We start from the raw sequence: 72,089 nt of genomic DNA, 5'->3' as shown, positions 1-72,089 counted from the left end.
AACAAAGGGATCAAAAATGAGAGGTGACCAATAATTTCGTTGCACTAACCTAGAATTTTTGTAAAGACAAAAAATTAAGAGGTGCCTAAAAAAAGATTGAACTATCTGATTAATTATTTAATTGCTTACTTGAAATTTGATATGCTTCTTGGTAATGAAGAAGAATGGAAATACAAGTTGATGTTATAGGAACTACTGTAGATGGTGTAAATATGTTACAAGTAGAAAAGATTTTTAAAATCAAGACATTTAGGAGTTTCAATGCAATTGCAATCATAAAGACTTCACAGAAAGAGGTATTGACTAGACTTACTTTATAAAAAGGATCGAACTAAATTCAAAAACATGTGGTACCCATAAAAGATGATACATTTTAAATAAAAATTGATTAGACTCTTTTTTATTGTTACAATTAGTGCATGATTGAATATTGGCCTGGCTGAACCATCACACTCAACCATGCTTAGGTGAATGGTTTGGGTTGTTTGAGAACATCATTTCCTTTTAGGTAGCATGGTAACACACAACTATAGTGGAACTCCCTATTTTTAGAATATTAGCAAAATTGTTTTGTTGAAAAAGATTAGGCCAATATATTTAGGGGATGATTTCTAGAGGCTACAGAGATATCCTTAGCCAAAAATATTTTTTATCTTTTTCAATTAAAAGATACAAGTTTTAGTACAAAATCTCTTTAAGGACTAAGATTGTAAATATGTTAATGTCTTAATTTTATAATGTTTAATGTAATAAATTTATAATGCTTAATATAAGTACTTGTATAGAATATTGCAAAACTTCTTGAGGTGGCTTGTAATGTCTTAAAAACTTAAGTGAAGTTTTACATCACAAATTCATAGCCCATTTTGTTGTTAGTAAATCATGGCCCTCAAATTATGTTTCTACAATATTTAAGTTCAAGTACCATTAGCTTAGAGAAAAATTTGTGAGACATTATAAACTTCTACTAAATTGATTAAGAGTAATAATTTTGAACAATTAGTTTAAGGAACTTGGAGTTAAAGTTCAAATTAAGGCTCTAGTATTACAACTAGTTAATATGAGAATTAAAATTTTATAGAGATGAGCAGGGAAGTGAATTAAGTATCTTCTATAGTTGTTGGTTGGATCTTTTAATTGATCAGACTTGTATGCATTAGTTGTGTAAATATCATCAATAAATATTCAAAGGAATTTATTACACATTGTAAAGGGAAAATCTTGATTATTATAACCTTTAAATATTTATGGTGAGGCATATCATAGACTTAAAGGTGTTCCGAATAAGTTTTCTTATTATTTATTTTGTAAATGTATTATTTGCAAATAATATAGTTAAGTGTGAGTGTACATGTCTAGTTGGCATGTTGATGTGTCACTCCACTTGCATGTGTTGACATCTTGAATTGTGTGTAAGGAGATCATGACTGAAATGGTTATGATGGATTCTTATGGCATGTAAGAGCTCTCTTTGGAAGAGTTAATGATGGGTGAAGATGTGAAGACATGTGGCAATTGATCATTGAGTACTATACACTCAAGTCTCCCTAGTGTGTAGGGTTTGGCGCATCGGCCCAAAAAATAATTGGGTTCCAACTTTTTTTGAGGAATGGTAAAACCCTAATACAGTTGTTCTTTAGAAGTTTCCCTAAAAATGGAAAGTGCATGATATAAGAATTTTTAGGGTTGTAGATAGGAGAGAGTGAAAAGTGTATTTTTGGTTGCTATTGGACTAGTCTTTTATGTCCTAAAAGAACTTACATTGCAAGTGTGTTGTAACCTTTGTGCTAAAGATAATACATTGTATGGGTCTTGGAGGGGTGGGGTTGTTATACCAAAAGGTTTTTCCCTGCTAGCATATATTTGTTTTTATGTATTTTCTTTCTCTATTTGTTTTATGTATTCATGGTTGACTGCAATATTATTGTTTACATAATATCAAATCTGAAATTGTAAGGATTTAATAGAAATTTCCACAATACTTTCCTTAAGGGATTAGTATAGGAAGTTGTTTTCACACCTGAGTTTCCTTACAAAAGGCTCATATCTTCATTGCATATTCTTTCTTGATTACTTTGGGGACTATTGTAGAGACAATTTCTTAAAAGATCTTTAACTCTCTTTATGGAAATAAATTTAACCAAATCATACCTTTGGATAGGTGGTTTTTTTAAGTTTGTGAAGTTTATCTTCCACTCAAAAGTTAGAAGCATATAACTATGTGAACAAATTACATATCATTAATCAATTATTTATTTTTGAGCTTTTAATGGATCAAGATTAATTATTAGTCATAATATGCACATGAAATATTTTAGAGCTAGTATTTAGGATTATAGAAGTAATCTCTAATTAAATAATGCCTAATTAAGCCACTTGTATTAGACAATTCACACTCATGACAAGAATATAAAACTCACTATTCATTTAAATAATTCATGAATATATTTATTTATTTATTTATTTAGATTGGTAAATGGTCTAAGCCTTGTGAATTATAATAATTTAATTAAAAAAAGGTATCTCCATTCAAATGGGCGCCGATAGGAAAGAATAGAGAAGAAAACCTTTAGTCTTGCCTAAGACCATAGTCCTTTATTATTACATAATAAAAGGGGCATACCCTAGTCTCAAAAAAAGTTACAATTTTCTTTTGTTTTATATACAATAAAATTACTAAGATTCACATATGAATGTTTCCAATTATATTGGTCTTTTTAGGTACACCTTTTGCATTTCAATGGCTCAGAAGTGAGAGAAAAATGCAATTTGATCTTCATTTCCTTGCAATAAACTATTCTACTTCAATTATAGATAATGAGATTACACCTTCCTTATCTGTTGATATGTACTAAAACTCATATATAGCGTTAGTTCTATTAGTAAATAAAATCTTCATATTTAAAAGCCCTATTTTCCTAATTGGATATCCTTAAATCTAACTTGAGTATCTATATGATATAAAATTTCTTGATATACTATATATGTATTAGTCTTTATAAACCTACTTAACTTCTATCATATGATCCACCTATGCCTAATTCATATGTCTCTTAGACTACTTTAGTTAGTTTTTAATACTCTTTCTAATATTAGGTTTCCCTCTTTTATCAATTTTGATTAGAGAGACTATCCTTGAAACTAAGTTTTACCAATTTCTTAGTTTTGACATGATAGTCTTCTTATCAAAATTGAGCCTGAGCTAAGAAGAGTGTTGCTTCTATTGCCTCTATTATTAAAATATATGATAGAATTTAGGTGTTAATATTATTTTCATTTTACTATTGAATTTTCTTTCTCTCTTTAATTTTGAGTCTGCAAATCTTGTGCTTGAAATTGGATGCCTTTTTATTTAACACTTATTCCCAATGAGCCTAAATCACATGGTCTGAATCTTTCAAGATTAATACAGATAATGCTCAATCCTATGCATGGGTTAATTCAATTTAGTATATGCCTCTTAAATTACCTTTACTAATGAAACTTTTACATGAACTCAAATCAATCCAAGAAAAGACAAACCAAATGTACCCAAAGAGTAGATTTTATTAATGTATGTAGAATTACATATGATCCTTAGAGGATTAAAAAAACTATGACTATTCAAATTTAATAATATGCCTAGTAAGATTCTATTAAGGATGCTTCCTTTCTTCAACATTATTTCTATAAAATTGTAAAAAATTACATCCATGTGATATCTACAAAACTCGTAGCCAGGAAAAAAAATGGAGGGCAAAAAACTAGTATGCAAAAACCCCTTACAACAGGGGAGATGGAAGAAACCAAACTGCTAATGATACCCAAAAGGCTTCGGTTTAGTTTTACGTCAAGATCATTAGATCTCAAAATATATAGAGGGGGATCTAAATGAAAACAAAAACTAGAATTCAAGAGAATACTCATAAAATTGAAAACAAAATCCTAGTACATAGATGAGAAAACTATCCAAGATCTTGATACAGAAAGATTACTTAAAAGTTGCTATCATTATAATACCTACTACCAGCATAACACTAAACCTAATCCTCCTCCTTCTTCACACATACAATTATGATTTATGAAGCTTCTCATTTATATTAGTCACCTAGCACCCTAGAGGAAAAATATGTGCAATCCTTTCTTTGTTAGACTTGTATAGATTTGGGAGAATGAACCCTACATCATTAAGGTTCTCCAAATCTACCCCCGGTTCAATATACACAGAGTAAAAATTCAAATAATTATGGAGCTGTTCTATGTTTTTTTCCTCCACAATCCATCTCCAGCATAGTAGGAAGAAGATGTTGGCTCCCATCTTTGGCCATTCTTGGAAAAACAAGACGTCGTCTCTAATTGATAGGATAGGATGCTTATGAACATTTTCTAACCCTAAACTTCCTAGAGCATGATTCATGTAGACTTTGGGAAGGGGAATCCTCAATTGATTATTTATACTTAGTACTGCATTCTCCAAACCCTCCAACCATGTAGGGTCAAAGATGTTACAATAGAGATTGATAGTCTCAGCATAAATAATGTTTTTACTAGATAATTTATGAAAATATTAAATGACTACTTTAATAAATAAAGACCAAGACTAAGTTGGAAGAAACAAAATTATCATTAGTAAATGTTGTAGCATAAAAAAGAAAACATATATATTGTAAAAATTTACTTTCAAATTCTTAGGTGAGATGACAATAGTGGGTTTAATTTAGAATATAAATCTTTTATAAATGAAACAATAATTTAGAAGCATCTCCAAGCAACAAGAATATAGATAATATATACACACAAATTAGAAAATGCACAAAATAAAAACATGGAAATGTTGATTTCTAAAAATAGAAGAGGTTGGATATGAAAGTTATGAGAGTATTTTTCACAATAATCTAACAAAAGTGAAATAAGACAACATACAACACAAGATCACATGAATCACTTTCTAAATTAACATTAGATGTGGGTGCTAAAATGAGTGAATATTTTCTATTTTATATGGTAATCATGTCAAAAGATCTAATCCTACCTCATAAACTCTATCTATTTTATATGGTAATTGTTGGAATAGTTTAGAATAACTGAGAGGGGGGGATGAATCAATTCTCAAAGGTCCAAAAACCCCCCAATGAAACTTAACAATGCTTAACAACACTCATGCATATAACTTCTTCTTATAAACCTTGCATGCGTCCATTAGATCATTCAAATCATAAACTTGCAAATTATTGTCCTAGGTCAAAACTACTTTCCAAAAATGTAAACATGAAACACAATAGAATCATTCACACATATGACACTAAGATTTTACGTGGAAACCCAATTTGGGAAAAAAAAAAGTAACATGCTACTAATTCTTACTAAGATGAAGTGATGCCCTGTGAAAGGCCAATGATATTAAAGGTTACAATACACACTATTAAATGTGACCAGGTTAAAGGATTTCAATCACCCTATTAGGAGTGAGCCTTGTTAGAGGACTTTATGCCATTCCATTAGAATGCCACCTAGTTAAAGGATTTACAAATGACTGCTAGGTCAACCTTAATCCAAAGGATTTTACCTAAACTGATACAATTATTAAACTATAATAGTAAGGCTTGATCTAATGACAAAATATAATTCACTCTGCAAGTTACAAATCTTTGTTTAGTCCTCCATTCTACTTGGTTTCATTCACTTTAGCTTTGATATCTTGTTCACCCTTCAAGAAATCATCCTCTTAAGTCTTTCTACTTTGCATGCCAATTGCAGACTCTTTTTTTAGGCCACCATATGAAACAAAACCCTAGACTCCCTTTCTTCCTTAGGTTCTCGCATATGCCAATAGTTTTATCTAACCTTGCATTCCCTTATAAAGAGAATTTTGATATTTTGTTGCTTAACCACAATCATCCATTCCAAGATTAGGTAGGATTCATTGAATCTAACCATCTTTCTATTATTGCTTCCTCTAGAAACTTCCTTTATAATCCTCCTTGAATTCAATTACAAACAATTTGTCTTGAATTTTATGCCACCAGCTCATCAAGATTATCTTCTACATAGTTCACATAAGCCAAGAAATCAAACTTGTCAACCCAAATTGATCAAATTCATAATCAAACTCATAATGTTGTCACTTGACATTAACTTGTTTCTGATGCTCAGCACATACTACACTACTTGACATCCTTTATCAAATCACTTGGCATGAACTAAAGTTTACTGATGCTTGGCATCAACTAAAATTCACTCAACAACCACTAAGTTTCATTTAGCTTGACACTATCTACAATTCACTCACCATACACTATAAATTAACTTTACTCGGCTCCAACTAGTTTTATGCTTGGCTTAAACTAACATTGCTTGGCACCTACTATGTAGTTTGTTAAGGTTAGTAGACTCAACTCATCTCACTTGTTCTTCTAAACTTAATTAGTGTATCCATCCTTTGCAATCTTAAGTAGATGATCAATCCACTAAGTTATCACTATCTCAACTAATCTTTATACTTCTTTTTCATATCATAACTCAACCTTTCCTTTAGGTTCTCTTTTCAACTCATTTGATCAATCCTCTTCATTAATCAAAAAAATGATAACAATTAGATCAACTAAGAAATTGTTTCTCCAGCTAATAGTAGGTTTGACATTAGTGGTAAAACAATGATTGAAAGACATTCTCATACTTGTATCAATCTTTGATCAATAATCTCCCTCTTTGGCATTGATTCCAAACTATTACCAACAATAACACCAAAAAGAAAATAATTCCTTGTATTCAAATCTCTCCCTCTTTCAAAAACTTCAATCTTCTATACATGTTACAAAACTTTGTTCTCTTGTAGGGCTTCTGCCTATGACTTACTTTGATTACTCTCTCTATCTTATATTTAGGTCAATTGTCTTTTCTTCTCTTTGTTTATAGATTCCAATCTGACTTTACTTCATCTCCCTTTGTTAGTAGTACTTATTATTTATTCATCTCTATTTCTTTGTTGGTAATACTTCATTCATCCTCTTTGACAAAAATGCCAAAGACTTGTCATCTCATGTATGCAAATGTAGAATAATTTTGAGTTCTCCCTCTATCACCTTACTTGTGACTAATTATTTGTTTCAGCTCTTGATTACTTTAGGAAGTACCTAAAGTATAGTCCATTGTATCAATCTATAGCATGTGTCTTCTATTGTGTTTGATGTAGGGCACATCTCTAGTCTCATTAGATAGCTTTGGACAGGGATATCACATCTAGTTTACCTCTTAGATACACATGAGCATCCTTAGGTAAAGCTTTTGTGAATATATCAGCAATCTATTATTTTGTGTAATGCCCCACTTGAAGATCCTTGGAACAAGGATGAAGTACAAACAAAGATTATTTTTTTTAAAGTATGAGTGCACATGACAACATCATACATGGATCTCAAAGATTGCAATGGGAGTCTTAACCACCATCCCAACTACCAACGAATCTCCAAATGCCACTATTTGAACTAACACACACTACTAGAACTAAAATCCCAAAAAGATAACCATACAATGAGTATAAAATATGTTAGAGCATGGTAATTTAAGTCATCCCAAAGGGTACTAGGAACACCAAAAATTGATCCCAAAAACCAATGGAGATTCCCCCTAGTTTCTGTGCAAGGACCATAGACTAATAGCTTTTTGTGCAAAGATGTGCATAGTGGCACGAGGAAGTGTTTTTTCATACCACCGAGACACCCCAAGAGTAGTTTAGGGCTTAGCATGAGAAAGTGCTAATCCATGTGAAGAAACACAACATGCCACATGAGATCTTGCATCCTCATGTGAGGATGCACCATTTTGCATGAAGTCCCAAAACAACACATAAGAAGTAAAAATGTAGAAAGGACTAAGTTAATAAATTTTTTCCACATAGGGGAGTATCAGATCTATATTTCAATTCAAGGACACTTGAACAATAACTAAAAGATGAAAAGCTAAAATCTAACCATCTAAGAAATAGTGAAGGAAAAAAATGAAAGGAAACATTGCAGTGTACTAAAGAAATATCAAAATAATAGGAATAACATCACAATGAATAGAACAATAAAACTAAGTACATGATTCGTCCCAACCATAATAGCATCATAATCCCATCGTGGACCCTAGCCATCCCCCACGTGTAATCATCCCAAGCTACTGAATAGCTCATCAGTACTTCATATAGGGATATCACTACTAAAATATGATACAATTTAAGCATAACAAATTCTAACATGCTACAAGTAAAGCATAAGATAATCCTACAAAATAGATAACATCATCTATCATATGCTAATCATCAAATAAGAAAATGTGTCAATAACTAACATCATCTACACATGATAAGAAAGCATCCCAAAGAAAGCATAAATCACAAGTATGCATACTCTGGAACCTGAAGTACGAAGTGAAACATCTAGTAGTGGTTGCACTCGGACAAAAACTATCTCTATACACTAGTGCCTAGCAGTGGTATGGGTAGCTATGTCTCCCAACCATGTGGCACCCATAGGTCCACACCTGACATGTTGATGGAGATAATGATCCAACCACAAACAAACAAAAAACAAACATCCATGGCTAACACACATGCCAAACAATATGACGATTGAAACAAGACATAGATAATGTATTCAGGTCTTGGTCAGACACTCAATGGGCTACTAAGTAGGGGTTGACATCATGGAGAGTTGCTTGGCATTGAAAAACCCAGGCTAGTTTTGGCAGCTACTCTTCTCAACGGAAGGCACACAATCTTGTTTTAATAATCTTAAATTATTTATTACAACCCAGTATTTTCATTTAGTTATCACTTTATTAGAACTTCTTTCACCAACCCTCTGGGCATAATGATCACCAAGCCATGAGATAGAAGCCCCCTCCATATGCTACCCTACCCTACCTATGCTCATCCAATAATGAGTGCCCATAGGCATACAAATTCCCAACCTGACCCCAATGATCATAGCTTTTGGAAGTACCATGGAAGATTGAGCCTTGCAAGTCACTCGACAAAGCTATGTGCACGTACTCATGTGTGGTGCACCACCATCATGAAGATCATAACACAAGGACTGAATGAGAACACGAGCAGATAAATATACTCAACCAAAAATAGACTCAAGAGTAAAGATGTGATGCACATTTGAATACAACATAAAAGTGAATTAGTGGTTAGACTGACATCCAAGTGGATTGTCCAAGTCCATGACCCACATTGTGCTAAGAAAACTTGAAAATTTGGGAAGTACACACAATGAGGTAAAAACCCCAAAAATTGGAAAACTTCAAAATTAAAATCCATATGGTCTATGGGTACAAAACCCCCAAAAATTCAATAATAATTGATTTTAGACATTTTATGCAAAAATGGATAGCACAACGGTGCAAAACCCCAAACCCCCACCACAAGAATCAAGAAAATGTTCATACCTAACCAACTAAGCAGAACCAACAAACAGAAATGGAGGGTAACACTAGTTCTTAGCCTCCTACCAAATGAACACAAAAACTAGAAGTTAAAATAGAGAAAAAATGATAAAATGGGAAGGCCTTACCTAACAAAAAAAGGGGTAAGAACTAAAACCTGCACAATAAAATAAAATGCTTGCCAAAGCTGCCAAAAGTCATGACAAAGCAAGGTCTACCCGAGTCAGATGCAACATGACCAACCTCATGAAGATTCCACACTCACAGCTCACAATACAAGTAGAAATCCAATCCTTTAGAAGGAGGATTTTAGAATAGCTCTCAAATTTCTATTTTCAACAAGTGAGAAGTCAATAATAAAATCCCTTTTTCAATACTTATTCACTTTTTGAGTAAATAGTTGATTAGGGAAAATAGCCAGTTAGACTAGCTAGACTCTGATTTAACCCAAAAAAAAAAAGGTTATTCCTCATAATAGGGATTCACCTAAGGCAATGCTGCTAGAAATTAAACTCAAGAAGATTTAAAGCTTGGAAACCCAAAATCACAAAAATCACTAAACAACTTCGACAACAATGCGAACCTCTAAATGCATAGATACTCTCATTGGTCTAATCACATAATGCAAATGAGTTTGGATTTAATAATCACCGAAAGGTTTTAATTTAAACAATTAAAATAAGGATACATTGACCATACATGGAAAACATTGGTAAAATATGAATAGCTGAATCACTAACTCCATGTGCCACTGCCAAGGATATAAATCCTACACACTAAAACACATGATTAAGTACAATTGCATATAATATCATAGCTAAAGAAATTAATGCATTAAATACCTAATTAATCCATCTAAATCACTCGCATTTGCATAAAGCATAAAGATACAAGAATGAAGTAAATAACCATAGCATAAATCCATCACATCACATAAACAAAAATATGACCAAATACTAGATAATCAGATAGCATCATAGATCTACTATCATCTCAAAATGGCATCAACATGCAAATATGATAAACTAAATAACATAGTAGTAAAGCATCTATGGTACTAAATCAAAGTATAACATCCTACTCTTAGGTCATCATAAAGTACAAATAATAAGAGTATCAAGTATCTCTCAAATCAAAACATTTTGTATTCACATATTCCATCTTTACTTCTTTGTCTTGAACTAGCTCTCTCAAGTAATGATACTTTATAGCTATGTGTTTTGTCTTTTTGTGCATCATAGGATTCTTGGATATATTTATTGCACTGATGTTATCATAGTATAATACAAAAGGTTTTGTGATCTCCTCCTTCATTCCTTTGAGTAGCTATTTGATCCATACAATGTTTGTACAATTTACTACATCAGCAACATACTCAGCTTTAGCATTAGATTGAGATGTACAATTTCACTTCTTACTAGTCCAAGTAACTAATCTCTATCATCAAAATTTCCAACCCAATTAGAATTTGTATAGGCTCTCAACTTAAATTTCTCATTTTTCTTATAGTATAGACCAAAATCCTCTATTCCTTTTAGATATCTCATTATTCTTTTAACAATCATCAAATGATTCTCCTTAGGATTTAGAGAAAATATTGCAACAATCCCAACAACCAATGCAATGTCAGGTATGCTATGAACTACATATTGCAATTTTCTAGTAATAGACCTATACAAAGTTTGGTTCACCTCAGTTGAATCATCATTCTTGGATAGCTTATGTCTAGTCACCATAGATGTATTGATGGGCTTTGAATCTTCTAATCAAATTTTTTCAAGATTTCCTTCACATACTTAGACTAAGTAATGAAATACCATATTGCATTTGATAAACTTGCAAGCCAACAAAGAATTTAATTTCTCCAAACATGGACATTTCAAATTCTTTCTTCATTTGATTAGCAAATGCCTTGCAAAATGCATTTTTTCCTCCGAATATGATATCATCAACAAAAATTTCAGCTAGTAAATTACCTTCACCACCTTTAGTCTTCAACTATAATTTTTTGTTGTCATCAGTTCTCTCAAAACCAATTTTTACCATGTTGGTGTTTTAAAACTACTAAACAACAAAATTCTCAATACAAAATTGATATTACTCACACAACCTAAGGATTAGCCAATTCCTATTAACAATTACATGTGCAAACCATTTGGACCCAACTTCAACAAAACCAAGGATGGTTTTCTACTCTTTAGGCTCTACAAAACCAAGGTGGGTATACCTAGGGGATGATTCAAGGCTGGATGCTACTATATGAGAATTATTTTAGTTTCATTCTGATTCTCATCTCATATCCTCAAACACATGCATGATTTTTACATTTTGGATAAAAAACATCCCATATAGCAGATTTGGCCATAGTTCTTCTATAGATTTTCAAGTATTCCCAGCAATAGTGGCTAACTAAGGCTAAAACATTCCATGCAAACAAGTGTTGACCACATTTGAAAATCTTCAAGAAAAATAAAATAGAGCTGATTATGATTTTAGATTTAATGCTTCTTCATGGTATACCTATCTACTGACTGAATTAATAAGATCAGCGCCTATTCCATTGGGACTTAGAGTCTACTACAATTTTATGGATCTAATTTGTCACCTTACAACAAATATTATCAGCAATTCTTACTGAAGTTCATTCTTATAGATATCCTTTCTATTACCATGACAATACCATCAAATTCATCAAAGCATTTACTTAATTCATTGAAATAATAGCACTAATGAGTTGACATACAACCTAAATGAATTGCATTCAATTGAGCAAGCTTTACTCACACAATCTCAAAATAACTAGGTAACAGAAAAGGAGACAAAATTCAATAAGAACTAATGTGGGGATAGCTCAAAATTTGTATTAATTTTCCTTGAAAATTGTATACAATTGTAGCAAACTCATAATGACCTTAGAAAGAAACACAAAGATTAGTCCACATTAATGTATTCTCAAAAAATTTGTAGAGAAGATACATTATAAAGTTTTTTCTCAAAAACTAGATTGAAAACATCCTAAGTATAAAACTAAAAATGCATTAGAAATCAGACCATTCTCTAGAGCATTAGTTATAAGTAACTATCACAAAAAGACAAAAATGTGTGTAACAAGAAAAATTTATACATCAAACATTCCTTTGGTAGGCCCCTTCTCTATTACGATTCTTGGAACAACAAAAGTACAATGATTTGATTCTTCTGTCATTATGATTCCTTAGACTAAGTGGCTATCAGGCTTGAAAGTGATAAGTCATCTTCAGTTACTTGCAAATTCACTTTAACCTGGGGATTCTCTTTTTCTTCATCATTGATTGTAAAGGTAATAGTCACTTCAGCATCATATTCTACCCTATTACCTTCTTCCATCTATTCTATAGACATGAATTTTTCCTTCCATTCATTGTAGGCAGTATCATTAGGCCAATCAAAATTTAGGACCTCTCTTTGTACAGTTATCAAAGAATTTCCAACTGCCTCTATATCTACAAAATCTTTTCTGATGGCTCTATACAATATCTGCGATTTAACCAACTCCTCATTGGTCATAGCCCATAATAAGTGCCCATTTTCATTTATAACATTATTCATCCTGTGACAAAAAATCTCATCCAACTCCTTTTTCCTTTACTTTATCAACAGTTTTCAAAGCACTAGGAAATAAATCAATTTTTTCAACTATATACTTGGAAAAACTAATTGTCACATTTTTCCTAAAAGAATCTTGTTTGTCTTCAAAACCTTCTAATTTAGTCGACAACTCAAAAATATTCTCTATTTGATGACAAGGCAACTAGATGATAGATATGCACATAGTAGTGATATCATTATTCCTTTTTTGTCCACTTATGTACAAGAGGTCTGAATTTAACCTCATCTCTTTTTAATTCATCTCTTATTTCTACAATTCTTGCCAATTGATCAAACAATGTTGGCCATTCAATTCTATCTATCAAATATAGCATACCATGCCTTATTTTATCTTCATATTGATTATTCAATAATACATGCAATGCATACAGTTTATTCTTTTCTTCTTCAAAATCTTCTGCTGTATGGAATTGTGGCTTTTCAGGGGTGTTTGGTATCTCAATAATTTGAATTGACTTAAAGCATTCAATAGATAGCCTGGGGCGGTATAAAATCATGGGTCTACTATAATCCCCTACTTTTATTTTCCCAAGTTGCTTCTCCATTCGAGATACTTGATTTTCTAGTAATTGTATCTGTTTACCCCTATCCTCATGTGCTTTCAAAACTTCCTCGAATCTAGCATTGAGTTGCGCAAACCTATTATCTTCCTATCCAAACACCACAGTGCCAAATTTCATCATCTCTAAAGCCATTCCAAAAAATTTTTTACTACCAACCTCACCAGCCTTAAATACTATTAGTTCACCAATATGCTCTACAGTAGAGATTTCCTACATTCTGGTTTTGTCTATTTTTTCAATTGACCAGATTACTAGGGCTTGGTGGTCATCACTGAATCTGACTCCACTGTGGGCTTGTCGTACCTCTTCTTTAGTTTTATACTATACATCCTTTTCTTTTCTTATTGAATCAAAAATCATTGCATTGGCTATCTCCCATTCTAGAAAAATGAGGACCCCTGATTGCTTAACTAATTGCCTCCTAGTCTTAGGTGTAAATTGGGAAAAATCACTCAAAAACATAGATTTTACCTCCTCCTTGATAATAGGGTCTAGTTTATTTGGTTGCTCTGCTTTTATTTTCACATGTCTTTTCAAAATTTCTATACTCAATCTCCACAAAAACTACGCAAAAGCTCTAGATTTGACAAAATTTTCATCATTTATAAACTTCTCAGAAGCTTGGGAAACTATTGGATCTATCTCCTTACCTTGATATTAAATAACTATAAGGTCCAAGGAGGGTATAGGAGGCTCTTGAGGTAATCCACTCTCCAAAACTATGGTAGTGACAATAACATCCCCTTCTCCACCAATCTATCTCAACTGCTCCGTTAAAGATGCTTCATCATCTATTTGAATTAAGGTTTGGCTTGGGGAGTATTGTTCTACATGGGAGGAAGATCCTTGCTCCAGCTTCTATCTCTTTGGGGCACTAGCTATCAATGGGCTATCTGGTATTAGTGTTTCCTGAGGAGGAGCTTGTTCTACATGCTACACCATCACATATCCTGCCCTCTTTTGCAAAGTATACTGACTAGGAGCTACTATATTTTTGTTGTTTATTCTTCTCTGTACTTTTGCAGCCCTGTCTAGATAGGTTTTAACATATGTAGCTCTTTTCTCATTCATTGTTTACATGATTATAGAAAAATTATTCATCAAGACCTACATTTTGGCTCCCTGGTACTTTTTATCTTTCAAGGGATCATAGGAAGAGTCAAAAGCATTGATGAATTCCAAAATTTTACTAAACACTATCCATTTTTCTTTCCTTAATTCTTGTTCCTATAAAGAGAAAATGTTTCTAATAATGTCTTTAGGAAAATAAACCTATTGCACCATGTAGGTAGCTTTTGTCCTTTCTCTTAGAAGATCATAAAACCACTCTAGATCAATAAATCTTGCATGGGACTCTACTATGTTGTACCTATCCAGAAATAAATTGACGTGTTTCCATCCCTTTATCACAAAAACAAAATCATGTGCTATGGTAACAACTAGGAAGAAAGTACCCTTCTTGGGAAAATCTCTTTCGTCAATGGTCCCTATCTACCATAACAACTTTGTTATTCTTATCTTCAAAGGAACATGGAATGGTAGCACATGAGGCTTCCCCAAAAAGCCATATACTCTAATCACTGTTGAAACATTGTATGGGATTATATCCCCCTAGTTATGACTAACCAAAAGCCCTTTTGCATGGTTCTTGGGTCTAATCAATTCTAGCAGTGATTGTGGAATCCTAGGGTTGTCTCCTCTCAAGAGCAATCTAAGCTTGGATTCATAATATCTTTCAAAGCTCACAAAACTAGCATCACTAGCCTCTGAAGTCATATCAACACTCCATAATTCTACTACATTTCTTTCACCATCCTTTGTTATTTCCAGCTTCATACCCTTAGAGAAATAAGTGACTCCCTTAAACAAACATGCATGCATGAGCAATGAGTACCCAAAAAATGGTTTGTTTACTTTCCCTCGGGACATCCCTACCAAACCATTATAAATTTCTTGTGTAAGGAAAGTGGCCAAATCAAGAATAGTGCTCATCTTGAATTGTAGAGTCTAAGCCATGATAAGAACAATTAAGCCTAGGATTTTTTTGCTTCATCCATCCCAAAAATTTTGTAAAGAGAAAAATATAATGCTTGAGTCCTAAGATTAAAATGTCTTCTCATTAATGGCTCTGGGGTGCTAGTAGTGATCGCAGACAATGTACCAATATTGGTAGCATGCTCTTGCAATGGCCCTATCCTCAAGTATATCCTTTGTCCATCGTACCTTGCCTAAAGGTCATCCATATCAATGATTTCATGCACAACGTAGTTAGGGTTGAGGTTGAATACTTCTCTAATAAATTTAGGGAAAACCTTAAAAAGGTTTACTCCAGCATGGTTCTTTACCCACCCCATAATAGGATCATACTTCTTAGTTGGATCAATTAGTAGATCACTATCAAAGAAAACTATAGGGACTATTAATTTCCCAATATCAAATTCCCAAACATTGCTCATAAGAGTATCAAGTTTTCATTCTAAAAAACATTTCTTAAACAACTCTAATCCTTCCACAAAGACCTGGGCATCTCTTACCCAATTAGCCTTATCATAGAAACCCTCTGCTATAGCCACCCTAGGGTTCTTAGGGATGACCCCTCTCTCTTTAGTTATTTCATTTATGGACAAAGGGAACTTTTCAAGAAAGTCAGCATGCACAGATATCTTAAGGTAATCAATTTGTCCCCTAAATTCTTTTCATGGAGGCATTTTGAAAAACCCTAAGACTTATGTAATAGTAGATGCTTGATTTTAGAAGTTGCAGAGTATTTACCCGCGAAATTATGCTTCTTTCCTATTGAATCTCTATTATAATTTGATTGAATTTCTCTACAAAATTTTATGCCCTAGCTCTAAAAGTCCTCTATGCTCTGATAACCTTTTTAAATTTTTTGGTTCAATAATGGTGAGAACGTGAATTATATCTAGGTATTGAAATCACACAAATGAACTTTGAACCATATTAACTTCTAATAGTCATTATTCTCAAGTTGTAATGAGATTTGAATCTTATCTGTCAATTTCACTAGATCGAATGGCTTTAATTCAAAAAATCAACAAGCTTTATGACTTTAAAAACATGGCCACATGTCAATCAAGCACTTCCCTGCATTATTTATCTTTCTTGCATTTTGGAAATGTAGGGATGCGTTGGCCATTGATCTTCCTCCAGATCAACGGTTGAGATAAATAAAACATTTTTGTGGAAACAAGTACAAGGTGTGACACAACTAGCATAATAAATCTTCCATCATGGAAATCATTAACCCATTTTGGTAAATATGGCCCCATTATGCCACACGTCACATTGGCGCATGCCCACATTATTTAAAATGCTTTCAACTTAAAATTGCAGGGAAGCACCAACTGTTGATCTATGAAAAAGCAATGGTGGCATGACTGAAATCCTATTAATAGCTTGCAATGAAGATGATGACATTGCATGGGACACATGTCATCACACTACTTTCCTGTATTATTTATCTATCATGCAACTTCACCAAGTAGGAAAGCGCTATCCATTGATCAAGAGAAGATCAACGATTCTACAAATATATAGTCAAATAATGCCCAGTTAGCTATACTGACCAATAAGAACTCTCCATGTGAATTAGTGTCTTCTTACAAAATTCCAAGCAAGTGGGTCCCTTTTTATCTTTTGAGGAATTGAGTTCTTGACATCACCTTTGCCATGCGTCAGGCTAGTGCATCCCCGCTTTATTTAACTAGTGAGCATTTTCTTTATGAAGGCACGTGCTAGTCATTGATCTATAAGAGATCAATGGCTATATGATTTGATAGTTTAAGATGAATGCGCTGACCTCACCTAGGACACATGTCTGCATGGCACTTACCTACTTTCCTTAAACTTCTTATAGGTTCATAATGCAGGCAAGTGCCCTTCGTCAATCTAACCAAGATCGATGGTGGGTCTAAATCTTTGTCCTTTATGGTCTCATCATCCAATTTGACCAATAAAATAGTTTCTTTTAACACTCATGCTCTGAAAATTTGATTGTCATATTAATTGATAGAGTTTTTGTTCCTATGATATCATCACTTCTAGCTAGGCACATGTGTCATATTCAACCAATGAATGCGCTTGAAACTTTATGGACTTACAACATGGCATGAATCAACAATCTAACTAGAACTTGGTCCCACTTGGTCACATGGCACAAGGGTGCTTTCCTGCATTATGTAAAGGTTGAACAGTTTCTTATTGTGGGTAAACACTAGCCACTCATCTTTAAAAGATCTACGGTTGATAAAGCTTCCACCCTTTCTAACAGACAAACCTTTTTATCTACACAATTGGTAGCACACATCAATAATCACTTTATAGCTTGGCACAATGTGGAACATACCTTGCATACTTGGTCTCACCTTGCTATGTGTCAAAATAGCGCTTACCCTCATTATTTATCTATCAAGCAACTTGAAATTGTGGGCATGCACTGACCATGGATCTCATACAGATCAATGATCACAAAATCATGCACTTTCATAACATCACATCATCTGAACTAACCAATAGAATACTTCCTTTTAGTCCAACTCACTTGAAAACTACCACAAAAGACACATCATTGTCACGTTCTAAAAAGGTGCGCCCATGATGCCATGTGTCACAAAGGTGCATGCTCACATTGTTTATTTTTCATGCATTTTGAAAATGTGGGGAAGCACAAACCTTTGATTTTAACAAGATCAATGGGGCCTCAAAACTCATGGTGCATTGAAGTTTTAATGTTAGCAAGGGCTACATGTCATCAAGGTGCATGCACACATTATTTAAAGACCTTGCATTTCATGATTGTGGGGATGTGCCATCTATTGATCTGTGAAAGATCAATGGCTAGATAAAAAAGTATCACAAATGATATTTTTCAATAAGATATTTTGAGCAAACTATGAACAAAGCAAGGTTAATAAGGTTTTATCAAATTTTAATGAAATCATCCTTGTGTAAGCCCAACCTTAGGGTAAATGTGTCCTACCTAAACTTTTATAAATGGTACTTTCAAAAAGATTTTCCAAAAGTAGGGTCAAACAAGATAAGGCATTAGGGTTTTTTTTAATAAAATTTATTGAGGGTTTGACCTAATTTCAAAACTTTCAAAGCATATAATTAAGGTTTTTCACTACTAAATACATACAATAAGAATGGTGAAAAACCTAGCCAACACACCAGATAAGTATGAAGTCTTTCATACCATGCTCTAGGTTCTTGTTTTAATCCATATAAAGCTTTGTGCAATCTACATACCATTTTTTTGTTGTTAGTATCAACAAATCCTTCAGATTATTCAATATAGACTTCTTCCTCTAATATACCATTTAGGAATGCAGACTTCACATCTATTTGGTAAACCTTGAAACCTTTTTATGTAGAATAAGCAACAAGGATATCTTTAGTGGCTAATATTCACCATTTGGATAATCTCACTTATTAGGGACCCCAAAAGTGGTTGATTATTTTGCACTTTTGAGGTGGTCATGTTGCTTGAACGTTACAAAAATTGGGTCCCATGCTTAGGCCAAATGCCATTAATAATACAAAAGTATTTTTAATTTTTATTTTAGTGATGACTTCACCAATGGAATCTATTTTTTCCACATATTAAATTATATATATTTGTCTACAATTTCTAATTCTTGTCTTAATTGGTGTCATATTAGTCAATGTTTAGTAAAAAATGAAGTTAGGTTACATGATAATTATGTAGATTTGACATGTGTCTCTATTCCAAAGACTTTCCATGAAACTTCTTATCCTTTCTCACTTTGGCCCAAAATATATTTGATTAGGAACATGTGCCTTTACTTTTGGGACTTTCTTTAAAAATTTGTATCCTTTTAAAAATTTGGCCTCAAATAGGATTTAGGCCATTGATTTAAGATTCTTCAATGATCATAAATAATAGGGATGTTGCTTGCATACCACCATTCAATAATTTGAAGGAAAACTATAATCATCAAGGTGGAATAAATTTAACCTTCAAGTTTGATGATCAATTAGGAAAGATTCACCGGGATTTTATAGAAATTTCATATAATTGAAAAAATATCACCAATAAAATTAAATTTTTTCATACTTGGTGGTCTGATTTTTCACAGTGCAAAGAAATTCCAAAATATGTGTGAAAAATCATATAGTCCTTTTGTCCTACAAATTTAGGTTTCTCTTCTTATCATTTTTTCAAAATCTTTTGTTGCCCTAGTTATGCCCTAATTTATGTGTTGTTTGATTTTTAGGAAATTCTCAAGGTTTGTCATCAACATAGTCTTCAAAATGTCCTAAGTATGTTAAAACCCTAGGTCTATCTTGAATTTTTTGAAGGGGTTTTCAAAATTCTTAAGTTCTTCCCTTTTACAATTTTATGGTTTTCATGCTTCTCGTAGGAGCATTGTGCTTTCTTGCCTTTATCTTTGTGGTTATGTTTCACTATTATTGCATAAGGATGTAAATGAATTTTTAGGTTTATGGGTAAATAGTTATGTATCTCGTAATAGCAAAGTGGCACACTTTGGAGTTTTTTGATCATACGATTGATCCTTTAGTGAGGGTGCATAAAAGTTTTTTATACTTTGTAAGTTTGTCTTACAATTCCACGGTGATGAGTTAAATTGTATCAATGAAATCCTATCATTAAGATACCTTTGGCTATATATTCTTATAAATGGCATATGAGCATAATGGGGTTTTAAGTGGTCATGTTTATTGACTTATGAGGGTATGAGTGACAAGTTGAGTGGATGGGCAGAAGGGTGGATCGGTTTGGTTCACACCCTTACATTTTGCTTAATGGCATAAGGATGTAAAGACATTTCACGGTATAAAAGGTGTATCATGAAGATATCAAATGGGTTATATAGTTCTACATGCAATGGAAGCTTGTAAGAGTGAAGAAATATTTGACTTCATCTACGTGCTTCCATTATTTTGGTTTGTGGACAACCATAAAGTGGTGTCATAAGGAGGAATGTGTCATGTGGGACTTGACAAACTGCCACTTTGGCCTTGAGAAGAGCGAATCACAACACATATGTCAGATGGGCCCAGCCCACATGGAAGATAAATTAAGTCATTCATTTTGAATGTTCTTAAATCAACGGTGATGTTTTTCTAAGATTTGATTTGGGTCGTTGATTTGATAAGGGAAAAGTATTCCCTTACATTCTTACGTTTGCAAGGATATCGTGTGGACGAAGAGGTGCTTCATGTCTTTCTCTATGGATATGAGATTGGTTTGGTATATGAGCATAAAAGGTAAAATGAAAAATGAAATGAATGCTTTATGTTGGTATGAGATGTGTTGAAACATAAACACATAAAGATACATTGAAAGGGTTTGAGATCTTATGATAAAGAAGACCTCGTAGGGGCATAAAATAGATTACAAAGCCATGCTTAGAGAAGGTTAACACTTCTAAGTTTGAATTTTTATAAAGCTTTTCTAGACAAGAGTAAGGGTTTGATAGTTACATCTTTAGAGTTATGAAGATTGAAGGATTTGGGCTTAGCATATAAGAGGAAGACCAAATTTGAAAACAGAGATTGGCTAAGGTGTCATGCCAGTTAAGAAAAAGGACAAGTTCACCATAGCCAATTAAAATAAAAAGTAGAAAGGTACTTCAGGCTCATATTACATGATTGACATTCTTTTCTAACACCCTACAAGGATGGTATTAAAGCTCATGCATGCAAAATTTATTAAAGCTAGTAGATTACATGATTAAAGTATAAAGATTCGATCAAAAGTTCAAAGTATTTTCCATTTCTAAGAGATTGTGTCTTCCATTCTAAAAATTATTTAGGTGTCCATAGATTTGAGATTTTCTATTCCATTTTTGTAGGAGTTTGAGATATAAATTTGTAGAAAATAGTGGTTGACATGGATGTTGAAGAGATCCCAGTTGATGAAGTAGAGGTTGAAGAGGAAGGAGAAGATGTTGTTGAAGTAAAAACAAAGGGAAAAAGAAGAAGGGGGCAACTAAGGTGGAAAAGAAAACCTGGGTCAAAAATCCAAACAAACATGTAGAAGAATGGATGAGGATACTCCCAGGGTCATCCAATGTAATTTCAGCTAATGACCATGATTTTAAAGAACCTTACTTCTTATGCAGAGATGCAATGTGCCCTAAGGTCAATGGGTTTAATCTGTTCATGTATTTTTACTAGAACAAAATTGAAAATGTACCAGTATGCAACCCATGGAACAGGAATATGGAAAAATTAATAATTTCCTAAGGTATTTATTGATGTGGATTTGTTGAAAGCACTAATAAAATCATATAATCCAGTCATGAGGTCATTCCATAGATATAATAGGATCATTTTATGTACACTTGATAGGAATTCTTTCATAGAAGCTTTTAGTTTGGAGGGGCAGATGAATGTTCCCATAGAAATTGAGGATTTACAGGGAAAATTTGGGAGAAATAAAACTCATTATTTAAATAATGTGATGTTACCCCATATCCCCTACAATGTTAAAAAGGTAGGGTAGATACTGAAGAAAGTAGAAGATCATTTCCCACTAAGTAGATTCAAAAACTACTTCAAGAATATAGTGTATGGATTACACAAAGTTCTGGGAAGTGATGGGGCAGAAGATTGTGTATATGGCTCATTTTTTTAATGGAATGTGACATACAAGACCCTTTTCACAAAAAGGGATATGATTATGTGGGATTCATTATTGAGAGCATGCACCATCAAATTGTGAATGCCAAGAAATGAGAGATGAAGGACTTCAAATTTCCTCATTACTCATTGCTAATGCACCTGATCTTGTACAAGAACATTGGTTATATCAGTCAGGATTTCATTGGTCAAATGTCTGATAAATTTGGTGAGTTGCCTATGCAATTATGGACTCATATTTGGGATAGAAATTTTCATTATTCAAATGCAATTATATTTTTCAATTTTTTTAGTGCTGCAATCATAAGAATGGTAGATCATACCTTTTTTAGGGCCCCTAATGTTTTGAAAACATTACTTAGACTTTCCTTTTTGGATGGAAAAATAAAACTAGACCATAATTGGGGTGATATATTTTTGTTTAATGAGTGTACCTTGATGAGAATTTGTGCATGCCCACAGCCACCTCATATATTATCCAAATATCTACCTCCTAGGTTAGCTATTTTTGAATTCTTTTGGAAATTTTTATTGATGAACAAAGAGATGATTCTTCCTTCCTTACATAAACCTACATTTGTCTATAGATGCTTTAAAGTAGGAGATTTTATAATTTGGAAGATTTCTTATGAGGAGCTTAGTGAATATTTAAGCCAGTAAAAATTTGCCACTAGACCCTATAGAATGTATGACCCAAACAATTATGTAACCAATGAGGTAAAGGCTATTAGAAGTTATATTTTGCCTCCCAGTAAACCTATCCCTATGAAATATTTAATTTCTAATATAGTAGAAATAGGGGAATCTGATGAGTTACTAGGAAAGTATTGTGAAATCAAAAAGGTGGAGGATGCCTTGAAAAGGACCAACCCAAACTTCAAGGGTTTTTGCACAAAAATCCCATATCATGAGAATTTGAGGAAAATGGTTGAGAATTTTGATTATATCATGGGCCAAATTCCAAGTGAGCTAGTAGGAGAAGAGGCAATAGTGAATAGAGAATCCCTTGAGCCTGATGTCCAATTGGAAATTGATGTTGAGGAGGAGGAACAACCATCATCTTCTACATGGGTGGCTAAAGGAAACAAGAGATAGAAAACCATGCATATCCTACAGAGGGTGGTGAGTAGAGCCCTACAAGTCATACCAAGAAATGATCAGTATTTTTCTAATATTAGAAAAAATTACTTGCATGAGAGGGCAACAGAGGCAGGCAGAGCTTCAATTGAATTACAAATTTCAGCCTCTAGATTGGATGATAGACTCATCCAATTTGAGAAATTCATGGAAGATGATGATTTCATTAAATCATTTGAGTTTTAAAAATTTTCTATAGAATTAAGCAAAATGAGCTCACACTAAGCCTTATGCCAAGAGAAGATCCTAAGAAGAATAAAGAATTAGTGGATAAATTGCTAGCATATGATCCAGACAATGAGACAATGACCCCTACAGAACCTAGGAAGTTGGTACATAGAAGTGGCATGATTTTAGTGCTAGGATGGGACATTAAAATGGCCTTTGTACTTGACCAGATCAAGAGGCAAGACAAGGCAATCAGTTATGAGGCCAGTAGTAGTGAAGGTTTGAAGTTTTATTATAGATACTACAACCCTAGTTGTATGGAGTGTTGCCCCTAAAACTAACAAACCTAAAATGATGAATGTAGAGAAGACTGCTCAGGGTAATATGATTGTTTGGACATTTGACAATACTACAAGCAAAGAGATTTCTAGCATGGTTAAACACTTTGCATTCATGAATGAGGCAAAGATGGATCAAATTGAGGATAGGCTTGTTGCTACTTATAATGAATGCTTGGATGTTAGGAAGTTGTATGAATAGAAGAGTTGGAGGGAAAATTTTAGAGGCTAGAAGAGGAAGTTACATCTTTGAAGGACCAACTCAAAACTGCAATAGAGGCAAAACATGCACAAGTGAGTGTGGAAGAGGTTAGGCACACTGTTGAAGTAGAAGTCCATAAATAGGATATATCATAGGGGTAACAGTGCTAGTACTAGTGGTAAATGTGAAAGGTGAGGTTCCTCAAACTAATGGTGCACCAAAAGGGGTGTAATGGTAAGTATGTTGAGTCATAGGGTAGGCATCTTGAAGAGAATCTCTCAAGATGCATATAATGCATTCACCAATTTACAAGCTACTGAGAAAATGTGCAAAGAAGTATTAATTTGGTTTGACCCCATTTTCCAGCAATGGGGACCTTACATGAAATTTTTTGATAGATTGATACCTTTGTTAGCTAAGAAGCTAGACCTTCTTGATAAGGTCATTTCTGTTAAAGAGGGTATGGATAAAGTAAAGGATTTGCTACAATTCTTTACAAGAAAATTGAAAATCATTTAGAATAAGATGAAAGTGTTGATCAATGGTTTTTATTCCTTAATCCTTTCAATCCTTAATTCTGATAGCCAAATAAAAGATTGGAATGAATGGTCTAGTTCTTTTGATCATATTGCAAACTTGCCATAGGTGGTATCTATTTTTGAAGTTGACACTGATGAGTTTTCTTTAAATGAACTCATTGATACTCTATTCAAGATTGAAACTAAAATGAATAGATTCATAACAAAGGGGAAGGTAGTCACAAATGCTAGTGGCAAAAGTTTATTGGTGAATTAACAACCATCAAAGCATGTGAGTGGCCAACAAAAAGTGAATTCATTGTATGGGAGGCAATTGAAAAAATAAAGGCTCTACCAATAGGGGGTAGTTGAAGATGAGGACAAAATTTGGAGATTTGATGCTCCAACTATCATATGCAACTGTTTCTATTGTTTCTTTTTGTGCTTAAGGTACAAGGATATTTTAATAGTTTGTTGTATTCCTTGTTGTAAAAGGACACCTACTAGTCACATTTTTCCCTTTTTTTGGTGCAACTCATGCTTATATAAATTATTTTTCAAGGCATTCTGATGCATCTGAAGGCTTGTATAATTTTTGCTTCTTTCAAGAAAAATACAATCGATCCAGTTGTATGTAGTTGTTTTGGGTTTACTTTCAATTGTGTACTCTTTGATAATATATAGAAATGATAGAATTAGCAAGACATTTAGGGCTTTTCATTTAGTTTTTATTGGTCATTGTATCGGTCTTCTAAAAGGATAATACAAAGGGGTACGTCACCAATTTCTATCTCCATTTTATGAGTTTGTTTTCTTTGAAGTCATTTCAATTAGGTCTAATTGTTTGAATGCAGTCTGGATGGGTTGTATGTTGGTTCTATTGTTACTTTTAATTCAAGGAATTATGTAAATTCTTCAATAAATCAGTAGATTTTATGAGTTTATGAAATGGATATTTCATAAGAATAGAAATGGGTGATTACAATTGATGGATTCATTTACAAGTTATTTGAATTAGATCTCCTGTCAATAGTTAAATTTCTGCCCAATGGATAAGGCACTACTCACATGAATTGGAGGAGAGTGAGAGTAAATTCTACCACTACATATTCAATGAATCATAAAATAAAAGTCAATTTTATTTCATTTTGTTCAAGGTTGTGAATGTTGGTCAGCACTCATTTATATCTAATTTATGAGTCTTAGGTAGTTGCTACTTCCAGAAATATTTGTAAACCCAATGAGAATTGTGACCAAATCTGCTTATGATGGATGTATATGAATCTGAGAATGTCAAGAAATGGATAAATTGTGTATGTGTCTGAGATAGAAGATGAGAATCAGAATGAAACTAATATAATTCTCATACAACAGTATGCATTTGAATCATCCCCTAGGTATACCCACCTTGATTCTACAGAGCCGAAGGAGTAGAAAAGCATGCTTGGTTTTTTTGAAGTTGGATCCAAATGGTTTACACACATTATTGTTAATAGGAAGTAGCTAACCCTTAGATTATGTGATTATTATCACTTTGGTATTGAGCATTTTGTTGTTCAGTAGTGTTCAACGCCAATAGTACTCAAAAAAATTAATTTTCCAATAGAAATTAATTATTTTCCCCTAAACTAATGTTTGATTTGCCAAAATTTATACATTTTTCCAAAGGCGGGTTTCTTAAAGTTATCCCTGATAAGAAAGCAAAGTTCTTACTCCTTCCAGTCTTACAACAGGGGCAAATGTTTATGCATAGTCTATTCCTTCTTCTTGAGCATAACCTTTGCAAAATAGTCTTGCCTTATTTCTTGTGACCACCATTTTCATCTAACTTATTCCTAAACACCCACTTGGTACCAATAACATTCTTGCTTTTTGGTCTTGGTACAAGTTACCAAGTTTTGTTCTTCTTCATTTGCTCAATCTTTGCTTGCATGGCTTTACTTCAGTCATCATTCTCTAGTGTACCCCTAACTATCTTAGGTTCATGCATGCTCAATAGACATGTATCATTTCTCAACTTATTTCTTTTCATTGGTCTAGCCTCTTTATCTCCACTAATCTGTATGATAGGGTGATGTCTTTTGACATATTTTAACAATCTTGGTTTTTCTCTATTTTATTCAATGGATCTTTTAACTTCAAAATCATTGTGTGCTTCTCTATCAAGTAAATTAGCATCTTTGTTTCATGTGTATTGATCTCATTGTTAGAATGTACCTCAAGTTCATGTTGTAACTTGACTCCTAATTGCAACTCGACTCTTGAATGCAATTTGATTCCTAAATGCATCTCAACATTCACTATCTGTGACTTGGTAGTCACTAAGACTTGATGTTGTTGGTTTGTTACATGGTTCACAACAACATCCTCAATCATGTCATCATAAAAGTATACAAAATATTTGTAATCTTCAAATTCTTTTGTAGGTTTTGCTTCATGTACTTCTGTGTATTCATCAAATTTCACATTTGCACTTTCCACAACTTTGTTATGTTAGAATCTAAAGACTTATAAGCTTTTCTCCTTGTGGAATAGCCTAGAAATATACCTTCTTCACTTTTAGCATCAAGTTTTCCATTCCTATTATCCTTAAGAATATAAAATTTGCTTCCAAATACCTTAAAATATTTTACATTGGGTGATTATCCATACCATAATTCAAAAGGTGTTGAATGAGTGCCTTTTTTGACTTTCACACGATTCAAGGTATAGATAATTGTACTTACAACCTCTCTCCAGTATTTCAAAGCAACATTTTTCTCCATCATCAATATTCTAGCACAATCCATCACAAATTTGTTTCTCCTTTCAGCAATTCCATTTTGTGGAGGGGTTCTTGGTGCAAAAGTCTATCTTTTGATTCCTCTATCATTATAGAACTTCTCAAACTCATTTGATGTAAATTCTCCACCTCTATCAGATTTTAGACATTTCAAGCTTTTGTCAGTTTCTTTTTCCACTCTAGTCAAGTACCACTTAAAAATTTTAAATGCATCAGATTTGTGCTTCAAAAACATAACAATCATCATCCTCGAATAGTCATCAACAAATAGGATAATGTACTTGTCACCTTTATAACTTTGTACATTGATTGGTCCAAATAAATCAGTATGAACTAGCTCAAGTATACCTTTTCAAGTATAAGTTTTACTCTTAAACCTTGACTTAGTCATCTTTCCTAACTGACATTGTTTACATATAGTATTTTTTAGGTTTCTTCAATTTTGGCAAACCTCTTACCTTCTTCATCTTACTAATACTGACCAAACTATCAAAGTTAATATGACATAGTCTTTTATGCCATAGCCATATATCATCAAACTATACCACTAGAAAAGTAGCATCCTTCATATCAAGATAGAAAATATTACCTCTATTCTAATCACCATTGTCAATTAGTTCTCCATTAGCATCATAAATCTTGGCTTTTCTATTTCCAAATTCAACCTTATAACGAATACTATTCAATTATGTAATACCCAACAAATTTTAATTCAAACCTTCCACATAAGAAGAATTATCAAAAATGATCTTATCTATTAACTTAATTGATCCTCTTCCCATGATAAGACATGGTGCATCATTCCCAAATCTAACACTATTTCCATTATAATGCACAAGGGAATTGAACTTACTTTTATCTCGTATCATGTGATTGAAAGATCCACTATCAATGATCCATTTGTCACGCTTATTTGCATAAGATATAAGTTTAGTTAACTCATCTTCATCATATTCATCTTTCATTATAACATAAACAAATTCATCCTCATGATCATTAGCTTCTTCATTTGATTCTTCTTTAGCAATGTAGTAGGACTTCTTTCTTTGTTGTTCTCATCTTTTCTTCTTCTGAACCTATCTCCACCTTTGTTGTTCTTCCTCTCTGGACACCTGGTAGCAATATGACTAACTTCACTATAGTTATAACATATAATAGGCATCTTATCTTTGTATTTTCCTTTGCCTCTATAAGATTTTCTAGCCAATAGTGCTTCAAGCTGATCAAGATCTTCTTCCTCGGTATCATTATCACTGGAAACAACTTTTACCTTTTTCTTCTTCTTTGCACCAAATTCTTGTTGGAATTATGATATATTTTTCATTAGTTACAACACTTATTCAATTCTGAATGCTTATCGAGCTCATCACTCAATCTCCAGTTCATACCGAGCATTCAATAGTGCTTACCGAGTAGAACAATTCATACCATGTTGAACAATGGTCACCAAGCAAATGGGAAGTTTAGTAGTGTTTACCAAATTCTCAGTGTTCACCGAGTCATCAGTTGAAATCAGTGTTTACCAAGTGATCAAAGTAAACAAAGGACTTAGTGTTTACCGAGTGATCAAGATAAACGAAAGACTTAGTGTTTACCGAGTGAACAAGGTAAATGAAGGAATCGATGTTTACCAAGTGAAGAAGGTTATCAATGGATTCAGTTTTTATCGAGTGACACAATATTCATCAAGTCACCAATGGTTACTAAGTTCCAAGCTAATTAGAGTGATTAGTATGGATCGTTCCTCTACTCTTACTGAGTGCATGATGATGCAATGTATTTTAGTGGATGTCAAGTATCAGAAGGTCACCGAGTCAGTTTGAGGAACCCGAGTTTTCTACTATATGGCCGACGCAGTAATGTTTTGTTCACTTGTGTTTGGCCAACCTTGCCAGTGTAAATATTGGAATGGTATATATGGAATGTATTATATCATTTGTAAAATATGAAAAAATGTTGTATATAGTTTTATGGTGTTGTAATGCAATATTTTGAGAATAGTGAAAGTGAATTAGCAGCAGAATAAAGGATTACAACAAGGTCAACATAGATGCATAAAAGTTATATCTATCACATTAGGTGATCAGTGCATAAAGGATCTTATCAACAATCAATTGTAACCAGATCCACTGCTTCATCCTAACAAGTGAATCAGTTTGTAAATCCTTTAACAAGGTAGACTTAATAGTCTTTTGTAAATCTCCTAACAGAGTGCATACTTCATTGTATGTTTGTAAATCCTCTAACAAGGTGGATCTATCAATCCTACTTGCTCCTAACAGGGTAGATCACCAGAAGTGATCATTGTGAGCCTTAACAGGCCAACTTTATACTACAGTATTGAAGTTTTGTGGGCATCATCCCCACCCCATTTTTACTTTCTAATTGGAAGGTTTCTGTGTTACCAAATCAGTGTGTTCATGTGTTATATCTTTTCATGCATACAGTAGATTAGATGAATGAATGGTGAATATGTTATTATGCTAAATTGATTTAAAGTTTTAGAGTTACTGATTCACCCCTCCCCTCTCAGTAACCTTGTTAGTCTTGATTATTTCCAACAATTGGTATCAGAGCATTGTGGTTCTTAGGATAAAGTTTGGCAGCTTGAGCAAAGATCAAGGAAAATGGAGATATTTAGACTTGAAAAATCTATTGAGAATGAAAAGCTAGATCTGGAAATGGCCATGGCTCAACTCAAAGAAGCAAAGGAGCATCTTTCTCAATCTCTAAAAAGAAGGAAGGACCTTGCAAGACAAATGAATGATCATCAGTATGTTGAAGAAAAGATTGAAGACCTTTTACCATCAAGCAGTTCAAATGAAGCTAATGAGGCAAATAATGCAATCAAAGAACTCTTAGAGAAGAATGGATCTCTGCAAGAAGAAGCAAGAATGCTAAGAAGAGAACAAGAGATACAGTCAACAAGGTTATGTAAAATTTTGGAACAAAGGAACACGATGCAAGATGAGATAGAAGGGAGGAACAATGAAATTCAAAATTAATCCCTTCAGTATGAGGATCTTATAGATCAACTTTCCAATGCAAATGAAGAAATCAAAGTTCTCAAAGCACAAAATGAAAGAATAAGGAATGATCTGAATGTTGAAAGAAAAATCATTGAAAGCTTACAAAGTGACTTAAGATCTGAAAGAAAAATCAATGAAATTTTGGAAAATGACTTAAATATTGAAAAGTAAGTCAATGAAAGGATGATAAAATCTCAAACAGATGTGGATCAATTGAATCAGCAAAATGAGTAGAATCTTCATAGACAAAAAGGTAAAGTAGGCCTTGGATACAATGAAGAAGGTGAATCTTCCAAACAAGGTTCCCAAAAGAATCAAAGACCTACTTGCAATCACTATGGCAAGATAGGTCATACATCTAACAGATGTTGGACCAGTGGTAAAGGAAAATTCAATGGTAAATGCTACAATTGCAATCAACATGGTCACAAAGCCAATGAATGCAAAGAGAAACCAAAATTTGAAGGCAAATGTCACAAATGGAAGAAACAAGGTCACAAGGCATTTGAGTGTAGATCTAAATCATTCAATCTAGCAGAACAAATTATCGAAGCATTATTTGGTTGGGACTACAATACTTGGTGCAAATGTCACTATTGTGGAGAATATGGACACATTGGAGTAAACTGTACAAGGCATCACCTAAGGAAGAAAGATACTACCATAAGATGTTATACATGTACTAAACTTGGTCATATATCCAAGAATTGCATGAACATAGGAAGAGTTGAAGATGAAAAGAAAGCCAGAGCTGACAACATTCAAAAATAGATGAGACAACAGTGGATTCCTAAATCTACCGAACTAGAAAGTTCAAATGATGGCAATGTCACTCAAGAAGTGGGTGACTACACCATTTCTAATTAGACTCATCAAGGAGGATCAGGGACTGCATCTTCAACCCATATCCTAAGCAATTCCAGAATGAAGGAGTGCAAATGACAAATCAATATTTCAGATACAAGACATAGTTCACTGTGATGCATCTACTGAGCATTAATGGCAAATTTTTCACCGTGAACTTAGAATATATAGAGCGAAGAGATTTCCAAGAGAACGCAAGTGAGTTCAAGCAATTTTAAGTGATTTTCCAGTGAAGAATTTGTTTTACGAAATTGTTCACTTATTGAGCAGCAATGGCATCCACGAGCACAACAGTAGCAAGGCAAAGAGGGGCTCTGAAATGCTTATGAAGGGAGTCGAATGGAAAGCACCTAGCTTCAAGTTCGTTCCCACCATAGCTGAATCGCTTGACCCGCATGGAGCTCAATCACAGATTCCACCCAAGGTGCTACTTATAAATGACATTCATACTCATTTCAAATACACTATTCAAGAGATAGGGACACTAGATATGGATAATGCCCTAACTAAGTTATGCATGGATGGAACCCTTAAACTTGAGTTCAAACATCTGGAAACCAAAGGTTTAACCCATATCCCACATTTGCCAAGAAATTTCCAAGTAAAATGGATAAGATACATTTTGAGCCATGTTCATAATGGTCAATTGTGGTTAGAGCAACTTGCTCTGATTACAAAGAAGATGATTCACAGAATTATAGGTTTACCTATGTTGAGCAAATCCAAAACCACTAAAACCCTAAGTTGGGATGAACTTCAGAAGTTAACCCTAGCTGAATGGGATTGTAGAGGACTGAAACTTAACAATGTATCAAATATAGAGCTAAAATTTGGAATTAGTGTAATTGCATACAAGTTGTATAGTTCCAGTAGATTGAGTAGTGTGCCCTATGAGGCTATGGACTTAGCCTATAAGGTTGTGAAGAAGAACATGGAGTTTGACCTAGCAGATGTGCTATTGAAGAAACTAAATAAGAACATGGATAGTATAAGGACCTCAAAGACCAACCCCTATAAATTTGGTTCTTTGTTAGTTTGTTTATTTTTCTATGTACAAAAGTTTTTCCCTTCTAAAGGTACAGTTGTATGGAGAAAAGATGTTCCAATTTTGTATCAGATAAATGAGTTTATTACAGAAATGGGTGTAAATTTTGATAAGGTTATGGATAACTAATTTGAATATTTCAAGGAGAGAATGAACAACAAGTTCAAGATTCCTCCTAAACTTATTGAAGACTATAAGGAAGATGTATGTTTCATGGTTGACTGTGAAAAAGTATATATATAGGTAGTCAAACCCCACATTGCATGGGTAAAATCACTTCCCTATGAAGTGAACATTGATGAAACTATAGATATCATTGAGGCACTAGTAAATGAACTAGTGGATCCCAAATTGCCTGCATTCGAAACATTTGATGAGGCAAAGGTAAGAATAGTACTTGAGATCAAGCTTCCCTAGGAAATCTCCAAGGGAAAGAGGAAGATAGAAAAATTGAAAACTGACACTGGACCTCTAATGCTTACCAAAGGAAAAGTTGAGGATGAAGAAGAAGAAGAATCTGAAGAAGAGGAACCAGAAAAGGAGGTAGAGCCTATGAAGAAGAAAGGTAGGGTAATCATTACCAAACCTCAAGCAGTATTTACAAGGAGAACAAGGAAAGGAAATAAGGAAAGTGAAGTTGTGTTTAGCAAGCCTCCTCTCACATTTGTAGATAGGCTAAAACAACTTAAGATTGGTGTAGGAATCAGCAACTTTAAAGCCTTAAAGTATGAATCCAGGACTCCTACTGAGCAAAAGGAAATTGAAGATCTGGTAATGGAGAAGTTGGGAACTTGGAAATTCTCCCCAAACCAATTTGTCTCCCAAATTTTTGCAATATTGTTTGATAAAATAAAGGTAAGATGGGATAACATCGAGAAAACTATTAGAGAAATTTTTTAACAGAAATTAAGAGAACTGGTACCTATCCTGAAAGATGCAGAAGTCAAAAAGGAAATGAAGGATCAGGAAGGAAGAATGAATATGAGATTCAATACATGTCTCATATTGTTAAAAAATATTGGACCAGTTGTTAAGAATGCAACTGATGTTTGGAATGATACTTATAAACTGTATAAGCCAAGTGATGAACCTGTGGAAATCAAGGATGATGACAGTAATGATGAAGAGGATGTGGATGGTGATAACTCTATCACCATGGATGTAACTAATGAAGATCTCCAGCAATTAATGAAGGAGAAGGAAGAAGAAGAAAAGGAGGAAGAAGCAGTTGAGGAGGAGGATGATCCAGTTAAAATTGCAGTAGCTGTCATTGCCTCCCTTCCTCACGCTCCACCTAAAATTGTTAAATCTATGGAGATAGGTTCTTCGAGCAAGATTATGAGCACCATAGAGACACCATTAGCTCAAACTCCTCCAGTCACCTCTTAGCTCCAGGTATCCACAATGGAAGTATCAAGTACTTCATCTACCAAGCTGAAGATCACTTCTTCATCTACCAAGTATTAGGCAATATATTCATTCACCGAGTCATCCATTGTAGCAGTCACTACATCAGGTGTATCAATTCCTCCTATAGTATGTATAGTAAGTTTTCCAATTTTCACTTCAATTTTGTCACCCCCAGCCACATTGGGTCCAATTTTTGCTCCAGTCAGCTCTTCTACTGCAAATATTCCAATTTGTACATCAGTTTTGGATATGGGAACATCAATTTTTCCCATAGTTAGCACTTCTCTCAGTCTTCCTTTAGTTGGTCCTATTCCTGTTTTGACAACCAGTCTAGCCTCATCAACTATTGTCTCTATTTTCAAAGGCAAAGATGTTAGCACAGCAGAAAAACCAAAGATTCCATTAAAAATTTTGCTTACAAGAAAGACAATGGATGAGGATGTAGACTTGGATAATGAAATTGTCATTCCCAAGATAGATCTGGATACTACTTTAATTGATGAACTAAGACTTCTCAGTCAACATATAGATCTAAAGGAAAAGCATAAAAAACTAAGAAATGAGAGAGATAGAGTGTTTAATATTATTGAAGGAGCGAAGAATATTATTATTGAGGCTACAGGTGTTGATGTTGATACTTCTCAACACATTTTGTTACAATTAGAAGAGGTAGTTAATAAATTCAATGAGGATATCTCTGGTCAAGAAAAGTTGATGGAGAATGCAGAAAAGAAGTTTGATAATAAGGTGCTTGAGCACATTTCTCAGCATATAGCAATAAAATAGGTTGAATTAACCACATTTTTGGCCAACATTGAAAATTCTTTTAATAATGTAACATATCTTTTTGCTAAGCTTTATGATGTTACCGAGTATACTAAGGAGATAAGAGAGAAATTGAATAAGATAGATGAGGATCTGAAGGCAAGTGCACAAAAGCCGAAGCTTGACCCCAGTTCAAGCTCATCTCATCACCTTAGGATCAAATTTTTGTCAGAGAAGCAGGCAGAGTTGTTTAGAGAAGAAGGAAGGATTTGGTCTACACTACTAGATATCCAGAACATGATTCTTTCTATCATCGACACAATGTAGAAACATATTGCATACTCCAAAACATTGATCCATGACAACAATTTCTTTGTTGTAGACCATGTGATTGGACTTTCTGCAGAAGTTCAAGTAGCTCTATCCACATGCAAAATCTTGCAAGAGAATTGGGATAAGACTCTGCAACTCATTCTCAAGGTACATTCTGAGTTTATCTCACATTTTGGTGTCTCTATGTAAATACATTATTTTATTCTTTGGCATTATTGTCAAAAAGGGGGAGAAAGAGATACTCAAAAATACATATTGGTGAGATAAATGTACAAAAGGGACAAAGAGATACTATGAATAAAAGTCATATAACTCATGTAAATACTTTGTGTATATTGTATGGGGGAGTTATGTGTAAGGAAGCCATGTATATTCAGTAGAATCAGACGTTAGTCTGTCAGATGTTGTATCTAAGTTTTGGCTCATAACTGTTTTTGTCACTAATGCCAAAGGGGGAGATTGTTGGAATTATGATATATTTGTCATTAGTTACAACACTTATTTGATTCTGAATGCTTACCAAGCTCATCACTCATTCTATAGTTCATATTGAGCATTCAATAGTGGTTACCAAGCAGAACAGTTCATACCATTCTGAACAATGGCACCAAGCAAATGGGAAGTTCAGCAGTGTTTACCAAGTTCTCAGTGTTCACCAAGTCATCAGTTGAAATCAGTGTTTATCGAGTAATGAAGGTAAAAAAAGGACTTAGTGTTTACCAAGTGATTACGTTAAAGGAAGGACTTAGTGTTTACCGAGTGAACAAGGTAAATGAAGGAATCAGTGTTTACCAAGTGAAGAAGGTTATCAATGGATTCAGTTTTTACTGAGTGACACAATATTCACCAAGTCACCAATGGTTACCAAGTTCCAAGCTACTTAGAGTGATTAGTATGGACCATGCCTCTACTCTTACCAAGTGCATGATGATGCAATGTATTGTAGTGGATCCTGAGTATCAGAAGGTCACCCAGTTAGTTTGAGGAACCCGAGTTTTCTACTATCTGGCCGACTCAGTAATGTTTTGTTCACTTGTGTTTGGCCAACCTTACCAGTGTAAATATTGGAATGGTATATATATAATGTATTATATCATTTGTAAAATATGAAAAAATGTTGTATATAGTTGTATGGTGTTGTATTGCAATATTTTGAGAAGAGTGAAAGTGAATCAGCAACAGAACAGAGGAATACAACAAGGTCAACATAGATGCAAAAAAGTTATATCTATCACATCAGGTGATCAGTGCATAAAAGATCTTATCAGCAATCAGTTGTAACTAGATCCACTACTTCATCCTAAAAGGTGAATTAATTTGTAAATCCTTTAACAAGGTAGACTTAACAGTCTTTTGTGAATCTCCTAACAGAGTGCATACTTCATTGTATGTTTGTAAATCCTCTAACAAGGTGGATCTAGCAATCCTACTTGCTCCTAACAGGGTAGATCACCAGAAGTGATCATTGTAAGCCTTAAAAGGCCAACTTTATACTGCAATATTGAAGTTTTGTGGGCATCATCCCCACCCTAGTTTTACTTTCTAATTGGAAGGTTTCTAAGTCACCAAATCAGTGTGTTCATGTGTTATATCTTTTCATGCATACAGTAGATTAGATGAATGAATGGTGAATATGTTATTATGCTGAATTGATTTAAAGTTTTAGAGTTACTAATTCACCCCTCCCCTCTCAGTAACCTTGTTAGTCCTGATTATTTCCAACAATTCTTTCAATGATGCCTTAGCTTTAAAAGTAGATTCAACATTCTCAGTTTTGAAATTATTAAATTTAGAGTTCAGAAGCAGTGAGCCTACCTACCAAACCTTCAAGAGTTAGATAATTGCCAGGCACACATCTCAACTCTTGTATAGTAGAAATTGTAATAGCATAGATGGGTAGAAATATCCTCAATACTTTACTCAATATAGTATCTTCATGAATCTTAGCAATAGATCCTCTTATGGCATTCACAACTTCTTTTATTTTAAAACAATACTAAGCAATATTCTCACCTTCCTCCATTCTCATATCATCGAACTTACCTCTGAGACTTTTTGCTTTGGTTCTCAAAAAAAAATTGTCTCCTCCATAGATGGTGTTAAGAGCATCCCACATCTTCTTTGTAGAGTCACAACCTTTGATGTCATCATACTCTAAGTAATCTAGGGCAAATGTAGTTTCCAACATTGCCTGATTGTGTTCTTTCTTCTTTTTAGATCTTTAGCAGTGAGGGCTCCAAGAGGGCCAACATGTTCAATATAAATGGTAGTATATGCATGACCTCCATGTCCTCCTAAGTGTAGCTTCATCAAACTTTTCCATGCAGGAAAGTTCTCTTTGTTAAGCTTGGGTACCTCTCTCTTAAGCATCATGATCTTTGACTTATAGTACCTTGAAACTATCTCTCACAAGCAACCATTGCTTTGATACCAATTGTTGGAATAGTCTAGAATAACTGAGGGGGGTGAATTAGTTATCCAAAGTCCAAAAACTCCCAATGAAACTTAACAATACTGGTGCATATAAATTCTTCTTATAAACCTTGCATGCATCCATTTGATCATTCAAATCATAAACTTGTAGATTAATGTCCTAGGTCAAAACTATTTTATAGAAATGTAAACATGAAACACAATAGAATCATTCACACATATGACACTAGGATTTTATGTGGAAACCTAATTTAGGAAAAACTGCCAATAACATGCTAGTAATTTTCACTCTTCTAAAATGATGCCCTATGAAAGGTCAACCCTATCAAAGGTTATAATACACATTTTTAAATGTGACCCGATTAAAGGATTTCAATCACCTTATTAGGAGGGAGCCTTGGTAGAGGACATTAGGCCATTCCATTAGGATGCCACCTAGGTAAAAGATTTACAAATGGCTATTAGGTCAACCTTAATCTAAAGGATATTACCTAAATTGGTACAATTATTAGAGAGTAGTATTAAGGCTTGATCTAATAACAAAATACAACTCACTTTGTAGGTTATAGATCTCTATTCAATCCTCCATTCTACTTGGCTTCATTCTCTTCAACTCTGAGAGCTTGTTCATCCTTCAAGCATTCATCCTCTTAAGTCTTCCTAATTTTCATGCCAATTGCATAAACTTTCTTTAGGCCACCATATGAAACAATGCCCTAGATTCCTTGTCTTCCTTGGGTTCTCGCATATGCCAATAGTTTCATTTGACCTTGCATTCCCTTATAAAGAGAATTTAGATATTTTTTCACTCAACCAAAATCATTCATTCCAAGATTAGCTAGGATTCATTGAATCTTACCATCTTTCTATTCTTGCTTCCTCTAGGAACTTCCTTCACAATCCTCCTTGAATTCAACTCAAAATGGTTTCCTTGAATTCTATGCCACCAGCTCATCAAGTTTATCTTCTACGTGGTTCACATAATCCAAGAAATCAAACTTATCATTTTAGATTAATCAAATTCATGATCAAACTCATAATGTTTTCTCTTAGCATTAACTTACTTCTAATGCTCGACACATACTACATTACTCAGCATCCTCTATCAAATCACTTAGCACAAACTAAAGTTTATTGATGCTTGGCATCAACTAAACTTCACTTGGCAACCACTAAGTTTCACTTATCTCGGTATTGTCTACAATTCACTCGGCATACACTAAAAATCAACTTTACTTGACTCCAATTGGTTTTCTACTCAACTTAAACTAATATTGCTTGGCACCTACTGTGCAGTTTGTTAAGCTTAGCAGACTTAACTCGTTTCACTTGTTCTTATGAACTTAATCACTATATCCATCCTTTGCAACCTTAAGTAGATGATCAATCCACTAAGTTATCACTGTCTCAACTAATCCTTATACTTCTTTTTCATATCATAATTCAACCTTTCCGTTAGATGCTCTTGTTATCTCATTTAATCAAATCCTCTTCATCAATCAAACAAATGATAGTACTTAGATCAACTAAGAAATTGTCTCTCTAGCCAATAGTAGGTTTAACATTAGGGACAAGACAATGATTGAAACACATGCTCATACTTGTATCAATCTTTTATCAATAGTAATCATAGCAAAAGATCTAGTCCCACCTCATATACTCTATTTCATGAATATTATTTATAGAAACATGTGAAGATGGGCATTTCACTTTATTTTATTTTTTGTATATAATGTTAATGTATTTTCAGGAAGAAGGATTTGAATTTATAGAAGAATCACTTTAGAAGACTATAATTTTTTACTTGAAATAAATATATAAAGTCCTTGACATAAGGCATTAAATGCATAGAACTAGCACTTGTGTTTTTTGTATGTGCAATGATGAGCCAATAGGAATGATTTGTTGTATCGCATGATGAAATTTGGTGATCAAATAATGAAGTTATCATATTGTGGTACATTGTTAAATAATAAATTGGTATAATTGCATGGCCAAGACAAAATAAAAATTGAATCCATAATTTTTTTCTAAAGGAAAGGTGAATTTGTAACAAGAAGTTTGACATTCATATAGTATGAAGTAAACAATAAAAAGTACAAGAAAGTCAAGGCTTAGTAGCATATTTTTTCAAAGAGGAACCATCACATGTTCTAATATAATAAGGATCCATTTTTATTGAAGCCTTTGATAGTTGATCAAATAACAGTTTAGTTTCTTTAGTGATTATAAAAGTAATGCAAAGAAGATCTAAACAAGTACTGCAAATATAACAATGAATCATCAAAAAGGGACGAGACAAATAAATAGATTAATGTGTGGGAGGAAAATAGCCAAGTGTTTGTTTGATAAGTTATTTTTTATGAAACATTAAGTAGATGATAGAGATAATAAAATGCAGATATCAATTTGTAGATATATTTTTTTATTTAGAGAATAGTATTTATTAGAGAATGTTTTAAGAGGTATCAATTTGTAGACTTAAATTTTATCTATTATTAATAAGAGTTGTTTATTAATGTTTTGAATCATATTACATAATTTTTTACTAGATTAGGAATTAGAAATCTAAAATGTTGGTGGAAAAAAAACTAAATATAGTGTAATCCATAAATCTACTACAAATCCTCATAAACAATATAAACTACTTTTATTTTATATTTTATACTCATGTCATTTTAGTAAATTCCTTGCTATCATTATAGATAACTTTTCATCATTAATGATATAAATGATACACTAAGTTTCCTTTATGAAAATATTTGGTGAATATTAATGATATCACTCAAACTATTAAAGAAACTTTTAATATAGTAATATAAAAAAGAACAAATTCAATCATAGACTATACCTTTACATTGAATGAGTAAAGGATCATTTGTTCTATGGTTGTAATATCAGTGTACAAAATGTTGAATAAGTGTTTTTGTAAAGTTTCAATTGTCTTGAGAAGATGGCTTGGTCTTCATTCAAATAATATTTTGATCATAGCATCACACCCAACTAACTTATGAAGAGGCATACTCAATTCCTAAACAAAAGAAATTACCAATGGCTAAATAATTAGAGACCTAAAATAAAAAAAATTTAAATATAGCAAACAACTTTTACTTATATTATTTTCCTTCAAAATATAAATTTTTTTTGCAACTCAAGGGCTAAATGATTATGAAGTATAGAAGAATTATTTAAACTTCCTCCATCAAACACCCATAAAATCCCTATATATTGTGATTTCTATTGTTGGTCCATCTATCTTGAAGTGTTTCTTACAAAAATATACTCTTGCTTTAGATTTGTGTGTCTATAAGGCATTCAAAACCACATGTTACCTTTTCCAAGCCCAAAATATTTTCCCACAAAATGATGAAATTTTATTACTATTGTGCAAGAAAAATAAGCTTATCTTAATGTCAGATAGATCAACAACCATGGATTTCCTTCATTTAGGCTTTAAGATTATATCTTGTACCTAATTTTTGAAAAAGGAAAAGGGATTGGATTATTATAATAATGGAAAATTCATTGCCTTGAAGTTGGTTTATGCTTGTTTTGTGTCCCATGGGATTTATTCCCTCAACTATTGATAGTATATGAACTATGCATTACCATCAAGGTTTACGAAGCAGAGTGTAACTACACCAAAATAACAAAGAAATTATTGTCATTGTATAGTTGATTCTCCTTTTACTTTCATGGTTTATTTTCATTCAACCACTTATTCCATGCAACAACCTATCAAGGATCCATGACTATAGCACCACCCTAGCACTTTTATTTTTCTTGTCACTTCTTTTATGAGATTTTTAATTTGTTGAAAACTTTTGTGTGTATCATTTTTATTGTTTAATTTTGGGCCTTGTGTATTTCCCCTCATACACTAATTAGCTACTATAAATTGTGTTGAGTTAAAAAGTCTTTTACTCATCTAATTATATTGGGCATGCATTCATGTCTTTAACCGAAAACCCCAAAATCACAAGTACTTGTGGGCTATACCCAATCATCCTGAACTATCGAAAGAATTTGTGTTACAAAAAATTGAATAATTATGATATTGGTTCAATATATTTCTCAATTATCCCAAAGGCATGTATTGGTTCAATATTTTTCTTTGTTTTAAAAATTAATATTAAACAATTTTTAGTCAAACTAACTTTATAAATACAAATACAAGATTGAGCAATTTTCTAAGAGCATAAATCTAGTCGATTAAGCATATAATTAAATCTGGGAATCAAATCCAATCAAAGAAAAAATCTAACAACCCTACACTTTAAACAATCTTATTGACAAGCACAAGACGTGAATAAATCTTGAAGCAGCAAGAAATAAAGCACATAGAAAAATGAAAACACTTTGACATTTATACAAAATGTAGTCTTGTTGAGCATATGGTAGTGATAGTAAAACCAACTTCTCTGTTGCTTGGTATGACATGCTCGATTTTAATCAAATTCCCACATGAGAGAGACATCACAAATATCCCACCTCATTTTAACAATGACATAACATAACTAAAGTAAAACCAAACCATTAGCACAAGCGAACCATGTACTTTGCAAATGAAAGTAAAAAACATTAAAGTTCTATATCATTCAATAGATCATCCAAACCATTAGCACAAGAGAACCATGTACTTTGCAAATGAAAGTAAAAAAAATTAAAGTTCTATATCATTCAATAGATCATGGAGAATAAAATCATGGAACTTTAGAGGAAACAATTTGTTTTTATATAAAATGCTAAATAAAATCTATGAAATAATGAGAGGAAAATAGAAATTGGAGACAAAACTAGAAATATAGAGCATGCATGATAATTAGAAAGCGAACAATTAAAGGTAAGGGCCAACATGATGGTTTTTTATTTTTCATTTCCAAAAAAAAACTATCAACAAAGAAGGGCTGGCAATTTTTCAAGTGAAACATTGCAAACATAAGCCTATTAACTTTAAAATAATTTTGTCATTTCTATTGAATGATTTTGCATTAAGGATTATAAGGGAATCCCAAGGGTTCCTACTGATAAATTTGGCATGTTTGTATTACATTTCATTTATATATTACACAATTATAAGGTTTAAATTTTACAATTCATGGTTCACCATATTATGTACATTATATTTATTATGTGCTTATGTTTTCTCACACCTCATATGTGATAATTTTGGTGGATTTAGACCACTCCAAACCACTACCTATTGAGATATCTCCTAGGGTGGGTGAGTTGTACTAGAGATGATTCTTGGATTAAAAGGGAACCTCATTTAGGTGTAGGTTGTTCTTTCAAAATGGGTATTTGTCCTCTTCTTGTCCTTGAGGTTCTTGGCTTCACTCCTCTAAACCAACTTAATGCACTTCTAAGGGTTTCTAGAGTTGTGTAGCTTCAAAATACAACTGAAACATAGTTGAAATTAATATTTAAAACTACTAAGATTTCTTTACACTAAAATAAAGGCCTACGGTGCCCACACTGGACACATGCACTAAATGAGACACTAACATATTGTGAGAATACTACTATGTTATTTCAACACCATTCCTTGTTTGCATCAAATTGTCAATGGATGGTCAATACATATTTTGGGAGAATTATCATTACAAATGAATGTGGTTCTCAAATAGTAGTGGTAATGATTGTGGAGACAAAACAAGTGCTAGCGTCCATTGTAGCAACTGACATAAGTTGGTCCTTTCAAATCACAATCAAAATTGGCCTATAAATCAACTAAAAACATGACCATAGGAAAATGAATCTAAAATTAGTATTCACTGAAGCTGGGAAACGTCTATTTAGCCATCAAAAACTTAAATCTTAACTCTTACCAAAGAAGGACTTTTTGTTTAACTCTCCTTCATCAAATCTAAGCTTCTAATGGATGGATAAACACTAGAAATGAGGAAGAGAGACAAGTTATAGGTATTAAAAAAAAATTAGATTTTAGATAGAGTATAAACATTGCTATTAAAATAATATATAAGATTTATATTTGTATACTTATATAAAATGAATAAAAAATATCAAAGATAGTGTAAACAAGCCAAAACTACTAAAATTCTAAAATTTATAGTACCAATTGATGAATTATATCAACAATCTAATTGACCAATCACCATAGACATAAAATGATACATGATTTATTCATCATGTATACTATATTACTTCAACACACTGAGCAACAAGATTACAAATTGAACTGGAAAATCACTTCTCTTTTATTTTTATGAGTGTGGACTTTAGAAGCATTTTTTGAATTGGGAGTTATTGTTGGACCTCTCTCTTATGGCTTTATAAAATGTTAATTTTTTTTCTAATATTTTGTGCATTTGATGTGTCGTAAACCTTGAAGTCATTAACAAGAGAATTTAGAACATTAAAGGTACAACCACAACCACATTGTGCGGAAAGTACAAAAATTGGACTGTTAAATATGCTACTTAATATAGATGGAGCATAAATATGGCTATTAAAATAATATGAAAGATTTAAATAATTGTATACTTATATAGAATAAATTACAAATACTAGAAATAACATAAATAAGCCAAAAGAAGCTAAACTACCAATTTATTAGTTTTGTTATTAATTTGTTAACCAATAATCATAGGCACAATACGATGTATGATTTATATTATGAGTATCATGGATACTATAACACTTTATTGTATTGAGCAACAAGCTTAGAAATTTGACTCATCATCCAATTGATATTTGGAAAATTGTTCCTCCTCTATTTCATGAGTGTGGATTTTAGAAATATTTTTTAGATTCAAAACCTTGTTGAGCCTCTCGTAGGGGTTTTTCTAATGTTTGAATATTTTATTCCCAATTTTTTGGTTTTATTTGCATTTAATGTGGTGCAAACTTAAAAGTCCTTGGGACAATAAGAAAATGTTGGGATATCAAAGGTAAATCCATAACTTTGGGGTGATGACCTCTTGAAAAGTAGTGATGTAAAACTTTCAAAAAAGGAAGTCATAGAAGGGAAATTTCCTTTAAGTTCCAAGTACCAAGGATATCAGACATGCCCAAGGACATATCAACATAAAAGAATAGCTTTACAAATTTTCCCAAAAATTCCAAAAAAAAGATGCTGCAAAGAAAGGGACATTCTCTTCAAGGCCCCAAACATCCATGAAATCACCTAAAAAAATGGGAATACATTCCCTCAACTACTCAATAAATCCTTGTCTATCATATTTAAAAATTCAAAAGAAGTAATGTTATAGAACCCAAAAAAATAGATGGTTGGAGTAAAATAAAATAATAAATATAAAATTCTTATATAATATATGTGTTCAAGTTATGTAACTAAAATATTTGTGCCTTTATAATTAATTTTAAATTTACTATTCCTTGAAAGCAATGCCCTAAAACCCATACCACGATGGGTGATCCATTGTTTGAAATTGGTTGATGATGCACAAGCGCTTCAATATCATCCACAAATGTACATGTCATATTCTATCCCAAATGTCAATATATCTCTATAACCAAATTTGTATATTGTGATTTAGCACCTCAAGAGAAATAAAGTAGGAAGCATGTTCTCAAATGGAACATCCACAGTAACCCTAATAACCTAATTAAATAATAATAATTATTAAAATAAGATATTCAAAATCCTCATAAAACACCAAATTGAAAAGATTAGGGAAAAACGTTGCATTGAATACACTCAAAAATCTTATAATAATTATTTTTCCAAAATTTCACAAGAACAACAAGTATTGCTTCAGAAAAAATTAATAGCAAAATGAGTTTAATATCTTAGATTTTATTTCTTAAATCTTGTGAGAAAGAAACTACCTAGTTTCCATATCTTGATACCTTGCTTCACATAACTTGGGAAAATAAATCACATTTATATCCATCTTATGTTAGAATGAAAAATCTAATTTTTTGTGACTCACAAAGTAAAACATTTGTGCATTTTTTTGATCCTACAAAATGCATTGAAAGACCAAATGAAATCAAAATACATTTTGTTTTGATCTCATAAGAAACAAAGAACACAAATAAAAAATTGAGTTCCCTTACCTAACATACATTACTTCAATACTGGCCATAGCTAACAAATTGTTGGCCCTATAGGCTATTATAAACCCATTTCAAAATCCTCAACTAAAGTTCTACATCAAGTGATCATGCAAGTGTTCATCAGTTGAGGTTTGACCTCAATGCAGAGCCATTTAGGCCTTCATCACTGATCCTAAAGTTTGGAGAGCCAAAACTCATATCAAAAATCTGTAACAATTGCACTAATACATGATATGATAATGAAACTAATATGGCAAATGGATATGTCTAAGATGAACCTCCACTCATTAGATTAGAACAATCTGAGCACATAAGACCAAATTACTTAAATTAGTATGATTCCACAAATAGCAACTTTGTACAAGATTAGCCCTTATTGAAAACATAAAACTGTAAATAGAAATGTTTTTGGGTGATGGAAGATTATCCTTACACCCAGGATGCTCCTGCATCAGTTGCTTTGCTTATTTAGATCCCTCTTCTTCTTGATGATTTATCACCTCCAATGACTTATATATCACATTCTTCCTTATGCTACTTGAATCTATAATCTGTAGTAGAATTTCCTCCTTAAACATCTAGTACAACCCTCTCATAGAAAATAACTTTATCGAAAACAATAGAAACAAGATTAAATTGTCCCGTATAGGTCCTTAAATAAGTATATTTTGCCTCTTTTGATCCTTGACCTAGTTAGGGTTTAGGAATATTTTGGAATTCTCTCTTGATCTAAATCAACAATCTAGAATCACCCTTCTTCCTTTCTTTCTTTTTCTTTTTTTTCATTGGCCTCCATTATGCCTTGGAATCACACGCAATCAAATTACATTTACTAGATAATCTTACCAAATCATTTCCTTAGTCTATAAAAATCTCTATTCACACTTGGTGTAATCAACACATAAGATTTGGTGTCATTCGAGACATTTATGTGATTTTTTCATAGCTCATTGTATACTTTGTTTATCTTGGTAGGAATGTTGTAACTCGGTGTCCTTCTAACTTAGTTAAACTTGGATTTCTCAGTAAGATCTATACTTGATGTGTATACAACTACTCAGTATATAATGTGCTTGGTATATATGTAGTGCCTACCCCTAAATAACATTTTTACTATCATTGCCAAACTCTTTTAGGTCAATTTTATGTTTGATGATTAGTACTACTATTTTAGAGATTAATAGATATTGTTTTACACTTAGTTTATTATATGATGAGATTACTTGGTACTCTATATTTCTTTTATGTATGATGATTATTCAGTATTTTTAGTTATCGATGATGATTAGTTAGATGGTTTATTATCACATGTGTTTTCTTATGGATACTTACCCCATACTGCATGCGTATGGTGTGCATGTTTGTTTTCTTTATGTATGGCATTTCTGATGTGGTTAAGGAAGGGAGTCATAGTCACCTACTAGTCGAGATCTACACAATGCACCACTTCTTGTCATAGCTTGTTTGGCTTAGAACATTGTGTCTATACATGCATGGATTTTATGCAAGTTGCAAGTACCAGGTATCAACTTCCCTAAATTTCCAGGAGTGTACCCTATCGCATTATCTCAATGGTAAGAGGGGAGATAAATCTTAAGTCCAAATCCTAAACCCTTTAGCCATTTGTCCTAATTGATAATTAGGAAAAGTATCTGAGTTTAGTACCCTCTCAATGCGTTGAATGATGTTAATTCATGACTATAACCTTTTAGTTTGATTTTGTATGTGTTCTTCTATGATGGGTTTTTGTACGTTGTTTATGAGTCCTTAATGATTTTCTATTAATTAAGTCTAATTAAAAAGATTTAATTAATGATTTAATTTAGTGGAAAATTAATATGATATCTTTAATATTTAATTATATTTAATTGATTTAGAAATTAATTAAATAAAAAGAATTAAATTTGGAGATAAAAGTTTAAGGATGTATTTAGAACGTGATAATATTTATTTAATTTAATAATAATATATTTAGAGTTTATTTTTAAATAAATGCTAAATATTATTGTTATTTAAGTTAATAAATATTTTATCAATTAAGTTTCTAAAATAAATTAAAAGTAAAAAAGATATTAAATTATTAAAAGGATTCTAGATCGCATGATGCGTGCATGAGTTGAAAATAAAAAAAATTAATTAAAAGATAAAATAAGTGAAAATAATAATGTTATTTTAATTTCATAAAGTGCACATGGGATTAAAAGTAATAAAAATTAAAAAATAGAAGTCAAGTGGGAAAATTAAATTTAAGTTATTTAATAATTTAGTTAACGCGCATGAAATTTAGAGTTTGAGTCTTGTGAGCAAGGAGTCCTCTCAGGTGAACGCACAATTAGTGCCCCGATTTGAGGAGAAAACTCCCTATCACAACTTTGGGGTTCATTTTTGAGGGATTACAAATTTTGGAGACACGAATTTTGGGAGACAAATTTTGGAAGCAAATTTTAGGAGAATTCTAGGAAAGTTTTTCAGAGGAAAGTTATTGAAGAGGAGCGAATTCTCTCACAATTTTTTGGGGATTTCGTATTAGCATCAGAATCAGGTAGGGTCTTATGCTTTGATCACTGATTAATTTTGCAGTTATCCATTCTTGTCTTCTTCGTGTCTATGGATTGTAAATTTGAATTCTCTGTGATGGAAGTTTAAACATTTCAATATTATGAATTATTAGATGTTGGTCAATTAACTTCTGTACACGTAGGGATTAGAAAGGAAATAAAAAAAAAAAGCCTTGTTTTCTAAATTAAAGAATATAAGATTTAATTTGGGAAGGGTTCGAATTTAAAAATGAAATTCAAAATTGAAAATTTGGATGGTTGGCAATATTTCCTCTATCAGAGTAATGTGGTGATCAATTTTTTTTTAATATATATATATATATATATACACATACACATATATATACATACATATATATACATACATACATATACATACATACATATATATATATACATCCATATGTATATAAATATATATATATATATAAATATACATATATATATATATATATATACATATATATATACATACATGCATATATATATATATACATACATACATACATATATATATATATATATATATTTAAAAAGAGAGTTATTTAATTAATTTATATATATATATATACATCCATATGTATATAAATATATATATATATATAAATATACATATATATATATATACATCCATATGTATATAAATATATATATATATATATAAATATACATATATATATATATATATACATATATATATATATAGACATACATACATATATATATATATATATATATATACATATATATATATATATATACATATATATATATACATACATACATACATATATATACATACATACATACATACATACATACATACATACATACATACATACATACATACATACATACATATATATATATATATATATATATATATATATATATATATATATATATATATATATACATACACACATACATACATACATACATACATACATACATACATATTTAAAAAGAGAGTTATTTAATTAATTTTTATATAATTATAAATTTTATTAATTAAATAACAATGTTGTAAATGTTTCACATTATATAATTTTTTCTTTAAAAAAATTAATTATAATGGGTGGGGCTATCCCACGCACCCTCCCCCCCCCCACTTAATATTGAGTATAATAGGACGAGTGCTATATGCAATCGTACCTACTAATGCAGGATGACTACGACAGTAGCCTGTGGTGCGATCACTGCAGTCAGCAATTTTTCTTTTATTGCTTGGTATGTTTTTTTTTTTAACTTATATGTATATTAATGTTTTTTTTTATATGAAGTTTTAATTACTAGCTTTGTTAATAGTTTTTAGATAGTAATTTATAATTATTATTTTAATTAATATTAATTGCTATAAATATGCTTTGTTTTTATTATATAATTTACTAATAAATTTTAATTATATTTCAAATTTAGTAAATTTGTAATTAATGGATTTATTAATAAACTTTATTAAAATTTAGTATTTTTATAAATAATTAATAAGTATTTTCTTTAATATTATTTAATCAATAAATAATTAAATAATATTAAAAATGGTTCTTTTAAAGATATGTAAGCATTAATTAATTTAGTTAAAATTTTATTTAACTAAGATTAATTAAATAAGGAATGATCTTAATAACTTGTACATTATTTTATTTGGAAATCGACAAATATTATTTAATAATTTGAATAAATTATTACTCGTCGGTTATCTTGGGGAAAATTTACTTAAATCAAATAGGGATAATTTGTGCAAACTATTTCGAATAAGAATGGGTTAAGTGAAAAGGGTGAACTATGGAACCTACTTACTCGAAACATATATTAAATTGGAAATTTAAACCTTACTATTTAACTCAATTATGTGTATCAAATCAAACCTACTATGAAACTATGATGTTTTCTATGTATTGGTTGTGTTTGGGGTTTGGGTGGTCCTAGAGTGTTGACCAGTTTAGGACATTTGCCAGAGGCTCGGGGGTTATGTGATTGTGATGCTATGCTGTTTTGTTCTCGATTTTTCTAAACCCAACCATGGTGATGTGTGATATGCTCTATGATGGATGTATTTACTGGTTCTTATTGCTTTCCAGTCTTCTTGTGTGAAGCTGAGGTGGATGTTTATATGACATCTGACTTAACTATTTATGAGTCCTCGATCAGTTATACTTGGGTTGCTTTCCAGTCGCCTTGATGGGACTAAAGTGTTTTGTTATGTTCTTGATGATGTCATGTTGTTACATGTTTTGACTTGACCATTTTGGAGTCTTAGATCAGTATTGTGATTTATTTTGGGATATTTCCTAGTTGCTCATTGAGAACCATTAGATATTGTGACTTATCATTAATGCTTTCAGTTGCTGATAGAGAACTGTTGTGATCATTATGATTATCATTTGATTCTTTCTAGTTTCTCGTGGGGAACTGATGTGATTATTGTAGCTTATCTTTTGATGCTTTCCAATCGCTTGTATAGGACTGAGGTGACTTTGTGATTTTTGATTTCATGAGCCTAGGGTAGCTTATCTATGTGTAGTGTTGGGAAGTGGCTTGCAATGGGGGACAAGAGACCCTAAGTGGCTCTTGGGATGACTCATTGTAAGTTGTTTGTAACAAGTGGTAACATTAAATTAAATACTGACTTAAATGGACCTAATAAGATTAATTGTATGTTCTCACCCATGCCTTGAGTGCTAGTACAGACTAGGACGGGAGTTGAGAGAATACTTGGTTATGACCTTGCGTTCCATAGTATGCCTCATCAGTATGAGAGGATACTAGTGACCATAGGATCACTGGAGACCTGAGAATTCTAAGGGATTGCTTGAGTAACTTACAATGTGATTCATGTGATGACACTTTCCTACTTGCATAGTAGGTTTCCTATGTGTCTTTGTGTGCCTCTGGGTCTAGATGTCAATCTATGTGTTGGAACCTTTGAGTTAGTATACTTTTAGGATTTCCTGGACTTAGAGAGTATTTGTGTTATGTGATTTGATATCCTATTTGGGAGTTGAGACTATCTCCACAGCGCAGTGGGAGTGGGCCATTTAGGTTCCACGAGGTTGGGTGGTAGTGCTTTTTACTCTTACCATTGAGATCTGTCTGTGGTCACCATGGCTGGAGCTTTCTTGGTTGGCATTTACCTTCATTTTGTTCATGGATCGTTATGATGGATGGTTAGATTTTATGATGGATGTTTTATCATTAGTGATGTATGGATGTATCATGTATGGTGGATGATTTCATTTATTTTATTGTTTATATCATGGATCTGAAGAGGATGATGTATTTCTATTTTTACATATGTATATTCTTTTAAGCCTTTCATACCCTATGACATGTACAGTGGATGAATAAGCATTCTGAATTAATTTTCCAAGAGGCATTTGATACAAATGTATATTAAATGGACTTTGGACTTTCTAATTATTCTTTCATGTGCATATTATAGTTGTTAGACTCAGAATTAATTAAATTTAAATGTGACTCAACATCTTGGGATCCTTAAGGAATGTAACCTATTATGTATGTTTTTAGTTGAATGTATGTTATTGCTTCCGCTACTATTGTGTTAGATGTGCATGTTATACTTTCTTACTTTAAAAAAAAAAAATGTTTAGCAAACTTAGTAAAACTTTAGGTTAATTCTTTTGGATCCCTTGGTGGGGTGTTACAATATATTATGCTTAGTATAATTGTATCATACACTTTTATCTTCTCTTATCTTGGTCAATATATTATGGTTTGGTAATAGTATTTATTGAAAAATACCTTATACCTTCATCACTAACTATTTGACTCTATTGACAACATGAATGTCCATAGGAGTAAAATCCTCCCTCTTTGGTATTAGTGGCCAAATATTTTGCATAATAGTTCAAAAATGACTTAGTGAAAATTGTAGAACTCCCCTTACATACATACTTCCTTTGCTTCTGCAGTATAACATGTGTTTTGCAAAATCTTTTTCAAAACTCTTTTTGTGTACAATTTCAATCCTTATATCTCCTGACTTAGTATATACACACATAATACATACATACTCCCCCTATCAATACACATAGTAATCCCCTTTTTTGAGACTTATAAAAAAACTTCAAAATTTTGAAATAGTTACCTAAGATGTATGCCCAAGTGATCAAGAAATTCTTGATGGCTCTTTAGTAGGATGGTCATGGTTGTATCCAAATTGTTTTTTAATATATCCAACATTTACTTCTCCACTTTCACTTAAGCTGCAAGATCAATCGTATGGTTTAAATTGATAACCCTTGTTTAGTTATTAGGTCTTTGGCTTTTTGAATATGATGGTGCATAACCTCAATATGAGGTAGCAAAAAAGCTTACATCTCATTTAATTTTGCTCTTGTGTTGGCCTCTTCAGCTAATAACTTATGTTGGACCCCCTTGTAAAATCTTACTTTTGAATGATGAACTGTATATGGTCCTAGGTTAATATTTAGCCTATTTACACATGTCCTCATATCTATTGTTATCTCTAACTATTGTTGTCTATTAGTGTCAAATAGTTAGTCATATACTAGGAAAAATTAGAAGGTCATCACTATAACCGAACTACTCTAGATAAGTCAAGTCATGAGATATACTTGTATATAACCACGTATATACCAAGCTCTATAGGAGCTGAGCAAGTCTTTGGTCGCTAAGTATTTTTAATGTAAGTTGATGTCAATAATTATTGAGTAGTTCAAGCATATTTATGCCAAGTTAAAAAAAATGTGTCGAGCATAGTAGATATTGAGTGTCAACAATATATACAATGAATGTCAAGTATTAGCATCAGTAAGTGTTGAGCAATGTAGAATTGACATTCAAGTTAGGAATGATACAAACTTTGCGGTAAACCATTTTAGACTAACATGGATACGATATTTAATACTTGTAGAGGCTGTTAGATAGGTTATTATGCATTTTATGATGTAGACCGTGGATCCCTATATTCTATGATGAACCAATCTGATGAAGAGGCAGAATAAGGAAGCATCTAGAAAACTCTTTATGAAATCTTTAGATAGAGAAGATCTTAACCTATTTCATTGTGAGTGATAGAGTATAGTGATGAGAAGGAGCATACAAGTTATTCATGTGGTCACAAAGTAGATTAAGTGTGATAGTGTGAGCATTACAGAAGAGCCAAAGAGGTCAGCTATTCCAAAATAGAGGAGGTGACCTTGTCAAAGCAGTAAAGGATAGTAAAGCTAAATCAAAATAGAGATCAGACCAGATTGTGTTAGAGTAATAAGATATTTCCTTATTAATTAAATCATTTTGATTTAATTATTAAGTCACTTATTATCTCTAGTTTACTTAAGCTAAAATTTAGGCATATAATAATTAATTCTTTTATTCATTCCCTTTTTATAATAGCAATCTCTCTTTTTGCTCATCAAGAATGTTTGATCTATCAATCTAGGACTTCTAGCCTCCATAGTAATTTCTTCTCTCTTTTTGTGATAGGTTTTTTCATGTAGGTGATTCTTGGGAGCTATGGGGTTGATCTTTCATCAACTTTAACATGGTATCAAAGCTCCAGATCTTCAAGCCCCTGTTCTATTTATGAGAAGCTTGTCTTCAATTTCAAATATGTACTTTTTGTTTAGAGGGTTTTATTTTTTCAAATTTTTTTGTATTGAATCTAGGGGGGTCGCCATTTCTTGGTTTACTTTGAGCCCAAATAAACATCATTGTTGAGCTCAAAGGCCCAAAAACACTTATTTTCATATAAAATTTGTCCAATTTGGACACAGTTGGAATTTAAGGCTAAAAATTTTGCTCCAAAATTAGACAAATTTTTTGAGGTGGTGATTTTTTTATTTTTGGCACAAAAATTGAGATTTTTTACATGAAAATCAAGATTTTGGGGCACGCAAATTGAGATTTTTTATGAAATTCAGGATTTTTGGCATAGATCTTGATGCAATTTTTTTTCTAGCACTTTTTTTACCTACGTGTGGTTTTTTGGCCACAATTTGCTCATCCAAAATTCATTTTTGGATCTAAAAGAAGTGTTGAAAAGCTTATTCTAAGCTCATCATGATGGTATAATTTATTTGGATTTTTGATACTATTTGGTAGCCTAGTTTGGCTATCAAAGTCAGAAGTTCTATTTTGCACTCCAAGAGACATATATTGAGACATTCTATGTTCACTAGTACATTTGGGGGTCATTTTCAACCAAAATTTTTGACCAAAGGCCATGTTGGCCTATTATTTCATGGTTTTTTATTTTTAATCCCCATGTTGGTCAAATTTTGACCAAACTAGGGTTTTATGCCCGAGTTGGTCAAAATTTTGACCAACTTCAGTTCATAACAAAAAAAATGATAAAATTTCCACGGGAGCTTTTAGAGGTAAAATGTTTGAGCACTAAATTTTTGTAGTGGTTGAGTTGAGAACAAAGATAATGCTTTAGAGACACTCGATGTGCTTTTTTCTACATTCACCCATCGAAACCTACCCTATATGCATTCACCTGTCGAAACCTACCCTCTACACATTCACCCACCCTCTGTGAGTGTTCGCTATTACTAATTGGGGAATATGTTTATAATAGGTTGTAGTTCAGGTATTTATCATTATGGACTAAGAATATCTTTAGCAAGTTCCATTTTTCATTTCTAGATCGATCTCCTTGTTCTTTTTTTAATGTATTTTCCTCATATCTTGTGTTGGTTGTGCATATTTTATGAGATAACTGAAGCAAATTGTATGTTGTTGTGTTGCAGCTATGGATGGTACTTTATGTTTTTACAAGGCTTCGTCTACTTAAGTCTCATTTATTTGCAAGGATTAAGAATGAACTAATTTGTAAATCCATGGAAAACATATGTGAAGCTTTTCGGCATTCTTATGGGATCCCATGGACTAACCAAGGGTTCCCTCACTTTTCTCAACTATCCTGCTCAGCTCATGTTCAAATCAACCAAGGTACTTTGCATTTACAATTTTTCCTCTTCCTAATAGGCTACATGGGTAATCTAGATCTTACATTTATGGACACATGTATGGTAGTAAATGCTTTGGGTAAATAATTGAAAAGCATTATAGAAATTCAAACACTAGTTCCTTACCCTATTTTTTGGAGTGCTAGAATGTCTTCTTTTCTAATTTTTTAATTAAATTAAATTCCTCATCGCTCCTTTCTCTAGCTGTACAATGAGAGCGCGATTGTCGAGTAGTAATTTTATTGTTTTTAGTGGAAAGTTAGAATTAATTATTGGGGCCCAAGAATAGGGCGGTTTCTTTGATTTTGTTTGAATAATGATCTCTGATCTCTCTTAAAAATCTGTGAGCAGGTAATTCTAGTGATGGTAATGGGAGTTTTTATACCTAGCTTAAGGAGGAAATATCATGTCCATGAATACATATCTATGCTACTACTTTTTGTGGGCTTAATCATGTTCACCCTTGTAGATGTTCATACTTCACAAAATTTTAGCATTGCAGGAGTGATAATGATCTGTGGAGCTCTAATAATGGATTCCTTTGTAGAAAATCTACTGGAGGCAATATTTACTATTAATCCATCCACTTCATAGGTGCAATGCTCTTTAACCTTTTGCACATATTCAACAAATGAAGACCCTATTTTAGGGTGATATATATTTTCTCCCAATCACAATTCAGGGAGAAACAGTTATGTATGATTCTATTGATTCAATTTTCCCTACTGGTTTGAAATGAATAGATGGAAATGTTCTTCTATTCAGAAATGATTGGGCTCCTTATACTAGTCATCCCCATGCTTAAATGCTTTTACAAATGTTGAAGGTTCATGGGCTTCACTCTATTCCATTTTTGTGTTTATTATTTAATCTTAAGAAGCTAGCTATAGGCATACAAGATTAGAGAGCTTAATCATCTCTCTCTGTCTTTTTCTTTATTTTTCATTCTAGCATGAATGACTTTTGTTAAAGTTGATCAAAATTTTTAGATGAAATCACTTAAAATATTGATACTTAAATTGCTAAAGCATCAATGTTAAGGGCTTAATTAATAAAAAGATATCACATGCACTCTTTGTGTGACCCCGTTGTTTGGATTTCTCCCTCTAGAAAGTGTATGATATGTAGTAAGTATTTAATTTGCCAATGGTGGGATGCAGATGTTAGTATTGTCTTTATCATAATGGTAACATGGTAAATGATAATATTGATTTACTAAAATGATCATAGAATGTTGAACTTGATATATTAAATAGAGTTGAGGATGTATGTTTGACATATCCTTTTTATGACATCTAGGCGAATGCATCTTGAGAACTTGACCTTTATTCTTGTTATGAACTTTGGTAATGGCAGGCCAACATTGGTGGGTCTAGTAATTACTAAGAGTGTCTCAAATCCTTTTTTCTTCAACTATTTCTTTTTATATTCTATGCATAAAATAAAATGAGATCTTTTTAAACATGTTGCATGTGTTGGTAGTTTTCTTTCTACGGGAGTTATAATTTCCTAATGTAATTTTACTGTCTATTTATGTACTACTGTTTGGCTTGGACACAAAGCTTTAAGTACATTTCTTTATTTTTCAAGTTATGCCAACCCTCCCTTCCCTGCTCTACAATAATACAACTACCACACATATGGCAGGAACTATGATGCTTCGCGTCTCTTGTTTTAGATAATGTATTTAGTGGGCTTGTTTAGGTTCATTCTACTAAAAATTGATGAAGTGGGAAGGGCAACAAACAATGCAAGATGATCCACATTCACTGTAGAGTAGTCCACTATTCAAAGCTTCATGATTTTATGGCACATGATTCATCTAAGCCACAAATTTTTAGTTTATTTCTTGTTCCAATCTTGCATATGCTCTAAAATAATGTTACAAATAGCTAATTATCTATATGTTATGAATCTATATGCATAGTTGACTCATCTCTCTAAACTTGTTGCATGGGTAGGTGGGCATGATGCTTAGAGGTATGGGATTTAATAATAACACATCCATATATTTAGCATCTAGAAAAATATACAAGGCAGAGAAAAACATGGCAACACTCCAATAGATGTGTCCCCTATTACAAACAAAGGAAACAATTGCATCTCTAGAAGAACTCGCTACATTTAAGGTATCCTTATTTTCTTGCATTGATGGGAACCACTACAGTGACTTATATAATTTGGTCCTTTTGAAATATTAAAGAAAATGTCTAAGTTGTAAGTTGTGAAACAAAGGTGGCTAATGATTGTAGGCCTACTCATCAAGAATGGTTACATTACACTATATTATTTTCTTGCATAGTGAAGTTTTTGTTACTACCCAAGGAGGCAAATTTCCACATTTTTTGATGGGTCAAAGGAAGTATCTTTATATACGGCATGCTAAGACAATCAAGCCAAATAAATGCAAATTGGCACTACTTTTTGATAATCCAAAAATAAAGTAAGTTTGGTTGGATAACCAGCCATTGCTTTTCATAGAGAATAATTTTTTGGTGTTGATCCCCATTTTGGTCATTAAACTATTTTTGCATTAGATGTATCATCCTATGGAATACCTAAAATCATTTTTTTCAAGGTTCTACAAATAATCATGTTTAAAAAAATGTTTTAGAATAGGAAGTTTGTGTTACCTTTGGAATAGTTATATTTAAATAATTTAATAAACAAAGAAGACTAGATTAGTTTGAAATGATGTTGTAATTGGATATTTGTGTTTGTTATGTAGGTTGTCCAACATTTCCAAGAGCTTTTTTCTCAGATGAAGTATAAAGAAGTAGTAGAACTTGTAGCAGAATCTCCTCAAGGCATTCTCCGTACACTATACACTATAGCAAAGTTCTAGGTAGTATTGGATTTCATCAAAGATATATCCTATCAGAAGTAGGTCTAATAAATAGGAAGGGTTCAATATTTAAAAATATCATACTCAAAATTATTATTAAAGAAACTACCAATGTTTTTGCAGAGTGTTCCAGTACAACCAGGGAAAACACCACCGCTTCTCTAGTATTTTGGTACTTTATTGACAAAAGGAAAGCTAAATGCATTTGAGTCTCTTGAACTATCACTATTAGTTGTAAATCAATAGAAAAAGAACCTTTTGGAGAATTGGCTTACTGAGGACATGTTGGAGTGTAGTGAGGAATTGGGGGATCTTGTGAAGGTTAGTTTTGATACGTTTGGTTAAAATTAGGTACCATGATTTGCACACTGATCAACACTACATTTTATAATTACTAAATTAGCATATGGTCTTTTATGCCTTAACATTTCCTATAATCTTGGTAATTAGTATAATTCTATTTTTGGCTAAAGTTACCAATGTCAAGTCTATTATTTTTGTTATTAGATTGAGTAGTTAGCAATGGGTATTTCTCAAACTTGGTTGCGGCAGAAATCTTAGAATGAGTTTCTCTTTTTTATTCTGTTAATTAGACCTTTCATGGATCTATTGGTTTATTATTGGTATGGAAAACTATCATAAAGATAAATTGCATGCTACACTCTAAATTTACTAATCAATAAGAAAAAGACATATATTTTATGCTCAGGACCTCTTGATTGTGTTCAAATGTATTTTATGCTCCCCTATTTCAGCTCTCCATTATATCCACATCATTGGATTACCTTAGTTTCTTTTTATAATTCTATTGCACTTTAAAAGTTCATCTTATGAGAGGTTTGTATGAATAAGTTAAATGATTTCCCCAAACTATAGCTGGATTGCCTGTGAGAGATCTTTCTCTTCTATAGAGGGTTTTGTGGGTAGAGGTTTCTTCTATAAATAATTTAGCTAAGATTGTTTTGATTTTCTTTTAACTATAATTTTTGGATACTTCTAAGTTTTGAAAATATATTTATTAATATGTTAAAATTTCTTGCTAAATTCATGAATGAATTCTAGAAGTTTCCCATAATAATACATATCTCATTCAAAATTGTTGCACTTTGCAGTTAAATAATTTCTTCCATCCCTTATTTTTTGACTCGGGTTTTGATATTAACATTTTCTAATTAAATTATTGGTTTTATATTAACTAGTTTCAATACAAGGTGCAAGTATTTTAAATGTATCTTAAGAATTTTAACAGCTTCACACATGCCTACAAAAGATGATCATTATGATATTTGTATTTGTGAGTTGTTGTCATTGTGAATATAAATTCAAAATTACTCTATTCACCATTGTTGGGATAAGTAATATGTGCACCTCCACATAATGCTTTAACATTTTTTCATGCATATGTGGACTAGGTCTTACCATCATGCAACTACTCACCACTTGGAATCTAGAATTTCATGTTGTAGATGTATCTGTTCATAGAGATTTATGAATGAATGAATTAGAATTTTTCCTACTCAACTCATGTTCTTATTTCTTAGTGTATTATTTTATATTTTGTTTTACATCATCCATATAATTAGTTCCAATTCATAGGAATTCTTAGGAAACACTTGCTCCTTATAAAAGTTAATGAAGTTGGGTTATGAAGAGAATTTGAATTAGAAAATATATATCTTACTTATAGATTGGTTTATTTAACTCAAATTTCAATTGTAATAGTAGTTTCTTGAGTCTTGTGTAGGATGAGAGCACATTAAGGGTTGTTAAAATGTCTAAGGGATGGGATGCAGAAGCTTCTTACTTTGAATGCCCTTACAACTAGATAAACCATTCTTCGATAAACCATTCTTTGAGGGCACAAATCATGTCTTCACCTCTAGAAGTTTTGATGACAATTGCACTAGCTATGTTTAGTTCCTTTTTGTGGTACAAATATGAGGTGGATAGTTGTGGAACTATTGGCTCTTGATGGCAATCACACCACCTAATATTACACACATTTGTTTTCATTTATAGCCTACAGAGATATAGAGATATACATTGACGATAAGGAAAAATTGACACTTCATGGTTTAGTTTAGGTATTGAATTTATTTGAGTTTAATAATGTCTGATAAAATAGTAAACCCTTCTCTCTTTTTTTGTGTTTGTTATTTATGTCTTGAGATTCTTCTAACACTACATCAAACTGAGCAAGCTGGAGAAGAACTAGAAGTTGAATGATCTGCTCGATGCACTAGACTTCAATCAAGTTGTGATATTTGTGAAGAGTGTTATCAAAGCTACAAAGCTAAACAAGCTTCTTGTGGAGTGCTTTTTTCCATCAATTTGCATTCATTCTGGAATGCCACAAGAAGAAAGGTATGTTTGATGTTGTTTTTCTTTTTGAATCTACCATGTTACTTAATGTAACAATTCACTTTGCTCTTTAATCTAAGATATGCAATTGAATTTAATTTTTATAGTTCTATCATCTCACATTATTGGCTACTTCATTCATAAATAAAGCTTTTTGTAGTTTTCGTATACACATTATTTATGGCAATATTTGGTTTAAAAAGGATTGTTCTTTTTTAAATTCTTGATGGTTCATGAAAATTTCTCTTAAGCATTTGATTTAATTATGTTTAACAAATACTAATTTGTTTCTTGTGATCACATTTTAATCTTGTTAAAGATTTTTCCAGCAGACAATGTCTCACTCCAATTTAACGCATTCTCTCAAGGAGATATCAATCACCCAGTACAATTTTGAAAGTGCTCTACTTATTACAAATGGCATACCTTATTCTTGATAATATTTAACTTTTAAGTCTTGTTAAAGGTTTTCTGACAAACTCTATTTCACTCCAATTTAATGCATTGTCTCAAGGATATATCAATCATCATCAAATAATGCATGGTATTTATGAATTACACTAGTCTATATTGGATTGATGCTTAATTAGGATGGGCATACCTTAGTGCTAATCACATTTTAGTTTTGTTGAGGTTTTATAGAAAACTATTTGATTCACATTTAATGCATTGCATTATGGAGATCTAAATCAAGGTGAAATCATGCATGGCAATAGTGAATTATACTAGTCCATAGGGGATTGATGCATAATTCATCTCTTGCAATCCCAATATGAGTTATAGATTTGCATAAGAATTAAAGGTGTTCTAGCATTTTGAGGTGTTGGACCTCAGTATAATACATCAGTTTTAGCTTGATAACAATGTTGTTCAAGTTTCAATAATGTTCTTAATAAGGTTTCTAGGATTCTAAGATAGGTTGAGGATGAGTCTAGTAGGGATATTAGGAAACTAGGTGAAATACTTTAATAATGAGAAAAGGGCTTTAATGTTTAATAAGTCAATTTATGTTTTAAGTTCAAATTTTCCAACATATAATGGTCATTTAGATTTTGGAGGGAAGTATTAGTTTTAGACTTGAACCTTTCAACCCAATGATAGTTGGTTGAATTGGTTATATTGTGAAGTCTTATATATGTAAGAGGGAGTTGTTGTTATAGATATAGAAGAGGGAGTCAAGTGTACGGACTAGTGTAATACCACAAGCAATAAAACTTCAAATTTTGCAAGATTTCCTTGATCCTTTGGAGTCTCAAATCAATTTTGTTTACTTTATTAATGCATTGATAGGAGTTATTAACCATCCACATTTCTAATTGTTGTTTTCCACATTGTGTTAAACTTGATGTTGCACCAGTTGTAGAACCAATGACTTCTTTTAACTATTTACTTACTAAAACAGAATTTAAGAATAATGGAAATCATTCCATGAGTATGGGGGCTCAATATTCATGGAATGAATAGAATTGACATGTATTATAAGCTACTAACAAGGCACATGAAGGATTAAACAAGATAGGAGTGATCTCAGTTAAACAATAGCATGATAGTGCATTAAAAATGCATGATCAAGTATAGAGATAGACATTCTACTTGAACAATGGGTCCATTTGATGACTAGAGACATTGAAAAATGTTCATGTGAAGGTGAATCCATTGTTAATTTGGATTGGAAGTGTGTGTAATTGGGGGATTGAGGAAGCCTAGTTCAAGGGTTTGGGAGTGTTAATTTGGGGGTTTTGATGTTGTAGGGTATTGGAAATTAAGCATATGAAGAGGTAATAAGTCACTATCCAAAAGTTAGGGTTTATTCAATGTCATTTGATGATATTTCCTTTGAAAAAGTAGTCATTTTTATGCATGAAAATGGGGTACTAGTTAAGGGTAGTTTTGCTAACCCAAAACAAACATAAGTAAATCCATGATATGTTGCAATACACCAAATAGGGCATTAGTGAGCATCATTACATTGTCACATCTCTTGGGAAAAGCCAAAGTCATCCCCATTTCAAGTATGCAATAGGCCTAAAGGGCAGAGAATTGGACTATTGGAACAATTTGAGAGAGTGTTCTATTGGGGTATTGAAATTGTGTTGGAGCCTTAGAATCCTTGAGTTCAAATGTTTTAAAGTTTATGAAGCCAAATCCTTCATTTAGGGAGCCTTGAAGATAGTCTTAACAAACCAGATCCTTAAAGTATTGACATGGTATCTCCAAAATGATTTCCTTTGAGAATCAAAAATTTTCTTGGCAAATTGAGTAGCCTTCTTTCTTAGTTTCAAGGGTGTGAGCTCTTTCCTTGCCTCTTTTTCTATGGACTACAGAACTTTGAGCTCAAGCAGCTTATAACAGTTTTACCTTGAGATATTTTATGAGTTGTTGTCATTACAAAAACCTTCTCTCCAAATGAAGAATTGCCCAGTCCATAGCCCACAACAAAGATGAATATCATCGGTCTGTGGTGGAAGTTAATCATTATTAATCACTAGTGCAAGTTAATCTCTTCCCATAAGTATATATACCTATATATGTATACATATGTAGATCTGAATCATTCATATGCTCTCCTTTGTATATGTATATTTCTATGTGTGACCAAAGCTAGAAGTGTAAGGTGCTAAATAGTTTTATAGATTCCTTTTTGAGAATAGGTGACTTGTCAGATATTTGTTTTAGGGGGATAAGACCTATTAACCCCTTACCCCCCTTCTTTTCATTACCATGGAATATTGTTTTTTTATTACAAGTTAATTCAAGGATTGCAACATTTACCTCTAGTGTCCACCATTTCTTTAACTAGACCAAAGATCTCCTCAAAATTTTGTCACTCCAATTTCCTCCAACATTAATATTTGTAACCCTCTCAACCAGTATTATTTGTAATCCCCAATATGTTGGGAAGGGAATCTGGCCAAGATAGATTTTGATCCAACCTTGTATTTGTTTTTGGAGGTTCTTCAATCAGAAATCCTCCCCTTGTATAAAAGGAGGTATGCCTTCTTAAAGACCCTTATAAAGGGCATCTATAATGTATACAAGACTCTAGTCCTGAGCTATACCAGGGTTTTTCTTTTCCCTATTCTTTTTCCCCCGGTGCGTGCAGTTGAATAGGAAAAAACTTTTGTAAAATCTTTGAATAATATAATATAATGTCTTGATTACTATTGCGTACTAATGAATTTTATATCATATTAATGAATGTTATGTGATTGTATTGATTGAATGTTATAATTCATAAATGGATGAATGAAATGAATGAAATATGTAATTAGATGTTAATGGAGAATTTAGATTGATGTTAGGGGGAGGGGGGTGAGGCCAGATGAGCTTCCACCTTCACATAGTTGCCCTTTTTAAGTAGAGAATATTATAATATTTTTGAAACCAAGTGAAGCTCAAACTAACATACCAAGGAATCGCAAAAGCAAGGGTTACCCCCAAAGTTGTAGCAAGTTTTACTAAGAGAAGGGAGTTTGATAAAATACTTATTTACTCTAAACAATTACACCTTCGATTTGTTCACTTATCATTTATGATGGAATATGGGGCTTGTTTATGTTTAAACTAACTAGAAAAATATATTTTTCTTGGAAGCATTTGTTTCTTTTAGTTCAAAATTCTCTTTGTTGTGTTTAATGCTTATAGCTTTATAGATTGTGAATGAGGTATAACATAGGGAACTCATGAATTTGTTAGGTTGGGTACACTCCAGATTACTTGTTTCTCCTTTAGACAATTTTGCACTTCGATACCTAGGTATTATCAATTTATAAAAATATATTTCTAATAGTGAATCTAAAGATGTTTTAAAGAAAGAGGTCTTATTTGTTGAAAATTATTTCCAAGGCACTATTAATTTTGCACTTATGATGTCTCAAATGGAGGGGGTTTGTCCTATTGACTACAATGTCATCACATACCTTTTTCTTTAGGTAAATTCTTTCTAGATGTTGTAAGTTCACATATTTTCTTCCTATTTATAAATAACTTTTGGATTTTGATGTTGAAGTATGTAGTTGAGGTGACTATCAAACTATTGGTCTTATTGCAATTTGAGGTGACTATCAAACTTTTGCTCTGATTGTGGTGATTAAGAAAGCTAAGCTTGAGCATGATGAAGATGGAATTACAATTACTACCCTTCATGAGATATCCATTCTAAGGATGTTATCTTAGAATCTTAATATTGTAAGGTAAGGAACACTGTGTATCTCCAAAAGTAATGCACAGGTGCTTCTATTTGTTTCACATGCATTGTGTTGTGGGTCAATTTTAGAGTACTTCTATTTGTTTCACATCCATCCCTTAGAAAATAGGGAATGTCCACTTCAATTGTAGAGTACTAACTAAATCTACTACAACAACAATATGTTGGCTACTTTCAAAAAAAGGTTTTTAGCACCTTTTGTAGTAGTATGTATAGATGATTTTGTTCTTACCTAGACCACTGCATAAGAAGTTGACCATTGACTAAAACAACAACATTTTTAGGAATTGTTTATAACATTGGCTAGTTGGTATAGTGTATAGTTATTAATCATTGGAAGATCCTTGTAAACATTAGAATTTTCTAGCTTCTAGTCATGAAGATTTGAAAGAAGATATCTCAATGTTCCATGCAATTTTCTGTATATATCGAACATTTGCTTGAAGATTTATGGATCAATTATTACATCCCCTGAATAATCAACACTTGAAACCCAAGGTCTCCAGGTAAATGCATCAAAGAGAGACACTAAAATTCACTACAATTAATTTTATTTTAAGTTTATTTGTCAAGAGAATCCAACTTAGTGACCATTGTTGATAAACCAACTTAAGCGAACATAAATTTACTACTTGATAATTTAAATGTCAAGTTTGAATATATACCGATGTGACAATTGATATCAATTCATGTAAAGTAATTTAAACTTCCAACTATATATAAACTAATGACATGTAATATCGGTTATTATGGATCCAACTATGTATCTCCATGTCTCTTTACAGTGAGTTCATTGTGGGAGATAGAAACACTACGTTGCCAATATTGCCCAACTATCTCCAAGTAAATGCTTTATTCTCACATTTAATATACTTATTCTAAAAATAATGCCTCATCAATAGGACATGTAATTTAGGTGCTTACAAATAAGGATCTTTCATCGTGGTTGGACAACTACCAGATTAGACATCACAACATGTAAAATATGAATTTGGATGCAAATATTCTCATCCAAGTCTTGCATTGTATTTTTACAAACCATGCAATACAAATAGGTCCACTGAATTCTTCAAGAGTATAACTTGGAAAATAGAAATAGCAACATTAGCCTTATCCTTTTTTCCACTTCAATGTAGATTAACTCAGCCATGCTATGCAAATCCTTTTTGAGCATGCATGGGATTTGAACAAGAAAGATTGAAGATACTTAGATGCTGTAGATTTTTATTTCCTCTCAGTATGGGAACAAGGGAGGTTCCAGATACTTTAGACACTGTAGATTTTTGTTTAAGAGTAAGTAGATTTTGACAATCTGTGAAATCAATCACTATGATTTTTTAATCTAATTGTATAACATTTTTCATCAACATTTTGGATCACATGTTGTGATCCATCATCAAGGTTTTTATTTGTTAGAAGTTTTTTGGATGTTCCTTAGATGATACCATTGGTTCAAATTCATCTAACAAGGAATCAGAGGACTATTTTCCAAGAATTAGTTCTCTATGGCTTCAATGTAGGAGGAAAGCTCACCAACCTTAATGGCTTGTAAATTGCAGCATGTTGGTTGTTATGACTCAATTCCTCCATTAGAGTTCTATGACTCTTTCCTCGCTCAATTCTTAGAGGAGATATTCTATTGAGGTGGATGAATGTGGCATTCATCCAGCTAGTTCATACTTCCCCAAGCCATGGCCAAGAAGATTTTTTGACTGGCGTGAAATATAAGCTTCTAGTATTGTATCCTATAGATGATAATGGCAATTTTACTAAAGAAACTGGGTAGCTTGTTGGTTTGGATGTCTTGGGTGATGGAAATGTGGCAATTGTCAAGATCTTAGATAAACACTCATGTCTTATCATGGAAGAAGCATACAAACATAAATATCCTGTATGCTTCTTCCATGATAAGACATGAGTGTTCATCTGATCTCTTGACAATTGCCACATTTCCATCACCCAAAACATCCAAACCAGCAAGCTTCCTAGTTTCTTCAATAAACTTTCCATTATAATATATAGGATACAATACTAGAAGCTTATATTTCATGCTAGTCAAAAAAAAATTGCACCCAAGTGTTGGTCAAAATTTAGACCAACACCTGTTAGTTTTTGACCATCATTGGTCAAAATTTCAACCAATGATGGTCAAAAACTACTAAATGTTGGTCAAATTTTCAACCAACACCTGATATTTTTTGACCATCGTTGGTCAAAATTTTGACCAATGATGGTCAAAAACTGCCATGTGTTGGTTGAAATTTAGACCAACATTTGGGTGAAAATTGCACCATGGCAACATACAGTGTTTGACCAACCCATTGGTCAAAATTTTGACCAAAAAAATTATTACCAATGGGTTGGTCAGATTTGGTCAAAATTTTGACCAATAATGGTTTAAAAATGACCTCAAATGTACTAGTGGTTCCAGATTCTACTCCAGGCATATCCCATTCAGTTTTTTTTCTTTTATGCATTCTGATGGATATCTTAGTTTTTTTAGGTCTAGGGATCAATTTTTTTTATTTTAGATGATTTTTCATGGGTTATACTATCTATTGTATTAGCTTTATGTCTCTTTTGATCTTTGTTGACATCCTTATGTAGTATTTTTGCAAACATGCTAAGATAAAGTGTCATTCTATTACATTTCGGGATCTTGGACATCTCTATGTTTTATTGTACTCACACTACATTATAAAGTTCCTTGGAAGGTTTTATGTTGGCCATATTTTCCATCTTCCTTTTTCAAGTGAGTGTTCCTTCCATGACATTAGCCTCATGATGTGTCAATGACACATGTTAGTATAGGTGTTTGTACTTCTTTTTCACTCTTAATGTTCCTAGTTCTTCTTTCTACATGAGATGTTGCATCTAGTTTCAATGCTCATGTCTTACCTCTCAGCATTAGAGGGGGTTATGTTGGTTCTATTTCTTTCTTGGTTCAATGGAGTGAGCTATGTATTTAGTATTTGATCCTATGTACTAGGTGATTGCAGTGGTTGGATACCTATGCATTTTAGTGAGATGGGTCATTTACCATATAGACATTCTTTAATTCCTATTATTGGAGGCCATGAAGATACCTTCCATCTTTGATTTATCAGCTCTTCATAATTAGTCTTCTCTACCTAGTCATGTTCTATACAATGGAGGTTATTCAAATTAGAAGTTTGGTAGTGTTTGCAACTTCATGCTTCAGCGGTGTTCTTCATGATCATCTTTTGTTCATATCTTCTAGAACATTTTATTTCCATCTCTTTTTGGAGTATGGTTTTTCCCATGTGGTTTTATCTTAAGGGGTTGTGTTAGAGTAATAAGATATTGCCTTATTAATTAAATCATTTTAATTTAATTATTAAGTCACTAATTATCTCTAGTTTACTTAAGCTAAACTTTAGGCATATAATAATTAATTCTTTTATTAATTATTATCATGCAACCTAGGCTTTACCCTGTTAGGGTTTTGATCTCCTTTCATAAGGATTGATCTCTTTGTAATTTTATTCATTCAATTTTGATAATAGAAATCTCTCTTTTTCCTCATCAAGAATGTCTCATCTATCAATCTGGGAATTCTAGCCTCCATAGTAATTTCTTCTCTCTTTCTGTGAAAGGTGTTTTCATATAGGTGATTCTTGGGAGCTATGGGGTTGATCTTTCATCAACTTCAATAGATTGAAGGGGGGAGATCCAAAAATAATTTATCAATAGAAAATCAAGGATCATGTACTATATCAGTTTTAATATATTGAGTTAGAGATAACCTCTTAATAGAGTGGTCTTAGAAGATCTTTGTAAATCTCCTAACATATTCCTTACTTTATTGTAAGTGTAAAATACTTTAACAAGGTGATACCTAATAGTCTCAAAATATTTTAAAATGGTATAACCCTCACAAGGTAGATCATTGGATATGGTCAAACATTGTAACCCTAATAGGTTAACTTTACTACTGCATTAGTGAAGATTAGTGGTTGTCATCCCTACCCTAGTTTTACCTTCACCTTGGAGGGTTTTCGGGTAACCAAATCTTTGTGGACCATGTGATTAATTTTCATGCATGTGATTGATAGACTAGATCCATATGTTATTATAGTTTGATTTTATAAGGTATGCATACAAGTGGATATGAGATGGTAAATATGGTGAATGTATTATGAATTTTTAAAGGTTTAAATGCTACAAATCATGATTCACCTCCTCCCCCCTCCCCTCTTAGTGTCTTGGTTTCTAATTAACACTTCCAACAATATTTTCTTCTATCTTACACAAATTGCCTTTGATATCCTCCATAAGTTAGAGAGCATCACATAATTTCTTGAATAATGAAAGAACATTTTGAACAATGGTTTCAAGCTCAATGGCCAAAGTGGACGATTCCACTTGATGTAAGGTAATAATTTGGGAAAAAATTCTAATACTTTATTCTAAATTTTATTTTTTAATCTTTCCATCAACTTTTCCTATGCATCCATAGCAGGCTCATTTAACTTTTCAACTATTTGGAAAAGTTGTTCTAGAATGGGGGTCGCCTCTTTAAGAATAATGTCAGGAACAACATCTAGTGAGATATCCTTAATATCAAATATGACTTGGTCTTGCTTGAGTTCCTTCCTTAACCTATCGTGCTCTTCATTTCCACTACATGTCACTAGCTATACCATTAGAATCTAAAGTATTTGGGTCCCAATCAAGTATTATACTGACCTCATCAAGAGTAACTAGATTGGACCACATTATTGCAATCTTCTTCTTCTTTATCTTCTTTCCTTTAGAATCAACTATGTTGGTACTTAATGATGACTTGGGTGGAAATGGATCCTTTTTCTCCTAATAAGTCTATTTGAGTTTGTAATGCCACCCTAGTGACATGATTTGAGATTTATTTTGAGACACTAGATTTTATTCTTATGATTTATGAATAAGGTAGGAGCTTAGATGATACTTTACATTATGTATTTTAGATAGAGTTCCTATGATACATTTCATATGCTTTCAAATAAGGATTATGGATTATAAATCTCTATGGATTTCTAAATCTACTAACACATCTAACACCTATATTACTATTGATATGAAACTATATTATTACAATGTTATTTGTAGACATGCATAATGGTTGATTAGTGATGCAAGTCTATGCAGGAATAGGAACTAAAGCCTCTATATTATCTATTAATCTGGAGATGTGACCATGGTCCAAATAGGAACCTTGAACCAAGATGTCTCATTAGGGAATCAACTATCCAAATTAGGAACTTGGGGAATTTTTATTCTTGTTTGGTTTAATGATATTTACTTGCATCCCTATTGTGATTTTAGTTTTATGATTGGAAGTCTCAATATAATTTTATGCAAGTATATATGGGTGCACACATATATACCTAAATAAATAAATGTGTGTGTGTGTGTGTGTGTGTGGTTGGATGTGGTTTCTTGCATAATTATATTGCAATCTTTTATAATAAAAAATGAAAGAGGAAATAAATAAAATGTTTTAGAGATTAGAACCTAGAACCTTCCACCATCAATCTCACCCTCAACCAACCCACCCATGTAGTTCTTCATGGAGCATAAAATGGAGAGTAGATTTTAACCCATGTTTATTAAAGCCGTTATATAGTAAAAGATCTCTAAAATTGAACCCTTAACCTCCTGAGAAGGATCGTAGAGACTTAACCATTGTGACATGAGAATCCTTTGAATAAGAACCTCTTTAAAATCTAGATAACCCAGAAATGGTTAGGGATTTAAATTAAATTAAATTATTAATTAAATGTTTGATTTATTTAATCAAACCTTAGCAAGATGACAATAATAGAAGCAACCATCCATAAATTAAAAATTGATCCCTATAAATAAGGAGCTTCCCAAAAAATAGAAAGAGAGAACAAGGAAGGAAAAACAAACTATAATCAAAGGTATATTTTTGAAGATCATTACCTATATAAATGTAAAGGAAACCAAGACTAAGGCTAGGAAGGATACAAGCACCAAGTTAGAGGTTGGAAGCTTTCACCATTCACAAATTTAGGAAACCAAGTATGTCTCCTTACCCCATTCTATTTGGATTATTTTATAACTTGAATGAGAAAGATCAAACCAATATACTACTATAGATTATGAAAACATATCTTTGAATGTTGTGAATAAATTTGTGTATGAATGTATTCCATGGTTGTTTGTGATAAAGTCCTTGTATGGAAGTCATGTTTAGATAAGAATTCTAGGAGTTGAACCCCTTGATTAGGGATGGTCATGGGGTTTCCTTCCCATGTGGTACTGAAAGACCTTTCTCCATCTTAACAAGTCTCAAAATTCATTCATAGCCTTCTTTATATTTGTTGAGTTCTCTAGAATGAATGTGCAAGAAGCCTGCACATATGCGCAATTATACTAAGCATATGTGTAGCCCTAGATTTAACCCTTTCTGTCCACATGTTAGTACAAATGAACCTTTTCCTAATAAATGCACAATTATATTGAAAAAATACATAGTTATATCAAACAAATGTGTAGTTCATCTTGATGTATGCATAGTTATATTGAACAAATGTGCAAATTTTCTTAACATAGGTGCATCAGCATTGAATGGATGTGTGATTATATTGAAGAAAATTGTGTTAGCATTGAATGGATGTGTGGTTATATTGAAAAAATTAAACAACACTAAATAGATGCATGGTTATAAGAAACAGATGCATGGTTTACCATTTTCTTGGTTTTGTGGCTCACTGTTTGATATCTTATGGATAGTTTTCTATGTTGGTTTATCCTATTGAATTTGTTTCTATTACATGAATTTTCTAAGATGCCTTGACCTATGAAACTCTATATGGCTTGTATATTGGATACTGGATTAAGGTAGGAAACCCTAGGTGAGTGGCTTAGCATAGGTGTTGGGGCCCAAAAGTGGTTGCTAGAGTCCCTATGTTTGGAAGTTAGAGCTCTACATAGGCTAGTTCTATTTGTGAGTTAACTAATAAGTGATAACATAATAGTAAATGAACTTATGGGTTGGGTTTTAGGATTCACAAGCTAAACAAGATAATTGTGGAAGTATTGTTAGAGTACTTAGGAAAGGGACATTTTGCATAACTTATAGGTCCCTAACTTGAGAGGTAGGTCCTAACATTACTTGGTCATGCTTGTCCTTGTTGGAGTACTCGAGGAAAAGATGTATAGTAATGTAGGATGGTCTTAAGCTTGGGAGGTGGATCCCAACACCTTAGGAAGGTACAATGACACTCACCTAGATGCAATTGAATCCCTCACTCTTCTTATGCCTCTGGTTGTCCATTTTCATGTGATTTCATTTTGGGATGTATGCTTTTGTGTGGCTTATGTTACTCTTGTAATTGATTTTGGGTATAAGACTTTGACTACCTTAGAGCTTAGGTGGATCATGGTTTTTTCTCCTAGCTCGGGGGACTAGTTCCATAAGGTTCCATGTGGTTGGGTGGAAAAACAAGAGGCTTTTTCATGGCTTGCATTAGATTTCTTTCTTGGAGATATGCTTGGATGATGCTTAAAGATGCTTAAGGATGTTCATGTTGCTTGCATTAATATAAATGATGTAATTTGATCTATCATGAAAAGGGGATTTAGACTGGTACATTTTAAGGAAAAGACATGTTTAAGGGTTGGGTAAATAAGAAAGAGGTTTTGTTCTTGAAAAGTAGATGTAAAAAAATTGTATCTCTTTTGTAAAATTCAGCTTGGTCTATGTCTAATGGTGATTATTTATGTTATCAATTTGTTTTATGTAAATCATGATGTATATCTTGTTATAGTTGTTGTTCTTGATTATCTACATTGTAA

The 72,089-nt window shown here is 32.4% G+C and overlaps 1 pseudogene; it reads left to right on the top strand.

Annotated features, from left to right (window-relative positions):
• The first annotated feature begins 21,519 nt into the window (after nucleotides 1-21,519).
• Nucleotides 21,520-55,676, top strand: LOC149544903 (UDP-galactose/UDP-glucose transporter 4-like; annotated as a pseudogene).
• Nucleotides 55,677-72,089: the final 16,413 nt, after the last annotated feature.

This window comes from Cupressus sempervirens, chromosome 8, assembly GCF_028749045.1.
Source record: "Cupressus sempervirens isolate cs-2001-9-10 chromosome 8, ASM2874904v1, whole genome shotgun sequence".
NCBI lineage: Eukaryota > Viridiplantae > Streptophyta > Pinopsida > Cupressales > Cupressaceae > Cupressus > Cupressus sempervirens.
The sequence above is the reverse complement of the archived record's forward strand: the minus strand, read 5'-3'. Positions and strand labels throughout refer to the sequence as shown.